The 72089-nt window shown below is 39.5% G+C and overlaps 5 protein-coding genes across 5 annotated transcripts; 3 read left to right on the forward strand and 2 right to left on the reverse strand.

Moving 5' to 3' along the window:
* The first annotated feature begins 732 nt into the window (after nt 1-732).
* OR10W1 (olfactory receptor family 10 subfamily W member 1) lies at nt 733-1728 on the forward strand. The gene has a single exon (XM_012749863.2). The coding sequence runs from the start codon at nt 733-735 to the stop codon at nt 1726-1728; it is 996 nt and encodes a 331-aa protein (XP_012605317.2).
* Nucleotides 1729-16058: 14330 nt separating this feature from the next.
* Nucleotides 16059-17097, forward strand: LOC105863122 (olfactory receptor 10Q1). Its single transcript, XM_012749875.3, has one exon. It carries the CDS (start codon nt 16105-16107, stop codon nt 17065-17067), a length of 963 nt encoding a protein of 320 aa, XP_012605329.3. The 5' UTR covers nt 16059-16104; the 3' UTR covers nt 17068-17097.
* A 15220-nt stretch (nt 17098-32317) lies between these two features.
* Nucleotides 32318-33289, forward strand: LOC105863157 (olfactory receptor 1S2). Its single transcript, XM_012749963.2, has one exon. It carries the CDS (start codon nt 32351-32353, stop codon nt 33287-33289), a length of 939 nt encoding a protein of 312 aa, XP_012605417.1. The 5' UTR covers nt 32318-32350.
* A 12377-nt stretch (nt 33290-45666) lies between these two features.
* LOC105863155 (olfactory receptor 9Q2) lies at nt 45667-46611 on the reverse strand. Its single transcript, XM_012749960.1, has one exon. It carries the CDS (start codon nt 46609-46611, stop codon nt 45667-45669), a length of 945 nt encoding a protein of 314 aa, XP_012605414.1.
* Nucleotides 46612-56381: 9770 nt separating this feature from the next.
* On the reverse strand, nt 56382-57320 carry LOC105863156 (olfactory receptor 9Q1). The gene has a single exon (XM_012749962.2). It carries the CDS (start codon nt 57318-57320, stop codon nt 56382-56384), a length of 939 nt encoding a protein of 312 aa, XP_012605416.1.
* Between the last annotated feature and the right edge of the window lie 14769 nt (nt 57321-72089).

Genomic DNA, 72089 nt, shown 5'->3' on the forward strand with positions numbered 1-72089 from the left:
GCTTAGTCTTTCATATTCATGCCCAAACTTGCAGGAAAGGCTCTTAGATTTTCAACAGCTCAATCACATATTTTCCCATATCTCCACAAACCAGGAGGAAACCTGTGATAAAACACCCTTTTTCCTTGAAGTTCTTATATGTCTCCTCACTGGATCAGGCTAAAGAAGCCAAGAGGAGGGAGGGCTTTGTTTCCTCGGGCTCATCCCTGACACTGTCAAGCTCAGGCCTGTGTAGGCCCTTCATCTTATGGGCGTTTTTTCTTTCTTCATTTTCTATCACATCGTGAGCTTTTGAGCGAAACATCCACATACCACTGCTGCAACACCTCGGGAGATATTGGGTATAGGTAAATATCTGAAGGAATGAATGATTGGCTTCCCTTTTGCACCTTAATGACTTTTTCTTGTGAATTTATTAAGAAAATTTAATTTTCGTTCCACTACTTCCGAAAATCGCTCCTGAATTCCACCCACTTCCTCTGCCACTTTTCCTCAGCGGTCTCTTACATAATCTGGCCCAACTCTTGGCAGTTGGAATTTGCGGTGTAGATATTTCTGTGGAGAAACCTTGTAAAATGGAGGGCGAAAAAAAGAACTAGTTCTTATCCTTCTTGTTTCTGACTCCAGCGCTGGTTAGACTAGAGTCCTGGCTCAGAGTGTAAACTAATGTATCCTCAGTCTCATTCTTCCCTCTGTCCTTGTGACTCTCCACAGAGAAAAGCTGTTAGCTCAATGGCCTGGGAAAATCACTCTGCGTTGATGGAATTTGTGCTCCTGGCTTACCCCGCCTGCCCAGAGCTGCGTGTCCTGTCCTTCCTTGGGGTCAGCCTGGTGTACATACTTATCATCACCGGGAATGTTCTTATCGTGGTGTCCATTCACACAGAAGCCCGTCTGCACACGCCCATGTACTATTTCCTGGGCAGCCTCGCAGGGGTAGAAATATGCTACACTGCGGTGGTGGTGCCCCACATCCTGGCCAACATCCTCCGGTCGGAGAAGACCATCTCCCTGCTGGGCTGTGCCGCTCAGATGGTGTTCTTCATCGGACTCGGCAGTGCTGACTGCTTCCTCTTGGCCACCATGGCCTATGACCGGTATGTTGCCATTTGCTGTCCTTTGCAGTACCCTGTCATCATGACACTGACTCTTTGTGTCCGCTTGGTTGTGGCCTCTGTGGTCACTGGCTTGTTCCTGTCCTTACAACTGGTGGCCTTCATCTTCTCCCTGCCCTTCTGCCGGGCTCGGGGTATTGAGCACTTCTTTTGTGATGTGCCCCCAGTCATGCGTCTTGTTTGCGCCCACAGCCACATCCACGAGCACTCAGTGCTGGCGGCGGCCACACTAGCCATCGCTGTGCCTTTCTTCCTCATCGCCACCTCCTACGCCTTCATAGTGGCCGCCGTGCTCAAGATCCACTCGGCCACTGGCCGCCGCCGGGCCTTCTCCACCTGCTCCTCCCACCTGGCCGTGGTGCTGCTGCAGTACGGCTGCTGCGCCTTCGTGTACCTGCGCCCCAACTCCAGCTACTACCCCAAGCTAGACCGGTTCATCTCCCTGGTGTACACATTAGGAACCCCACTGCTCAACCCACTCATCTACACCCTGAGGAACAGCGAGATGAAAGGGGCCATAGGGAGAGTTCTAACCCGGAATTGCCTCTCCCAGATCAGCCAGGACAGGGGAGGGTACAACCTGTCAGGCGTAAGTTTGGTCCCAGCCGTGTGAATCCCTGTGCAACTGGAATTTCTCTCAGTTGATGTTAAAATGAATTTTTAAGATGGTACAGATTTTATGAATGCTGTTTATCTACATGTGCCAAAGACTTTAAAATATTTCTGAAATTTGACTCAGTAAATCTTCTCCTAGGAAAGAAACATATAAGCAAGTCAGCATAAATAATATAAAGTGGCAAGTGTAAGGCTGTATCCAGGTATCTGGTGGAAAGAGATGGCTCGTTCAATATATTGAACTAAAAAAAAATGTAATAAAGGAATTATCTACAGTGGCTATGCTTAAGGAAACCATCAAGATGTGGCAATGCATTTACATACTAGCAACAGCAAGAAGACATTATCGCTTCTAGATCTAAAAGACAAAAGAAGGGCTCAGTATTATCATAGATCAGTTAGAACTAAACAGATCTAAGAAGAGAAACCACATGGCAAGAAATGTGGCTTTAGAAATAAAAAGCGACTGTTGATAGACCTATGATCATGCAAAGAGAGCGCAAGGAGGTAAATACCTCCGCCTCTCTCTGCTCAAAACCGCGCATCTCTTGTCCTGCCTCCCACTGGCCAAACCCAACTGACAACCAGAGGGCTGGAAAGATGGGATAATTCAGACCAGATAAGGCTGTCTCTTGGGGCACACAACAAGGCAGACAAAGACCTTGAGAATTAAGGACACACAGCACGTAACCAGAACAAAGTCTATTTATTATACAGTTATACATAACAATAAAAATAAATTAACAACCAATTTCCCTAAAGTATTATTTAAGCAATTACTGTATGAAAAAATATTACTTAGCCTCAATTTTATGTTTTCAAATACTAGTTATTAGTAATACTTAACATCAATTAATCATTTGCTGGGTGCCAGAAACATTTATAATATTTTATATATATATATATACTATTAATCTTCAAAAATCCTAAGAAGTAAGACTATTATCACTGTTTTTGATACAAATGGAAGAACTTCTCAGAGGACAGATCTGGAGAGTTGAGCCAATATCTGCAGATAATTATGGATTAGGAAACTGGTCCCAGGGAGCATAATTGGGCTGTAATAAAGGAACATTCTCCGCTGCCAGACAGTAAAGGATGCTGACAGTGTGCCCAATTGGATTGAGAATTACTATGGACTAGTGACTTCATTGTGCTCTAAATAGAGAGCTAATGCTAATTACAAGATCCTGGATGTTGAGCCTGGATAATAACTTTTATCTTTGAAATCTGTTTTATGGCACCACATATGTTTTGTGATGATGTTTCATGTGCTTTTGAAAAAATGCATATCCTTTTAAAATGGTAAAGATTTTAAATTATATATGTATACTTTACCTCAATAAAAAATAACTTAAAAAAAGAAAAGAATGTGTATCCTATAGATACTGAGTAGAATCAATTAGGTGAAGTTAGCTAACAGCGTGCTTCTAATCTTCAATATCTTTATATGTTTTTGTCTACTTTGCTATCAATTACCAATGGAAGTGGGTTAAAATCCACAACAATGATTGCAGATTTGTCAATCTCTCCCTTTAGTGCTGAAAATTTTTATTGCCTGTATCTTGAAGCTATATTTTGTTAGATAGTCTGTATGTCATTAGATGTAGACATATTTAGCATTGTTATATCTTGCTAACCCATTTTATCATTAAGCAATGCTTTTCTTTTTGCTGGTAATATACCTTGTCCAGAACTTTCAAAATTATAATTCCATTTACTGACCTTCCATATTTATGCTCTTATTGTATCAGATTTTATTTATAAATTTTATCATAGATTATTATTTTTGTTTTAAACAGTTAATAGGTTGTTTAATTCAAAAGTAGTCTTTTATATTTTTAAACATAATTTTAAGAATATGTTCACTGGATATAGAATTCTAAGAATGCTCTCTTTAATCTTTGTAAAGATGTCATTCCACTGTCTTCTGGTTCCCATTGTATAAGATGAGACAAAATTTGTCTTCTTAGTTATTTTCCCCACATGAATATAAAATATTTTTTCTTTATCCTCGGTTTCCAGGTATATTACTATGATGAACCTAAAAAGGGGAGAGGATTCATTGTATTTAATAACACATCCCAAGTGCAAAATACATTCACCCTATCCCAACCTCCCCCAAAGTCTTAACCTGTTACAGCATCAACTCAAGTCCAAAATCTCATCTAAATATTATCAGTTTAAATGTTCCAAACCTCATAATCTAAACCGTCTAAATCAAGCTTCAGGTAAGACTCTGAGTATAAACTATTCTGGGGCAAAGTTCCTCTCCATCTGTGAACTTGCAAAACTAGAAAATAAGATATCTACTCCCAAAATACAGTGATGAAACAGGAATAGAATAATGGTTACAGACATTGGCATTCCAAACAAGAGAAAAAGAAATGAAGACAGGGAGTTATTGGTCCCAAGAAATTTTGAAATCGAACAAGGAAAACTCCATTAGTTTTTAAGACCTGGAAATAATCTTCTGAAGCTCATAGTTCCACCCCTTCTACCCACAGCTCTGCCAGCTGGGCCAAAGAATCCACCGTCCCTGATTTAAAGAGCCACTCTTCAGGCCTGTGGCTCTGTCCAAAGAGTAATCCTTCGTTCTTCAAAAAGGGTAGCACATGTTTTCAGCTGGATAGTTTCATCAGCCTGTATCCTGCTTATATAATTTTGGGAGTCTAACAGCCTTATTTTATTTCTTCTTTTCTCTGTCCCTTTCAATGTGGGCTGTCAAGGTTTCTGCTGATATTACTTTCTCAAAAATCTTATGGGTTCTCCATGTATGTCATAGGAATTTGCTCCACTGGACAAGAGAGTTCTCCATATACCTTTCCTGGATAATCCCATCTTTACTCCTGGCTTCTGCTGAGACTGTTGAGGAGATACATGAGTCACATGCCTAATATCTTCAAAGAGCTTCTGTGTGAATGAGTACTTTTTATCCTTCCAAAGCACTAGCAAAAGATAGTCCAGCCACATCCTTGGCTTTCTCTCCAGAATACATTTTCCTAACAGTGTATCTTCTACTTTTGGCATATTTTTCGATTGGAATAGGCTGAGAATTTCCCAAATTACTAAACCTTTATTCCTTTTGGCTTAAGGACTATTGTTCTTCCCCAAATCCAAAACATAGCAGTCCCAGGAAACCCAGGATAGTTGGTAACCCTACCTCACCTCATGGTGTATCCCTTGACATCCCAGGTTAATGTTGCAAAGTCACATCCCAAGTGTCCATCAATACATGAGTGGATTAATAAAATGTGGTATATGTATACCATGGAGTACTATTCAGCTATAAGAAACAATCGTGATCTAGCACCTCTTGTATTATCCTGGATGGAGCCGGAGCTCATTCTACTTACTAAGTGAAGTATCCCAAGAATGGAAAAATAAACACCACATGTACTCACCATCAAATTGGTATTAGCTGATCAACACTTAAGTGCACATATAGTAATAACATTCATCCAGTGTCGGGCAGATGGGAGGGGGATGGAGGATGGGTATATCCACACCTAAATGGGTGCCGTGTGCACTGTTTGGGGATGGAGACACTAGAAGCTCTGACTCGAGTGGGGCAAGGGCAATATACATAACCTAAACATTTGTACCCCTGTAATAGACTGAAATAAAGAAAAATTTTTAAAAAGAAACCTAAAATTGAAATTATATCAAGTATCTTTTTAGATGACAATGGAATAAAAGTAGAAATCAATAAAAAAGAGGAACTATGAAAACTGTACAAATACATGGAAATTAAATGAAATGCTTCTGAAGACCAATGAGTCAATGAAGAAATCAAGAAAGAAATTTAAAATTTTTTGAAACAAATGAAAATAAAAACAGCACACAAAAACCTATGAGCAAAAAGGCAAAAAGACTACCAAGAGGGAAAATTATAGCAATAAATCCTTATATCAATACAATAGAAAGATTTCAAATAAACAACCTAACAATGCACCTCAAGGAACTAGAAAAGCAAGAACAAACCAAACCCAAAATTAGTAAAAGGAAATAAATATAAAGATCATTGCAAAAATAAACAAAATTGAGACAAAAATAATACAAAAATATCAACAAAGTGAAAAGTTGGTTTTTGAGAAGATAAACAAATTCAACAAACATTTAGTTAAACTAAGAAAAAAAAGAAAGCCCAAATAATTCAAGTCAGAAATGAAAAATTGAAATGAAAATATTAAAATTGATTCCACAGAAATACAAAGGATCACTAAAGAATAATATAAGCAACTATGTGCCAACAAATTAGAAAACCTAAAGAAAATGGATAAATTCCTAGACACATATAACCTTCCAAGATTGAACCAAGAAGAAATAGAAAACCTGAACAGACCAATAACGATCAATAGAATTGAACCAAGAATAAAAAGTCTCCCAAAAAAGAAAATCCTGGGACCAGATCACTTTACCACTGAATTCCACCAAACTTTTAAAAAAGAACTAACACTAATTCTTCTCAAATTATTCCAAAAAATGAAGAGGAATGGAATTCTTCCTAACTCATTCTGTAAGGCCAGTATTACCTTAATACCAAAAGCAGATGATGGGACACAACAAAAATAGAAAGTACAGGTTATTATACCAGATATAAAAATCCTCAACAAAATACTAGAGTTGGAGATATAGCTATCATTACAAATAATAATAATAATAAAGCTTTCAGAACTATGAAAGTATCAGCAGAGAGAAAACTTGATCAAAATACAGAAATAAGTATAACATGGAAAGATGAAGACAAAGGTTACAACAATGGTTATTTAAAAAATCCTTTATAAATGTTCTGCTTCTCAAGAAAAAAATGCACAGTTTATAGAACTTTAGAGCTGGAAGGACCCATGGAGTTCACGTAATCCAACATTTCATATCACAGATGAGGAAGCCCATGTAAAAGCTCCACTACTTGCCTGAAGTCAACAGTTAACACAAGGCAGAACCACAGCCAGACCCCAGATCTCAAGACACCTAGGCTAGTGTTGGGTTAGTGCATTACACATGTTCTTTGAGCTCAAGCTGGGTTAAATGTCTGCCTTCAACAACACTTACCAGGAAGTTTTTTTCTGGAATGCAATATCAGTAAACGCCTAATGGGTATAGGAAAGGAATGAGGATACCTGAGCGGAATCCCTAGACAACAGTTACCTATAGTGACCACACAAAAGAGTTGCTCATCAATCTTTCCTTAGTTCATCAACCCTGGAAACTGTTCTCTAGTTGGGTTCAGTTTAAGACCAACCACTGGGGAAATTCCTTGTCTTTGGGGGCCCATTAATTTTAAAGAGATTTCAAAAAGGACACTAAATAGTCTGACTAAATTAGGCAAGACTGGACTCTGAATAAATATATCAGAATCTGTTTTCTATCATTGAGGGCTTCTCACTCAGGGTTCGAGTTAAGATTATTCCATAGTACCACTTTTCCAAAGGATGTCCCTCTCACCCTATTCCACCCTCATCCCAAGTTTCTAAGATGTGATTCTTCTCCAAAGTATGCTTACAAAGGACACTTCCCCGGTGTCATCTGGATATTATAAGGATATATATTACGATATGATTATCCTCATTATGAAAATATCCTATACATATCACATATATATCATATATTCAACACGAAGCCCATAGACCCTCCTTCCATTTTGCCCTGTAAAAAGAAGAAGATAGATAAGGCCTCTCTAGGAGAGCTCCCTCCATCATCCACTGCAGGAATTCTTAGCGTCCCAGCAAAGGTTAACCTGCACTTTTGAGAATTTTCTTAAGTGGCCGACGGAATGAAGCAAATTTCAAAGAGGTAAGAGAACATCTTAAGAGACTTTATTTCTTTGATTGATTTGATTTTGATTTTCTTTCTAAAAATAACAATAACACAAATTTTATAATGCTTTATTATTGGTTCACATATATCAGTATTGAATTGTGGACAACAAATAAGTTATCAGAGTGGGTATCGCTATCCACTTTTACAGACACAGAAAAGGGAGCTCTGATAAATGTTTGCATTTCCTAGCATCATATGCCTAAAAACGCAAAGCCAGGATGAAACTCAAATCTTCTGCCTTTCCTTTCAATGTTCTTCCATAGGCCCATCCTAAAAAGCATGGCACAGAGCTCACTTTTGTTATGCAGCATCATTAAGCCACAAGCAGTTTGATGATGTTACATAAAAAATTGTATTCTATGGTGGTTGCCAGGGGTTAGAGGGAGGGAGAAATGGGAAGTTATTGGTAAGTTTATTTTTAACTGTCTAAGAAAATGCTGAGTGGTTTTACAATGTGGCTATACTATTTTATATTGCCACAAGCAATGCATGAGGGCTCCAGTTTCTCAACATCCTTGCTAAAACTTGCTGTTGGCTTTTTTTAATTCACAGGATAAACAGATTTTAATGTACCAGATTACAAAAAATTCACTGATGTGTTTTCCACTTCCTCCTTTCAACTAAGCTTTAAGAAATGATCAGTTGTGCAGTTTTAGTATAGTATCAAAGGATAACATCCATGCTTATCTGAAAAGGCCATTAAAATACTCTGTCCTTTTTCCAACTACATGTCTGGCAAGGCCAGGTTTTTTTCATGTATTTAACCAAAGAGATGCATTGCAACAGTTTGAATGCAGGAGCAGACATGAGATTACAATTGTCTTCTATTAAGCCACAGTATTAGCTTTTGATTCTAGTTATCTTATGGCTGTGTCTCACTGTTGTTTTAATATGCCTATTCCAAATGACTAATGATGTAAAGTATTTTTTAATGTGCTTTACTGGCCATTGCTATATCTTCTTTGGTGAAATGTCTGTTCAAATCTTTGCCTGTTTTTAATTGGAATTGTCTTCTCCTTCGGTTGTAAGAGTTCTTTATATATTCTGGATACAAGCTCTGAATCAAATAGATGATTTGCAAATAAAAAATTGTATTCTATGGTGAAATAGAGTTGGAAATATTTTGAGGTAAAATTAAGCTGGTTGCTTTATACCAAGACCTCACAAACATTTTTGTGTATGTATTGTGAATATCTGAGAAAAAGTGTGAATGCTTTCCAATCTGACCACAAAAACTTTCATATCTGGGGTGTCATGAAGAATTCACATTCTAAAGAACACAATTTAGAAACTAGTTTCTCAGAGGATGTTTGAATTCTTTTCTTATGTGTTTGTTCTCTGACAAAGCTGAAATTGGTGACCATGCCTTGTAATTCTCTTATACCCCTCCACATAGCTAAGCACAAGACTTGAATTCATGACAGACACTTAGCTAATGTTTTCCTGCTTGGTTGATTTATTGATAAGGCACAGTGGCCTTATAGTTGAAGTGAAGAGGTTTTGGGGAAGTTCATAGAAGGAGCACCTATCACTAGAGTTGGGAAAGGTGAGGATGAGGGTGGAGGAGGAGTATGGAAGAGAAGAGTGCTCAAAGCAGAAGGAGTGGGTGATTTGAAGTACCCAGAGCAAGAAAGATCATGACAAGGAACTGAAAGTAGTTCAATAGAGCCAGGGCTGCGAGTACAATCAGGAGAATGAGGAAAGAATACCTGTTGGAAGTCAGGCAGTGCACTTAATGAGCCCTACTGTTAATCCTCACAATAAGTCTGCAGGGTAACTATTAATATATCACATCCTTTGTAGATAAAAAGCTGAGGTTCATGGAGATTCATAACTTTGTCCGTGGTTCTAAAACCAGTAAATGGCAAATCCAGGACTTATGCTCTTGTTGAAAGATCAAATATATCCTAAAGGTGTAATTAACTAGGGAATGGCACAGTGGTCATTGCCATTAGGGGAAATAATCTGAGGCAAGAAAAGTATTGAAGAGTTATTAAATTATTCTACACAGGACATTGTCCCCCCTGCCTGCAGGCACAATAGCACAATTGAGTCTCGGCATTCGTTATAGCTGCATGGCCAGGATCATACTAATGTGTTTTTTGTGCCTGGCTGTTTTCACTCTCTTAGCTAAGTTGCACAACCTTCAATGTGGATGAAAAGAGAGATATAGCGAAGGCATGTGTGTGGGCTCCACTGTCTGCTCACCAATCCAGTAGAATGTGGGTTCTGGCATCAGGTATGCCCATAACTAACCGCATGCCTTTGGACAAGGCTTAACCTCAGTGAGCCTCACTTCTTACATGAAGGATATAAGAGAATGAGACTAAATGTCTCTTGAGTTTGCTTACAGATGTAGATATTCAATTTTATCTATGTTTTATAAACAAGCACACATTTGACCTATGGCTGGGCTTTTTCATTGTTCCATGGCTCCCTAACATTTTCATACGTGTTTCAGTTTTATATTACAGTGTTTATGTATTAGCAGTGTGCCTACATTACACATTGCAATATTGCCCATCATACATTGAGAGATAACTGCTACCTAAAAGAGCATCCAACATTATCAAACTTACTGGCTCAACAAATATTTAATATATCAATAATTTAACTGCTGTGTTTCCTACTGTCCATTTACCAACTGAACCCATTGCACTCAAGGTCTCCCTTGTTGCATGCAGCCAACAGATATAAACATATGACTGCTGGACTGATAAATGCCCCAATCTTTGTGGGGCTACAGTAATTAAACAGCATAATTTAGTTATAGAAGGCACCACTGAATATTGGCTTTGAAAGGAAGTTTAAAGAACATGAGATTTAACTACAAATTAATTCAATTTAGGTCAAATCAAATCAATTATAGTGAAGATACAGAAGTGAACAAGACAGACATCCTTTCCCCTGTGGAGCCAAAATATAGCCATGACTGAACTGTTTATCAAACTGGCACTGCCAGGAGTTGGGTGTTTTAGGTGTCAACTCCCAAAGGAAACAATATAGGCACCTAGAAGGCAAGTGAATTCTGTGGGTAGTGAGGAGGGAAAGGTTGGGACTTTCTCTAAGAACAACTTTGGGGACAGTAATAGAAGACTGAGAATAATAAATACTGTTTATGGAATTGCATGGACTGTTAGGTGATAAAGTTTTGAAGGCATAATGTCATCTAATAGAATGATGTAGACCCAGAATATATAAACTTACTTATTATATTTTAAGTGGCAAATGGAAAACAATATGGAGCTTTCTCAAAAAAAGTTAAAAATAAAACTATCGTCTGATCCAGTAATGCCACTACTGGTATATACCCAAAGGAAATGAAATCAGTATGTCGAAGAGATATCTATACTCTCATATTCATTGCAGCATTGTTTAAGATGGCCAAGATATGGAATCAACCTAAGAGTCCATCAACAGATGAATGGATAAAGAAAATGTGGTATAGATGCACAGAAATCTTTTAGACATGAAATAAAGAAATGTCCCAGGGAATATTTTTATTAACAACTTTCAGATGCAACCAATCTCTCACCCATTAGCCAGATGAAAATGTTGAAATGGTCAGATGTGCCAATGGACAGGTTACTCCAAGGTAAGTGGCCAACCCAGTTTATTTGAATGACGGAATCAGTTAATTCTAGTTGAGAATGTCAACAAGAGGAAAATGTTCACAAAAATTGTATCAAAATCTGGAATGATTAACTTAATAGAAATGATGATATTGATATTTATTCTTACATTTTATGGAAAGCTGGGGGAAATGTATGTTTCTACTGCATAATATGTTTCTAGCTGCACCCACTGTTATTAATATTTTGATCAAACCCTATAGTGTGAAACATAATCATCTAGTAAATCCACTGTATTTCATCTCACTGTATCTCAAATATTTTTCTATTAGGAAAAAACATAATTGTGTCATTCAAATGTGAATATAGGTCACAACTGATGAAATTCAAGAAAATATGCAGGGTCTTTGAAAATAATTCGCAGAGGAGCTCCAGAAGTGGTTTGAATGAGGTGAAATCATTAGAGCAAATCAAAAGCCTTTGAAAGGGACCACTGGGAAGGAAAATATTAATTTATAAATATAAATTTTGATGTGTTTGGTTTTTAATAGGTTACAGCCTCACTTTGCATATGTCTACTAGTTTTTCCCTCCAATTACCTTAATGTGATGTTGTGACAGACATCAGACTCCTGACACTACATGCCTTGCTTTATCAACAGAATAGGTACATTTTGCACCAAATCTTGGCTGTTCCCATTTGGTGCAATATTGATCATTTCATGTTCATGTCTAATAAGATAGAATCATTTTTAAATTGTTACCTGAGTCAAAGTCTATCTCATTTGATTTTGACCATAAATAATTACAACTATTGTACTGAACTCTCTCTTCCATTTTTCTTCTTCTTCCTTTTCTCTTTTACTCTTCACCTTATTATTTAAGGTTTAGCAGAGCAACTGCAAGGCCTGGGAGGATACAGCTCTAGAGGAACTTCACTCTCCATTTGCAAAAGATAAGAACTGAAGAGTAAATTCCTAAGGAAAACACATCATTACAAGAAAAGAGACAAAAAGGCAGGTACATTCATTGTATGCTAGAAACTTTTAATCATCATAAATTTTCTATAAGGGTCCATATTCACATCCTCAATTATACATCAGGGAACTGAGACTCATCAAGTAATGTGTTCATTGTGAAAATTAAACTGACAAATGAGAAGAGTAGTTTTCAAATGCAGCTCTAACTACAAAATCTATGTGATTGACGCACTACTGTCCTTCCTTCCCAACACTGATTGAAATACCAAAGAATAAAGGAAGACTTTTAATTCATTATATGATTACAAAATTATGTATGTGCAAAAAAGAAATTATGTTCTGTACAGTAAGTACAGAAAAGAATAAACCATAAGCAAAAAGATCCACCAACTCCAACCACCTAGTAATATTCACTGTTAATATTTTGAGATATGGTCTACTTTTTTATAAGTAGATATAATTTTTTCAATTAAAGCATGGTATAATGCTGCTTTATAATCTGCTTTTTATGAGTCTTCTCAATCTTATTCAATATTTTTGCACAATGTAATTTTAAACAATTGCTCACACTTCCATCAAAATAATAAACCACAATTAATTTAAACATTCTCCTATTATTGATACTTAGTTTGATATAATTTTTTACCATTATATTGAAAACTGTGATGAAGATTCCTGTCAACAACTTTATGCACATGGTTAATTTATAAGAATAAATTTCTAAAACCAATATTGCTGAATCAAAGTATATGGATTTCTGCAAGTCTTTCAATTACATTACCAAATTGCACTCCACAAATTTTTATAGTTTATACTTCCACTAGCATATTTGGGACTATACCTCTCTTTGTGATCTTAACATCAGAAATTATTTTTTCCCATTACTGTCAGTTAATAAATAGAAAATTATATCTCATTTTATTTAATTTTATATTTATTTGAATACTAATAAAATAGATTTTTATATTTTTTACTTTTGCATATTTCTTTTTTATATTGCCATGATTTATTTTTCTAATGATAGGTTTATTTTTGCTGAACTGTAAAAATTCATTTGCTGAAAAATTCATAAGCAAATTCATATACATAATTTGCTTATTTTGTTTTTAACCCACAAAACTTTCTAAATTTTTATTATGTCAAAATATCAATATTATGTACTCTGCCCTTTGCTCATATGGTTGTAAATGTTTATCTACCCTGAGATCTGAAAAAATATTCATCTACTCTATTTTCTAATTTTCTATCACTTTTTAAAATGTTTGAATCTTAAGTCCATCAGAAATAAATTTTGATTTACATGCATTGGAGAATTAACTTCAAAAATGATTAGCCCATTGTCCTAATGTCCTGTTAGGAAATTGATCATTTCTACTTGATTTGAAATAGTGAAAATAGTTAATACACTGTACTTTGAGCATGTACTCTGTGCCAGGACTGTTCTAAAGAATTTTACAGAATAACTTGTTCAAGTCTCACAACAACTTGAGAAGGGTGGAAAGTGTATTTTCAGTTCCATTTTACAGATAATTAAACTGATGTACATGGTAGATAGATACAATATAATAAAGTGATTAAGGGAAGGGACTCTGGAGCCAGCCTGCCTATGTTTAAATTTCCATTCCAACACTTACTAGTTGTGTAAGTTACTTGGGCAAGTTACTTAACCTCTCTGTGCCTCAATTTCCTCATCTGTAAAACAGTTATAAGAGCCCTTTATGGAGGGCATCATGCTGTATGCTGTACAGAGGGACTGAGGGACACTGGTTAATCTGACACATCAGTTAAGTGAAGATTAGTTAAGAGAGCCTCTCCTACATTTTGTTTGGAACGAACTGCCATAATGAATATCTTATTGGTCCTCCTTTTTTTCAATTGATTCTGTTGTGTTTTCAGTTAAACAATCACATCTTCTGCATCTTTTTTAGCTTATTGCATTGATTGGATCATAAAACACAATCCTTAACAAAAGTGATGTTAGCCTTTCTATGTCACTATATTTATATTTGGTTGGATTTTTTTTCCTTATGTTGAGTGTGAGACTCTGTCTCTAATAGAACACAAACTCCATTTAAATCTTCATAAATAAAATATTTATTTTTCTCAGCTTATTTTAAGCTATTTTATATTGTATGTTTGCTCACATTTTCTTTTGTTTTTGCCTTTTGTTCTCTGTATTATATTTACTTTTTAAAAACCTTCTGATAATTTGGAATAGATAAGGTAGTTTTTGTTCTATTAATGGTTATTATTCATAAATATATGTCTGGATGGATATTTCTCTAATTAGTCACATTTAAATGAAGTATCTCCTGAATCCTTCCTTATATAGGTTGAGGAAATTAATATACTTTTATTTCTCCTATCACTATCAGTCTCCCAACTATATAAACTATAAAATGTGCACCTTTATTTTAATTTTTGCATTTTGTATTATACATTTTTTCAAGAATTATTCTTGGAAATTCTTTTTTCTCTCAACAGTATTTGTATTAATCATTTAGTGTTAAATTCATATCTTACTATTTGATTTTTCAAAGCACATTATTTTATATTACAACTTTCCCAGTCTTAAATTATATATTCTGATTAAACACCCAGAAACCCAGAATCTTTGTTAAGGGATATTTTTAATTATATTTAGAATCATATATATTTCCTAGGCCCTTATAAATCTGAGAAAATCTTTCTGTTGCTTTTTAACATAAATCACTAAGATCTGGGTATAGAATTCTTTCACAACAATTTGTTTCTCTTAAGACTCTATAGATATTATTCTATTGTTTCTTGAATTTTTATATTAAAAATAAAGTTGTAGTTCAATCTGAAAGTGCTTAATTTATAGGTATTTTTCCCTTTCTAGATGCTTACAAAACTCTTTTTATTCTCCTGTTTATTCTAATGCAATCTGCTATTGCATTTTTAGTTTTCTTACTGTCTTTTCTTAGGAAACTCTACTTTAGTTTTAACCTTATTCTATTCACTTCCCTTTGAATCTGAGTCCAAAAGTTTAGGTTCCTGGTTAAAAATTTAGAGAAAATATTTGAATGAAAGGAAATATATGAAGTTTAAGTATCAGAAAGAATTGGAATAAAATATGTTTGCCTAGTTTTATATGGAGTCAAAACAACTGAATTTAAAAGTAAACAACTCATGAATAACTTATAGTATAGCCATAAAATGGGATACTATTAGCAATGGAAAAAATAGAGTATTCCTACAAAGAAAAGCAAGAATAATCTTTGCAGACATGATATTGAATCCAGTTACAATAAAGCACAGAGGACCGCCAAATCATTATCATTTCATATAGAGGTTGAAACATAGTTAAACTAATCCACAATGATAAAATTTTTAAAAATATGATTACTTTTGTGAGGGATGGGATAAAGACTGAGAGGAGACATGCAGGATGCTGTAGGTTACTGGAATTGTTCTAGTTGTTAATCTTGGTAGTAGTTATATTAGCATATTTACTATGTAAAAAAATTATAAGTCAAGCTGTACACTTAAGATTTGTGAGTTTCTCTGTACATATGTTATATTTCAATGATAATTTTACCAAAAACGTAAACAATATATCCATTTAAAGTATGTACAACCATACAATTCTTTATTTTTATACATAACCTAAATATTTGCACTCCCATAATATGCTGAAATTTTAAAAAATTTAAAAAATAAATAAATACAAGCAAAATATTAGCTCTCATCAATTGGATTAAAAATTCCAGAGTAAAATGAAAAAAAATTCACAAGGAACAACTATATGCCTTATCCCCAGGAACTTCTACGGATGACATCTATCCCATTCATGAAGATTTCCAAGGAAAATTATACCAAACCTTCTATCGTAAATTCATTCCCAAGCATTGTGATTGGAAACTCGATACTAAATAGGTAATTGCAAACCAAATTTAAAGTCCATGTTTTTATGCAAGCAGTAAAGCTACTCAGCCAACGAGGGCTCAGGGCCTCCTATGCTCATTTTGCAGAAGGCATGTTTGCTTGGAAACCTGTCCTCCTCAACCAGTCCGGCCCCACTGAGTTCGTGTTCCGCGTGTTCACCACCGTCCCCGAATTCCAGGCCCTGCTCTTCCTCCTCTTCCTCCTCCTCTACGTGATGATCCTTTGCGGCAACACGGCCATCATCTGGGTGGTGTGCACACACAGCTCCCTGCGCACCCCGATGTACTTCTTCCTCTCCAACCTGTCCTTCCTGGAAATCTGCTACACCACCGTCGTGGTGCCCCTGATGCTCTCCAATATTTGGGGGGCCCAGAAGCCCATTCCGCTGGCCGGATGTGGGGCCCAGATGTTCTTCTTCGTCACCCTCGGCAGCACGGACTGTTTCCTCCTGGCAGTCATGGCATACGATCGCTACGCGGCCATCTGCCACCCGCTGCACTACACGCTCATCATGACCCAGAGGCTGTGCGTGCAGGCGGTGGCCGGCGCGCTGGGCCTGGCCCTCCTGCTCTCCCTGCAGCTCACCGCCCTCATCTTCACCCTGCCCTTCTGCGGGCGCCGCCGGGAAATCAACCACTTCCTCTGCGACGTGCCCCCGGTCCTGCGCCTGGCCTGTGCGGACACCCGCGTGCACCAGGCTGTCCTCTATGTCGTGAGCATCCTGGTGCTGACCGTCCCCTTCCTGCTCATCTGCGTCTCCTACGCGTTCATCACCTCCACCATCCTGCGCATGCGCTCTGCCGAGGGCCGGCGCCGGGCCTTCTCCACCTGCTCGTCCCACCTCACCGTGGTCCTGCTGCAGTACGGCTGCTGCAGTCTGGTCTACCTGCGCCCGCGCTCCAGCTCCTCGGAGCACGAGGACCGCCAGATCGCGCTGGTCTACACGTTCGTCACGCCCTTACTCAACCCTGTGATTTACACGCTTAGGAACAAGGACGTCAAAGGTGCCCTGAGGAGTGCCGTCACCCGTAAAGCAGCCTCTGACGTCAGTTGAAGGCTTAGGGGATCTCGGGGTGTCTGTCTGCTACGTCAACGAACTCTTTGACAATGAGAATTGTTTACTTCCCCGCACTTTGCACCTGATATTTCATTTTTTGCCATATTTGCCCCGTGTCCACAATCTGCACTCATTTTCCTGAAGTGCTTTCAATAAGGTTTGAAAATTTGGACAAAACTTTCAGTGCAGGAGCTCTGGTCTTTCTAGCCTCAGTTTAAGGAGTCACATCTCACCGATGCCGATTGCTCTTTGCAGGAACTTCAGACCTCCTGCTGTGAACAAAGGCCGATGGCTTTACACATGCTGCCTCCTGAACAAGCAGTTTATTATATTGTTATATTACATTATATTATTATATATTAGTATATTAATTAATTAGAATATTAGTTTATTCTGCAAAACGTGCCTTAAGTAAGGCATAGTCATCAAGAAATACATTTAACTCAAAGAAATATATTTTATTATTATTTGGGATATCAATATTGTATGGCAAACCATAGCTTATTTAATGTATCAATTTCCTTCACTCCATACATCCCACTGGTTGCCTTCATTTTCTTTCATTCACGCCAGGGAGGGGACAGGAATTTTCACTCATTGACTAAATACCTACTACGTGCCTGCTGTGCTAGGGTATGGAGAACTACATGTCGTCTTGGTGGCAGCAGTGCCTGCATGAGCGCTCTGCCTAGGCTTCGCTGTTCCACCCGCCTCACCACCTGCTAGGCCTTCACAATGGCTGCTGTTCACAGATCCACGCAGCAGGGGGCGCTAACGTTCCTCCCACCTCAGCACAGTCCTGCTGCGCCTCACGGCTGTTCATCTTCAGGTACCTGTGTCCCACTCCAGGTAAACCCTCAAGTAGAATCCACTTCCCTCTTTAGTGTTCACGGCGGACACCACGCTGCTCAGCCTTCTCATGTACACCCTGAGGAACAAAGAGGTGCAGAGGATTCCAGGGACAGTTCTTAACAGGAATTACCTCTTCCAGAACAGCTAGGGGAAGGTGCAACCCATCATGAGTCTGGTACCAGCCCATAAGCTGATTTTAGTTAGCAACTACAGGAAGAAAGAGCAAGTATCTGCCAGTGGGTATTAAAAAAAAAAATTACCTAAGAAATTGGCATAAAATTCTTGGATGCCATATGGCTTAAGTTTACCAAAAGCCTTGAAAATGTTCTCTTATTTAATTTCATAATTCTTATTCTAAAAACATAACCTCAGAAAATGGAGTCAAAACTGAAAATGTAAAGCTTTTTCTTACATTAATAACATGAAAAGTGATTAAAATATAATTTTCAAGAATATTGGCTACAGAAATGTAACAGATTTAAAATCATAATGTTTAATAATAAAGGGCAATGTTTATTATTATACCTATAAGTGATAAAATCAAGATTCAAACCTGTATTTACTATAGGAACCCAATTTTCTGAAAATATACATGCATAATGATCAATAGAAATATACCAAAAAATTAACATTTGTTGTCTCTAATTTGTACACTTATGAATATTTTTTAATTTTCTTCTTTATTTATGTATTTTCCATGTTTTCCAAAATAAAACTATGTTTCTCTTACAATCAGAAAAACAATAATGTCTCAAAGAAATCTGAGGTTCATGTAGATTTATTTGGCACATAATCCTCCCATGATCACAAAAATATGAAAAAATTGGGATCCACTTTTCCTATTACCTAGATTAGAACTTTTATTTTTTGGTTACTCTTCTTTCCCTTTATAACTGCTTTTGATGCTTGTAATTTTTAAGCTGGTTTTATGGGGATAAGGAGAAGAACAATAAAGTGTAACACTTACTCTGGGAACAGGCATGGATTTAACAATACATCAGAAATGCCTTTACTTCTAAGTACAATAGTCCCCTCTTATCCAAGGGCAATATGTTTCAAGACCCTCAGTGGCTGGCTGAAACCATGGAAAGTGCCAAACCCTATGTATACTATGTTTTTTCCCTACACATACACGTACTTACTTATAATAAAATTTAATTTATAAATTAGGCACAGTAAGAAATTAACAAGAATACTTAATAATACAATAGAACAATATACTGTAACTAATAATATACTGTAATAAAAGTTATTTTGAATGTGGGCTCTCTTTTTTCTCTCTGTCTCCCTCTCTCTCTGTAAGTATTCTATTGTACAGTACTCACCCTTCTTTTGATGATGAAAGATGATAAAATGCCTATGTGATGAGATGTGATGAGGCGAATGACGTAGGCATTGTGACGTAGTGTTTGGCTACTATTGACCTTCAGTGCTATGGGAGAAGGAGAATCATATGCTTCAGGTGATCCTGGATCACTGAGCCGTGGTGATGCTGATGGTTGAATGTCAGGAGCAGATGATGATGATACTAACAGGCGAGCAACATATACAGCATGGATACACTATACAAAGGGATGATTGATGTCCCAGGCAGGACAGAGTGGAATGGCAAGAGATTTCATCATGTTCAGAACTGTATGTAATTTAATACTTATGAATTGTTTATTTCTGGAATTTTCCATTTAATATTTTTGGACTGCTGTTGCTTGTAGGTAACTGAAACTATGGAAATCAAATCCACAGATGGAAGTGGTGGGGGTGGGGGGTAGTTTAAATGCTGAAGGAGAAGAATAAAACTCTCTGTTTAGTAGGTTCCTTATCAACCTATCCTAGCCAAGTCAGCACATCATGAATCAATTAATTGTACACACTCTGCTAAGCATGGTCTGGAATGCCAACAAAATGGAAATTTGTTAAGTGTTTTTCCATCCTTCCTTTCATTTGTTATTTAATATCACAAATCATACAGAAAATTAACTTAACTCAAAAAGAAAAGGGTAAAATGTTACTCTGTTGAAAAGAAGGCCCTAAAGGCTTGATTAATCCTTTCCATGTGAATTATTGGGCTCTCCTAGTTACCTTCCTGTACATATTCTAGGTGACTAGAATGAGCTCTTCTTTCTTCTTTTTGTCTTCTTTTATTCATTTATTTTTAATTATTATTTATTATTATGGGTACATGTGATGTTTTGATACAGGCATTCAATGTGAATTAATCAAATCAGGTTAATTGGGGTATATATCACTTTAGGCATTTAACCCTTCTTTGTGTAAGGAACATTCCAATTTCACTCTTTTAGTTATTTTAAAGTATACTCTAACTTATTGTTGATTGTAGTCACTTTGTTGTGCTATCAAATATTGTTAATTCTGTCTATGTAACTATATTTTTGAACTCATTAACCATCCCCACTTTATCACTCTCTCCCTGCTACCCTTCCCAGCCTCTGGTAACCATCATTCTACTTTCTGCCTCTGTTGAGATAATTTTTTTTTTAATATTTAGCTCCCATATATAAGTGAGAACATGCGAGGTTTGTCCTTCTGTGCTTGGCTTATTTTACTTAACATAATGTTCTACACGTCCATCTATATTGTTTCAAATGGCAGGATTTCATTCTTTTTTTGTGGGTGAATAATATTCTGTTGCGTATATGTCCCACGTTTTCTTTATGCACTCATCCCTTGGTGGACACTTAGGTTGATTCCCTTGGCTATTGTGCATAGTGCTGCAACAAACATGAGAGTACGGATATCTTTTCAATATACTGAATTCCCATCCTTTGGATATATACTCAGCAATGGGATTTATGGTTCATATGGTAGTTCTATTTTCAGGTTTTTTTAGGAAGTTCTGTACTGCTTTCCATAGTGGTTGCTCTAATTTACATTCCTATCAACAGTGTACAGAGGGTTCCCCTTTCTCTACATCCTCGACAGCATTCATTATTGCTTATCTTTTTGATAAAAGTCATTTTAACTGAGGTGAGATGATATCTCATAGTTTTGATTTGCATTTCTGTAATGACTAATGATGTTGAGCATTTTTTTTCATATACCTTTTGGGCATTTGTATGTCTTCCTTTAGGAAATGTCTATTCAGATCCTTTGCCCATTTTTAATTTAGATTATTTGATATTTCTCCTATCAAGTTTTTGGAGTTCCTTATATATTCCAGTTATTAATCCCTTGTCAAATGGGTAGTTTGCAAATATCTTCTCCCATTCTGTGGGTTGTTTCTTCACCTTGTTGATTGTTTCCTTGACTATGTAGAAGTATTTTAGCTTGATGTAATCCCATTTGTCCAATTTCAATTTGATTGCCTGTACTTTGGGGGTATTATTCAAGAAGTCTTTGCTCAGACCAATTTCCTGAAGTATTTCTCCAATTTTTAAAATAATTTTATAGTTTCAGGTCTTAGATGTAAGTCTTTAATTCATTTTGATTTGATTTTTGTATATGGTGAGAGATAAAGGCCTAATAATTCATTTTTCATATGTATATCCAGTTTTCCCAGCACCATTTATTGAAAAGACTGTCCTTTCCCTAGGACATTCTGGCACCTTTGTCAAAGATAAGTTGACTATACATGTATAGATTTCTTTCTGGGTTCTCTGCTCTGTTCCATTGGTCTATGTATCTGTTTTTATGCCAGTACCATGCTGTTTTGGTTACTACAGATCTGTAGTAGAATTTGAAGTCAGATAATGTGATTCCTCCAGTTTTGTTGTTTTTGCTCAGGATGGCTTTGATTATTCTGGGTCTTTTGTGATTCCATATAAATTTTAGGATTTTTTTTTTATTTCTGTGAAGAATGTCATTGATATTTTGGTAGGGATTGCATTGAATCTGTAGATTACTCTGGGTAGTATGAACATTTTAACAATAGTGATTCTTCCAATGCTGGGAGTTGGCCACCCTTCCAGCACAAACAGGTCCCAAGGCAGGATCATCACAAGGGATGTGAAAATAAGAAATAAAGAAATGATATATTATAGATGGAGAAAATGATTGAGACAGAGACAAAGAGCAGTTTAAAAGATGGGGGAATCTGGGGTTCTCAGCTTCCTGCAGACCGAGACCCCGAATGAAGTCCCTCATTAGGATTTATTGGTACAGCAAATAATTGTCTTTTGTTAGAGAATTGCATATACAGTTCATTTTTTTTTGAGGTTTTCAGGGGAAACTTACCTAATTCTGTCTACAAGAATAGACGGTTACACAATTTTTCAAAGATAAGCATGTTAAGCTCTAAGTTAGAAACAGACCTAGCTGAGCATACGATGTATAAAATGAAAACACTGAGTCTGTGTACTACTCTAATCTACTTCTTCTAAACACAGAGACATGTAGTCAGGAGTGAAGCAGGAATAACCTTGAAGTCTAGGATAGCTTCAGCTGCATGTTATCTACTGGGCAGGCATTTTAATCAGCTTCTCCACCAAGGGCCCAAACCAAACTTCTGCTTTGCAAAAAAAACTCAAGGCAGAAAAAGAAGAAATGCTGCTTTGCAAACGTGCTCTGACAATGCCCCTCTTGTTGGAAGCAGCTTCTATTTTGTGAACTAACACATCCACAGATTCCTTTAAGGCAAAGATGTGCAAAACCCCTGAAACTTCTCACATCTCTTAGTCTATTTCCCAACATTCCAATCCATGAGCATGGAATATCTTTCCACTTTTTTGTGTCCTCTTCAACATTTTTCATCAATGCTTTGTAATTTTCATTATAGAGATCTTTCACTTCTTTGGTTAAGTGTATTCGTAGGTATTTTATTTTATTTATAGCTATTGCAAATGGGATTACTTTCTTGGTTTCTTTTTCAGATTGTTTACTGTTGACATATAGAAATGCTACTGATTTTTGTGTGTTGCTTTTGTACCCTATGACTTTACTGAATTTGTTTATCAGTTCTAATAATTTTTGGGTGGAGTCTTTAGGGTTTCTCTAGATATAAAATCATATTGTCTACAAATAAGGATAATTTGACTTCTTCCTTTTCAATTTGGATTCCCTTTATTTCTTTCTCTTGTCTTATTGCTCTAGCTCTGTTGAATAACAGGGATGAAAGGGGGCATCTTTGTCTTATTCCAGATCTCAGAAGAAAGGCTTTCAGTATGATACTAGCTGTGGTTCTGTCCTATATGGCTTTTATTGTGTTGAGGTAAGTTCCTTCTACAATCAGTTTTTTGAGACTTTTTATCATGAAGAAATGTTGAATTTTATCAGATGCTTTTTCAGCATCAATTGAAATGATACGTTTTTTTGTCCTTCATTCTGTTGATATGATGTATCATATTGATTGATTTGTATATGTTGAACCATCCTTGCATCCCTAGAATGAATTCCACTTGCTTCTGATGAATAATATTTTTAACTTGTTGAATTAAGTTCACTAGCATTTTGTTGAGGACTTTTGCATCTACGTTCATCAGAGATGTAATTTTATTTTTGTACTCTGTCTTTGTGTGGTTTGGGTATCAGGGTGATACAGGCCTCACAGAATGAGTTTGGGAGTATCCCTTCCCCCTCAATTTTTTGGAATAGTTTAAGTAGGATTTGTATTAGTTCTTTGAATGCATAGTAGAATTCAGCAGTGAAGCCATCAAGAGCTAGGATTTTCTTTGATGGGAAACTTTTTTATTACTGCTTCTATCTCATTACTTGTCATTGGTTTATTCAAGTTTTGTATTTCTTTCTGGTTCAATCTTTGTAGGTTGCATGTGTCTAGGAATTTATCCCTTTCTTCTAGGTTTTCCGATATATTGGCACATAATTGTTCATGGTAGTCTCTAATGATCCTTGGATTTCTTCATTATCAGTTATAATGTCTCCTTTTTCATCTCTGATTTTATTTATTTGGGTCTTCTCTAGTTTTTGTTTAATTCATCTGGCTAAACATGTGTCTATTTTGTTGATATTTTCAAAAAACCAACTTTTTCTTTCATTGATCTTTTGGAAATTTTTTTGCTACAATTTTACTTCTTTCTGCTCTTAATTTGATTATTTATTTTCTTCTACTAATTTTGGGTTTGGTTTCCTCTTGTTTTTCTATTAATAGTTCTTTGAGATACATCATTAGGTTGTTTATTCGAAGCTTTTCTATTTGTTTGAGGTAGGCACTTATTGCTATAAATTTTCCTCTTCATATTGCTTTTACTGTATCTCATAGGTTTTGATATGTTGTGTTTTCATTTTCATTTGTTTCAAGACTTTTTTCAAATTCTTTCTTAATGTCTTCATTGACCTACTGGTCATTCAGGAACATATTGTTTAATTTTCATGTGTTTGTATATTTTCAAATGTTCCTCTTATTATTGATTTCTAGTTTTATTCCATTGTGGTCAGAAAAAAATACTTGATATGATTTCAATTTTTTTGAATTTTTTGAGACTTGTTTTGTGGCCTAACATGTGAACTATCCTTGATAATGATCCATGAGCTGAGGAGAATGTCAATTCTGTAGCTGTTGGATGAAATGTTGTATAAATATCTATTAGGTCCATTTAGTCTATGGTACAGGTTAAGTCGAATGTTTCTTTGTTGATTTTCTAGCTGGATGATCTTTCCACTGCTGGCTTTTGGTCATACCATCACCTGCTTCAAAGTTCCTGTCTGTGTCTCCCCACCTATATAAAACTTACCTATTTCAAAAGCATGGCTCTAGTTCACTACCTTCATGAAACATTTACTTATTACCCCAGACCACAGATATCTCTCCTCCCTAAATTTCTGTAGCATTCTCCCTACCATGCTTCATATCTGATGACACCATTGTAATTAGATAATTCATTCAATAATTTATTTTTGTAACTAATTAATTCATAAATTTAATAATAATTATTGGTTTATATATGTTTCTTTAACTCCAGTAGTAGAACATAAATGGCATAGATACCTTTCAAACTAATAAAATAAGTAAAAGAAAATTAAACTCCATCAATCTAGCAATAGTCAAGAGTTTAGAAATATGAAATATTTTTCAAATGTAGTAAATAGGAAACACAAACCCAATGTGTCAGTGACCCTATATATGTTATTGCTTAAATTCATTTGTCAAAAGACAGAAATGCTCAGATGATGTGTTTAAATCCAGATATATGTTCATAACAGCATACACACTTAAAATACTTACAGTAAATGGATGGACAGTCATAGATTCAAAGAAATATTAATTTTTTAAAAAACTATACCTGACAATACATTAGTGGAATTCATAGTAACAATATTAAATAGCATTAAGAAGACTATTTCATATTGGTAAAACGGTATGATCATTATGATTAACTCTAACATATCCACAATAACAACCAGGCAAGAACATTATTACCAAAAAGAAGGTTAATAGTAAGTCTAACTTATTAATATAGATGCAAACATCTTACATAAATATTACTTATCTAAATTTGACAGTGCAGCAAATTAATAATACACTATGACCAAATTAGATGTTTGAAGCACAGGCTGGTGTAACATTAGAAAGCCAATTAATGTAAGTAACTATATATTAATAAATAGGAAAAATCTAATAATCTCAATAGCTATTATAAGGACATTTGATGAAATTCAATATATACTTTAAATAAAATCAAATTTTTTTTATAAATAGAACTCAAAATCAAACAGATATGCATATTATCCCTCCCTAAAATAGCCTTTAGCTGGAGATACTAGCCAACAAAATAAAATAAAAGCAAATAGGAAATAGAAATATTGAAACTGAAGATTGAAGTTATCATTTCACCTATGTTATTGTTTTTCTTATAGCAAAAATTTGAAAAATAAAATTTGAACTATTAAACTAATAAAAGAACTTAGTAGGACAACATGATAATAACAAACAAATTAGTTTCCCTACATCTGCAAACAAATTTACTTTAGCAAGAAACATCATAAAATACTCAAGGATAGCTTAATAATATATATGTTAAAAATAGAAAGAAAACTATAAAATGTCATTAAAACACAGAACATAAGAAGACTTGAACAAATAAAGTGATAGACTACACCAACGGGGGAAATTCAAAATTGTGAATGATTGTATCAAATTTCTGTATAGATCCAATTCTATTCCAATCTAAATCTTAAGAAGATTTTATTTTAATTTTGTGAAGGCGATTCTAAAGTTCGTTTAGAAGATTAATTGCACAACAATGGCCAAATAAATTTTTAAACAGGACAAAAGTGGGTAGGATAGGTTGACAATATTACAATAAAGTTTATTATAAGCTGTAAGATACTGGGGCCAGAACTGAAAAATTGAAAAATTTTTAGAACAAAAGAGAATGTCTACAAATAGATCTATATATGAAAATTTAGTGTTTGATAAAAATAGCAGGTTCTACCAGTGGAAAAAGTATGAATTATTCAATAAATGACATTGAATTCCAAGTGTATTTATGATTGTAATATAAATGCATAGCCATAAAGTTTCTAGAAGAAATCAAAGACAGAGCTATTATCATCTTGAGATGATAGTGATCATTCTATGAATGATACCTACCTAAGGGCCACAAATAAAAAGATTATGATCTCTGACTACATCAGAATAATTGTGGGAAAGACTTAATTTTTAAAAACACCTAAATAATAAAAATAAGAGAAAAATATATGTATTATTTATACATAAGCAACAAAGAATTCACATCCATAATAAAAAATTATTTACAAATCCATATAAAAGCCAGCCTATATATTTTATAGAATAAAATACTCAAAGGATAAGAACAGGTAATCCACAGAAAATAAAATAGGAATGAACCATAAACATTAAAATATATACTCATAAGCCCACCAATAATTAAATAAATTAGAATGTTTTATAAATGTGATCATTTTTAGCCCATCAGACTGAAAAAGTTAAACAGATTGTTTATATCTTGAATAGATAAAAGCATAGGGAACCAGAGGCTCACAACTATTGGAATTGTAAATTTAGTACAATGTTTTTGGAGAGCAGTTTGGAAATATCTATTGAAAATTTAACTGTTCATGACCTTTTGGCCCAACATTACTTTTAAGTACCTATTCTACAGAAATATTTGCAGAAGTCCATAAAGATAGGTAGGACCATTTAAATTCTCCATTATTTGTCATTGGGAAATTTAGAAGCAAACTGATAGTCCTTTAATAGGAGAATAAAAAGCAATTGCTATTATGCAGCAATAAAAAATCAGGTAGACCTACAGTACTCCTGTGGAAAGGTATCCTCGGCAGCACACAGAAGGAGCAAAGAGGGTTGCAAGTGCAGTGAGCAGTAAGCATAATCTACTCTGGTAGGCAAGAGTATTCACATATCACCTGTATACTAGCATTGCAGGAGCATAGTGATAATAAAAGGCAGACTGGCTTTTAGTCAGTTTTATTATTGTTTTAAATTCTCCAGGACAATGTAACCCATTCTGCCTGCACCAGGGATATTCTCTTCCTCCTGCTCCTATCAAATCTTGGCTATTATTGCTCAACAAGGCCAGGAAGACGTGCTGGAGGCAGAGCACAGGAGATCAAGAACAATCTGAACTTTCTGGGCCTCTTTGTCTCGCCTCTCACAGTGTTATGTTCCAAAATGTGACCTCTTAAGAATAATGGCTTCTGCTGAACTTCTACCTTCCAAACTTCACATAAGTTTTTCTTCTGGCTAACTCTTCCAGGAACCACACAAAGAAGAGGATGGTGAGGGCAGCAGTTTCCAACTGTAGCCAAGTTGGTATAAACAACCCAGCACAGCTAGATATGGATTTTTTTCATCTCTATCTGCAGGCCTCTAAAAGCACAGGCCAATGCACGCAGAATACCTTACCCACCATCAAGCCGACATCTCACCCAAATTGCCTGGAACCAAGGGACTCGTTTTAAGTTATTAAGAAAAAGTACAACAACGGACTCATGACCATAGAATTCACTGCCCTCATACACATTCCCTTTGCTAAATAGAATGATGGACCAATCTAATGTGCACTAGCTAAGGTGCCAGCTGGGAGACAACATCTTGTTGGTTGGGGCACTTTCCTCCTGGACAATGTACAATAAAATAAAATGCACAGATTCAAGAGCCAATGTGTGATAGTGGGAGTGGCCCCTCACACCCAGTGACCAATTTCTACAACTGGGGCTTCCTATTCCCAAACTTTGAACCGGAGTGATTCTGAACTATGATGTAAAGAATGTGATGAGCAGTTGCCACAACCACAAAGCAGCTCAGTCAGGGCAACTAAGAATCCTAACCCCTCGGGGAAAAAACCCTGGATCCCAAAGACAGACAACCCAGACCGGCCAAAGTGTGAGCTAAGTGTGAAGGAATCTAAAATGAGTGGTGAAGGAGGAGATGGAAAATATCCATCAGAACTTCACAGCCAGCTAGAGGAGTGAGGATTGCTACAAGTTTTGTTAACAGTCTTTTTAAAAATGTAGGGGGTACAAGTGTATTTTTGTTACACAGGTAAATTATATCATGCTGAAGTCAGGACTTTTAATGTACCCATCACCAGAATAGTGTACATTATTTTCAACAGGTATATTTTAATCCTTCACCCCCTGCAAGCCTCTCCTCTTCTTAGTTTCCAATGTCCATTACTGTTCTTTGTGGCCATATATGTCCTTTATTTAGCTCCCACTAGGTGAGAACATGTGATATCTGCTTTTCCATTCCTAAGATACTTCACTTAGCATAATGGTCTCCAGTTCCATCCAAGTTGCTGAAAACAACATATTTCATTCCTTTTTATGGCTGAGTAGAACTCTATGGTACCTATAAACTACTCATTGCCATGAGTACATATTACTGAATACATGCCATGAACACAGTTAATCCATAGATTGAGTTGTTTTCTGTTGAAGAGGGGGTGAGAGTTCTTGGTTTGGGTGAAAATAACTGTACTATATTATGAGGTACCTTCAAGCATTGGAAGAAGAGACATATTAATTTTGGCTGTATCTATGGCTGTGCCACCTCCCTTGCTCCTGTCCATTTTAGCATCTGTTTCTCCAGTCTTCCCAGTGTACTGAGAGCCATTCAACTCAGTATCATTTCAGTATGTTTCTTTTCAATATCAAAGATCAAGAGTTTATGTCTTCAGTTTGCAATGAAGAGCCAGGAATGCTGACTCACTGGGTCTCCAATGTCTTTCCATTGCTAACATTCATTCATGGCCTCTGCACCACTTGTAGGAGCCACTAGTGATGGCATCTCTTTGGAGCCATAGTCTCCCGTAGTCAAGGAATCCCACTCAGTTCTCTCGGATATACTAAGTGTTCCCTCTGCTAGGCACTAGAGAAGAGACGAAAGGAACTCAAAATGCTTACCACCTCACAGGATGCATAAGATGCACACAGCCAACAACTCACTTGCTGAGAAGAGTGACAACCAACTAAGTTACAGATAGGAAATCACAAGTGGGAAGAGCAGCTGAAGACGAAAGGAAAAAGAGCAGAGCTGCCTGTCTATTCCCCATTTACCCATCGCAATTGGGGTGTGAAAATTATTGTTTGTCTTGAGCAAAACACCTCAGGGATATCATCCCAAGGGGCTTAGAAGAAGCTAAATGCCCCATGTGAGCCCAGAACCATGATTCTATCAGCTCTGATGCTTGGGGGAAGAATCCAATTCGGAAAAATACGCAAGAGCTGCTCTCAGCCCCACCTGCTACCCCGCTAAGTACAAGGGTCTAGATACTAGTAACATCCTCAGATTTCACTCTCATTCAGAGGTGAGGCTTTTCAGAATTTAGAACTGATCTTGACAAGCGAGGCAGCCAGGACAATTTGTGCAGGACTCCTGGTAGGTAGGAGAGGAAGGTAAGATTCGAGATTGTCACTCGAAAACATATAATTCCCCTTTCTAGTCAAGGCCAACCAGCCAGGGCTTGGTAACCACTGGACTCTCCAAGGCCAGTCTGCAGCTTAGGTGTAGATGCCTTCCAGGTCTTTGTTGAATTTTAGTTTTGCCGTGGAGTCTCTCTTCTGCATGTGTTCCTCTCCTCTCTGATTTGTAAGCCAAGCTTCTCAGGACCAAAGAGACCTCAGAGCTTCTGCCCCAATCTCTATTGCTCTTCCATTTTTGGGAATCCGGGAGGTGGAGGCTTGCTGGTTTTTTACCTCCTCATAGAAAGAAAACCTTTGGGAGACAAGTGATTTTGGAGAGAAGTAGAAGAGAAAGGGAAGAAATGAGAGGAAGACTATGTTAGGAAAGCAGAAAGACAGGGACAAACACCTCTTAACTTGCAAGCTGATATTCCTTCCATTAAGTCACAAGGAAAATCAAACTAGGTCCAATCTCCCTTTCCTACTCCTAGGCAACACCTTGTAAAGTGATAGCTTTCTGCTCACTTGAGGTTTTAAAACTATTTTATTTTGGTTCTGAACACTCATTTCCAGGTGTTAAAAAGCCAAGCCAAGCCCAATTTAAAACTTCAATCTCAACATCCAATTCAAAGCATGTGTCTTCCCTGTGGAGCTCAGCTCCAATGTGTAGCTTGGGATGTACAGTGGGAAGGCGGGGGCATCGTTCCTCCCTTGTTCTTTTTTTTTTTTTTTTTTTTTTTTTGAGACAGAGTCTCGCTTTTGTTGCCCAGGCTAGAGTGAGTGCCGTGGCATCAGCCTAGCTCACAGCAACCTCAAACTCCTGGGCTCAAGTGATCCTTCTGCCTCAGCCTCCCGGGTAGCTGGGACTACAGGCATGTGCACATGGCACAGCTAGGCATGTGCCACCATGCCCAGCTAATTTTTTTTTTATATATATATCAGTTGGCCAATTAATTTCTTTCTATTTATAGTAGAGACGGGGTCTTGCTCTTGCTCAGGTTGGTTTTGAACTCCTGACCTTGAGCAATCCGCCCGCCTCGGCCTCCCAAGAGCTAGGATTACAGGCGTGAGCCACAGCGCCCGGCCTCCTCCCTTGTTCTTTAACCTCTCCTCCCCTAATCACACTGCTGCTGTTGTTGTTGTTGTTGTTGTTGTCGTCTTCCTTTCTTTTTCAGTTTCATAAGGTCAGGGAGGAAAAATGGGAATTGGAAAAAAAGGCAAAAGTGCTCAACTGCTAGGATACTAGCTAGCAGGCAGTGCCTTATGTGTAGCAGGCATGCTTTCTCATAAGACCATTTTGGGGATCTCTCCAGAGATCCCCTTTTAGGGACTGCTCCATTATGTAGATCCCTATCATAGGCAATGAATTTTCTCCCCAATCTCTTTAAGGTATGTCTTTCACAAGACAGCCACCCATGGTCTCTTATTGCCACAGCCTACTCTACCCCAGTAGGCTGTTCCCTGGATGGGGGCCCTGCAAGGTGGCTTGAGTCCAATGACCCCCTTCCAGCAGCATACACCTGGCCTGTAGGAAATTTACATATTCACGCTGTGCCGTGGGTGAGAATGCAGGATTGTCTTACTGACCGCTGTCTTTTCCCCCACCTCTGTCATCCAGTGACCCCCCATGTTTAGAAGTAAGAGGCAAACACAAACCTTTAGGTTCATATTTGTACCCTAAATTTCCTTGGTTCACCTAACATCTAGCCACAAATCAAGTAAATTTCTGGCCATTCCTTCTGTATTCCTTCTCCAAGATCAGTTCTTCTGGAGTACTTTAGTGGGAAGAAGTATCCACACGATGCTATGCTCCCATAAGAATGCCTGTCTGTTCTTTTTACTCTCCCAAATTCTTCACTTCAATGACTCTTTAAGTTTCTGTCTTCTTAGATAAGAAAGAAGGTGAACAGTGGAGGTTTTGAGAGCAGTTTGTTCATTTTTAAGTAAGTTCTGCAGGAGTGTCTAGCACCTTTAGAATATAGGATATACCTAATCTATGATCCTCAGTTTGAGAGATTTAAACCACATTTGAATCTAACTGGAAAAATCACAGTCAGAGCCCTGTTAGAGTTTAAAACATGTTCATTTAGAAATATCTATCACATCTCTGTCTTTTCTTTCTAAGGCATTTCCCATGTCTCTGCACTGCTGAGATGTTCTTTACTAAGTAGCCCTTCTACTTAATAAGTATAATAGAAGCAAGGCTGGGTGCAGTGGCTCATGCCTGTAATCCCAGCAGTTTGGGAGATCAAGGCAGGAGGATTGCCCAGGAGTTCCTGGCCAGCATAAAAAGCAAGACCCCATCTCTACAAAAAAATTTTAAAAATTAGCTGGGTCTGGTGTCACATGCCTGTAGTCCTAGCTACTTGGGAGGCTGAGGCAGGGGGATCACTTGAGCCCAGAAGTTTGAGACTGCAGTGAGCTGTGATTGCTCCACTGCACTCTGACTTGGATGACACAGTGAGACCTTATCTCTAAAAAGAACTAATAAAAATAAGTAGAGAGAACTTCATTACCCTTTAGCCTAGAGGAAATGCCCCACTGCAATGGCTGCAGCCAAATGGCACCATATTGAGTTTTCTGTGGGAATCTGAAGACCTTGTGTTCTTTTCCTCAGATCAGTGGAAATATGAATCAAGGAAACCAAACCACCATCTCCGAATTCATCCTCCTGGGACTTTCCAACCAGGCTGAGCAGCAAAATCTCCTCTTTGCGCTTTTCCTGTGCATGTACCTGGTCACTGTGGTTGGGAACGGGCTCATCATTCTGGCCATCAGCTTGGATACGTCCCTTCACACCCCCATGTATCTCTTCCTCACCAACCTATCTTTTGCTGATATTTCCTCCATTTCCAACTCAGTCCCCAAAATGCTGATAAATATTCAGACCAACAGTCAATCCATCTCCTACGCGAGTTGCATCACGCAGATGTACTTTTCTATTGTGTTTGTTGTCACCAACAATTTCCTCCTGGGAGCCATGGCCTATGACCGCTTTGTGGCCATCTGCCACCCTCTGAGCTATACGACCATCATGCATCCCAGGCTCTGCATCTTGCTCACGGTCCTCCCGTGGGTTTTCAGTAACCTTGTTGCTCTGACACACACCCTTCTGCTCGTTCCACTGCTCTTCTGTGACAGCAACACTCTCCCTCACTTCTTCTGTGACTTGGCCCCTCTGCTGAAACTGTCCTGCTCAGACACAACGATCAATGAGCTTGTGTTATTTGTTGTGGGCTTATCAGTGATCACCTTCCCCTTTGCCCTCATCTTATTTTCCTATGTCTGCATCATCAGAGCTGTCCTAAAAATCTCCTCCACAGAGGGAAAGAGGAAAGCCTTCTCCACTTGCAGCTCTCACCTGATGGTTGTATTACTCTTCTATGGGACCATTGTCGGGGTTTACTTCTTCCCGTCATCTACTCACCCTGAGGACACAGATAAGATTGGTGCAGTGCTATTTACTGTGGTGACACCCATGATGAACCCGTTCATCTACACCCTGAGGAACAAGGACATGAAAGGTGCCCTGAGGAAGCTCATCAATAGAAAAAGTTCTTCCCTTTGATGCCCTGGGCATTGGCATGACCAGAAGGTGATTCAGCCAGAGTTTGTGGCATAGTTGTGATGGCTCAGCTTTTGATGAACTTGCGGGTATTTGCCTCTTATTCCAACCTCTGAGGGGCTGGGGCTTTTCCAGCTCTGGTCTTGGAAACAAGACCCCCTCACCCCCACAGTAAGTCACAACAATAATGCACATCCTTAGAGAGTAGACTGGTGATTACCAGAGGCCAGAAATGGTAGAGAGGAGGGAGGGTTGAAGAGAGGTTGACTAATGGGTACAAAAATACAGTTTTTTAGAAGAAGTAAGACCTAGTGTTTTATAAATCAGTATGGTGACCATAGTACAAACAATCTATTATACAGTTCAAAATTGCTATAAGAGAATAATTCAAATGTTCTTGGCATAAAGAAAAAATAAATGTTTGAGGTAATGGATATCCCAATTACCCTAATTTAACCATTACACATTGTATGAATGTATCAAAAATATGACATGTGCCTCCCCAAAATATTTACATCTATTATGTATCAGTAAAAAATAAAAATAAAATTAATTAATTATAAAATAATGTGCATCTTAATTACAATCTATGTTACTACAAACTTTGGTACAAGTTTTTTATAATTTGGCCAATAACAGATGCATATCGTGCTTGCAGTCTAGCTTTTGCAGCTTTGAAGACAGTTATTTCTAATCCTTTATTCAATCTGTATTTCTTTAGGTCCGCTTTTCTCAAAGTTTGCTTTGCCTAAGTACTATTCAGTAAGATCTTCAACGATTTTAAAAAGGAAAATTCCAATATTCAAATAACTTAAGGAAACTGAGTTAAATGGAGCAAAATCTATTAACTAGTGAACTTCTCAGAGCTTTCAATATTGTGAAAATCTCTAAGAGGGTAATACGCTAGGTAGCATTTCTCAAAACTAAACTTATTCAGTCATACAGAACCTGATTTGTCACATAGTGGTCCACAGGACTCTGTTGTACAGAATATATTTTGGGAAATATGACTCCAGGTGACTTCCTTTATTTCAACAGAAAACCACAGAGCACATGTATGCAAGGTAACAGTTATAGTCCTAACTCTGTCTGCAGGCAGCGATTAAGACTTTGGGCATGTCAGCTCTCTTTCCTGGGCCTATTTTCTAATCTACAAAATGAGGCCATTGGTCTAGACCAGTCGTTTCCAACTAAGGTTGTACATCAGAATTACTTGGAGAAACTTCCAAAATTCACACCTGCAGTGCCTTCTCTGCTTGACCAGCTGCAGTGGCCTTGGCAATAAAAGTCCTGAAATATACCCAGAATCAATCGCCACACAGCATGCATGATGACAGTACAGTGGAGGGCTCATGACTCCCAGGCATGCCTTTAAATGTCCCAGTTCTTCCACACGTAGAGCGGGAGTGTCAAGAGAGAGTGCTGAGTGGACGTGGGCCACCTCCATTAGGGAAGCTTCAGCTCTGGGGTTCCTTAGGCTGAGTCCCCTCAGGGATGTGTGACTAGTACCCATTTTCTGGTGCAGCTGCATCTCGGCACATATAGGTTAGTCATCAATTATAGAGATTAGTTGCAAGGAGGAGTTAACCTAGGTTCAAACCCTCAGGCTTCCCTGAGGCTGAACAAAAAGGCTACTAACCAGGTTCAACTGCTTTCCTCTCAAACCCCACAATGGATCCACTAACCCAGCCTCACTGGTAAAGGGAATCACACACTTGTATGTTGATGACCTGGTGACCCTAATATGCTAAAGAATCACTAATCCACGTGAGCTCTGAGTTTCTCTCCAGTTTCTCTCCAAAATTTCTCTCTGAAATTTTGTGAATCTAGATGCCTTCTGGTTGATAGAGAAAGTCTTTCAGACATTTGCCTTATAAAATACTTTGTAGCTACCCAGGAAAGTGTTCTTTTTCCCTTTTCAAATCCTCTTTTTAATTATTTCCAGTTTTGGAGCAAGCTATCACTAGTTATTCAATTAATTTCTCTAAAAATTATAGTATAGTGTAGAAAAAAGATCTGATCCTAAATCTTGGCTTTTCCACAAATTGTGATCTCCCTGTGTGATCTAAGGGAAGTTATCTAAGGATTGAAACTCATCTTCCTCAGCTGTAAACGGGAATAATAATCCCAACATCCCAAAGCTATTTGAGACTGAACGAACACGTATATTAAACGACTACCATAGTGCCTAATATAGACACTCAAAACAAAGTGTTACTTTTTTTTTTAACTGCTCACTCTCCTGGGTTCCAACTTGAATCTACCTGCCCTGCCAAAGTAGGTTTTATTTGTCCCCAGTCTAAGCTGACTTCCACTCTTCTCTAAACTTAGAATCATCCAGTCTCTTTAAGAGGAAATGTATAATCAGCCACCTGCGTTCCTCCATGGTATCTCAAATTTGTATGCTTCGTTTGAGTTTTCATTATGAATGTAAAACCCACCTGCTTTAGTATGCACTACCAAACAAGCCTCTTAATAGTCCTGACTTCCCCAAGTACCGCAATGTCCACCCTGCTCCAGCCAAGCTCCAACGTGGAACATCACAAAGCTCTGCTTTGATTATTCCAAATGGAGCAGGAGAAAGAATCCTAGATTTATAATCAAGAGACCTGGAGTCTGGCCCAACTCTGCATCTAACTCACTGTGCGGCAAGGCGTGTTACTAATCTCAGTTTCTTTTTCTGTAATATAGCAGTTGTTCTAATATGAACAAAAAAGGCTTTACAACAGCATGTATTAGAAAAAACTCATATAAAATAGAATAGGCAAAAAGAGATGCCTGAGAGCCAACAAACTATTAAGTGGTTGTGGCAGATTGTATTTCCCAAAAATGGCCACAATAATTTTCACGCCACATGCTCTTGAAGAACTCTGTCACCTCCCCACCAAGAGGTGGAGTCTATTTCCTTCCTCCGTGAACCCAGCCTTGGGGACTGCTTTACTAATAGAGTACCCCGGAAGTTTTGTTGCATGATTTCTGGGACTATCTTAGAAGAGTCAATACAGCTTTGCTATGGACTAAATGTTTGTGCCCCCTGCCCCCACAAATTCATATATTGAAATCCTAACCCCCAACATGAAGGTGGTAGGAGGTGGGGCCTTCGCCAGATGAAGTAGGTCATGAGGGCGGATCCATCACAAATTATTAGTGCTTTTATATAAGAGACCTCAGAGAGCTCTCTACCTATTTCTGCCATGTGAGGATAAGACAATAAATTGACAGTCTACGACCCAGAAGAGGGCTTTCATCAGAAACTGACCATGCTCGCTGGCACCCTGATCTCAGACTTCCAGCCTCCAAAACTGTGAAAAATGAATGTTTGTCGTTGAAGCTACCCAATAAGTGATGATTTGTTATAGCAGCCCAGACAGATAGAACAAGCTTTCGCTTTCTCACTCTCTCTCTCTCTCTCTCTCTCTCTCTCTCTCTCTCTCTCTCTCTCTCTCTCTTTCTCTCTCTCTCTCTCTCGGCAAGCACCTCTGGAAGCCTGTGTTGCCATGGAAGATGTCTGACTACCCTGAAGCCACCATGCTGAAGAGACCATGTAGAATTAGAGGAGATGCCAAGGAGCCCCAGCTGTTCCAGCCTATACGTCTTTGAGTCTCCTTAGCCAGTCACTCAACACATGAGTGAATGTGAGCTTGCAAGTGATTCCAGCCTTAGCCCTGACTGCAAACACGTGATACTCCAAGTGAAAACTGCCTTGCTGAGCCCAATCAACCTCTTGAACCTGAGGGACAACAATAAGCCAATTGTTATTGTTTTAAGTCCCTACAATTTGGAGTGGTTTGTTACACAGCAATATATTAATATAACTAGAATGGAGCTTTTGTTTGGGTCGTGGGATAGAGTAATTCATGTTACATCCTGTATTGCTTTAACAGTTCATAATAACTGTCATTACAGGGAGGGGGAAAGAAGCTTTTTTTTTAATTTTAAGGAAAATAAACAGCCTTGCCTATTAAACCATCATGCTTAACATGGTAGCAGAATCTTCCCAGTTACATAAATGTCAATTGAGTGAATCTGTAACTTTCTCCCCTTTATTTTGGTTACATCTAGCCCATATTTGAGAGGGTAAGGACCATCAGGGTTACACCCAGGCCATTGGTTTAAATTGGTCCCCATTCCTGTGGACCCAACCTGGCCCTCTCTTGTCTCTGGCTTAAGGGTTCCACAGAAGGCTGGAAGGTATAGCTCCATCTGCAGTGAGTAACAGGAAGGTTGATTTGGCCAGAAATAGACTTGTATGCAAAGTGGGAGTTTGCCTGAGAAAATGATTTAGGATGAGGGCTGGGACACAGAAGACAACTGATTAAGAAAATAAACAGTCACAAACTTTTATAAAGACATTAACAAGTCTTCACAAAGGAAGTGCATAAATATATATCTAGATGCTCTTATTTCCCTGAATTATTCTCCAATTTGTCTTTTTTCTCAAACATCTATTGAGAAACGTCTATTAATATTTACTAAGCTGTGAGTCTAGCTCTGGCATTAAAAGAATGAATAATTTATAGTCCATGACCTCAAATTAAGGAGAGGAAATGACTTAAAAATAATTTTACATGATTTTTAAGCCTTGATAAACAAAGTCAATGTTTGGTCAATAATTAACATTATTAGATTAAGAAAGCATGAAGATTTTTTGCAAAGCGCAGTCAACTGAATTTTATGCTATTCTCGTTCTTTTGTGTTAGCCGTATCTGAGAAAAGCCAATTTGTGGTTTTATAAATAAATTAACAGAAACCCCTGCCATCTAGTCGTAGCTAACACAAATGCAAGAGGAGTGCCTAGAAAGGCCAAAATCATCTATACGTTGGGTAGGAATGACTTGTAAAACCTAATGTATAAAGGGTCAGCAGATAGTCACTTATTTATTTACTAAATTTTTTTAATACCTAGGGAAAAGGCAGTGTCGTTGGCTCTCACTGCAGAGTGCATAAGACAGACAAGGAACATATAAGTAAATACATGTTGATATGATACAAGGTAGTAAGGAGGACTATCACGAGAAGGAAAGCAGGGATGAGGACAGACAACGATACACAGTGGAGTGGATCATTTAGGCAGGGAGGTTCAGGAGTTGGGGAAGGCATCTCTTGGGTATTTGGGCAGAGAACGGAACAAAATAAGGGATCGACCCATGCAAAGATGTAGGGACCCATTCCAAGAAAAGGGAAGAGCAAGTTGAAAGATTCTTGTGTGGGAATAGGTTTGGCACTTTCAAAGGATACTGTGTGGATAGGACTAGCGCAGAGTGAGTGAGTGGGGAGAGGGGAGGTAGATACAGTCACGGAGATAGTTAGGAACCCATCTGGGTGGAGGCCATGGTAAAGAATTTTATCTAAATAAAATAAGGATTTAAAGTCATGGCACTGGATAAAATTACCTAAGGAGTGACTACAGAGAGGGAATAAGGTCTATGTTGAAGCCCTGGGAGACTCTAATGTTTAAGAAACAGAATAAAGTAGTATCCAGGAAGACAAAGGAAAAATGTGAAAATTTTTCCAAGAAAAAGGAGGGAGCAGCTGTTTCAAATACCGCAAGAGCCAAGCCATCGCTCCTGAAATTGTACATCTGGCCAACTCTCTTCAGCCCATGCAGCTATCATTCCTAGCTGTCTCTCAAGCAGTCCTGCATCCTCAGCATTGAAATGAAAATGAAACTACCTCCTTCAGAACATATTTTTCAGAACATGAAAAAAATCTCAAATTTCTCTTTCTTCCACTTGCATATGTCCCTCTATATATATTCTCCTTTTAACAGAGGATTTTTAAATGACTCAGAACTACAAACCTCTTTTAAAATTGGCATACAGATTTAGGCAATACCATCTGTGACATTTTTAACCACCCAAAAGTGATCAGGACTATCTTCTACTTACTTTGATAATAAAAAGAATAATACCCTATGACCTAGGGTAGTTTATCCCAGAAACACGAGAATGGTTTAACAGTCCCAAAGCAAATAGTGTTACTCATCATATTAATAAACAAAAATAGAACTACATGATATCTCCGTAGATGCAGGAAATCTTTTGACAAAATCCAAAATCCATTCCTGATTTAAAAAAAAAAAAAACTTATGGCAGCACAATTCACCATTGCAAGGATGTGGAAACAACCCAAGTGCCCATCAATTCATGACTGGATAATTAAAATTTGGTATATGTTTACAATGGAATATTACTTAATTCTAAGAAATGACAGTGAGCTAACACCACTTTTATTATCCTGGATTGAGCTTAAGCCCATTATCCAAAGTGAGGTGACACAAGATCAGAAAAATGGGCTCCACATGTACTCGCTGTCACATTGGTACTAACTGATTATCATTACGGTGCTCAAAGGGTGGTGGTGTTCACCAGAGATTTGGGGGGTGGGAGGATAGACCCACATCTGAGGGTGTGGCAAACAGTGTAGAGGGGAAGGGCGTATCTCTAACCTTTGCTAAGTAAAGGCAAAGTTATAAAATCTAACCAAAATGTTATAAAAAACCAAAAAACATTTATCAGGTGTCAGGCAGATGGGAAGGAGGGGATGGGCTTATATATATAAATTATAAGTGCATTGTCGGGGGCATGGACACGCTTGAAGCTCTGACTCGAGGGGGAAGGGAAGGTAATAGCAATGTATATAACCTTAATATTTGTACCCCCATATTACACTGAAATAAAAAAAAACTCTCAACAAACCAGGAATCAAAGGGAGCCCAACCTGATAAAGAATATCTATGAAAAATCTATGTAAAGTATGGTGAAAAACTGAAAGTTTTCTCTAAAATCAAAGACAGTACAGGAAGTTGTACTATTCCGCATTGTATTGCAGGTTCTATCCAGTGCAATAAGGTGAGAAAAAGAAATAAAGCTAGTCGAACTAGAAAAGAAGAAATAAAACTGTTTATTCATAGACAACATGGAGTCAAACTAAGTGTCCATCAATGGATGATTGGATAAAGAAAATGTAGGACATACACACAATGGAATATTATTCAGCCATAAAAGTGAATGAAATCCTTTTATTTGCAATAACATGGATGCAAGTGAAGAACATTATGTTAAGTGAAAAAAGCCAAGCACAGAAAGACAAATCTCACACGTTCTCACTCATATGTGGAAGCTAAATATTAAAAAAAAATTGATCTCATCGAGACAGAATAGATGATGGTTACCAGAGGCTGGGAAGGGAAGCAGGGGATGGGGAGGACAAAGTGGGATGGTTACTGGGTGCAAAAATATAGTTATATAATTAGATAGAATGAACAGTATTTGATAGCACAACAAAGTGACTATGGTCAACAATAAGTTACGGTTTACTTTAAAATAATGAAAAGAGTGGAATTGGAATGTTCCTAACACAAAGAAATGATAAATCCTTGAGGTGATGGATACCCCAATTACACTGATTTGATTATTATTCATTTCATGCCTCTAACCAACATCACATGTACCCTATAAATATATACAACTATTTTATACCCATAATAATTAAAATTTTTAATTTTTTTTTAAATCTAGGTATGACAAAGTTAATAGGAGGCTGTGCATACATTATATGCAAATACCACACCATTTTATATCAGGGACTTGAGCATCCACAGATTTTGGTAGCCACGGGAAGTCCTGGCACAAATCCCCTGTGGATACCAAGGCATAATGGTATACACATACAGTGGAATATTATTCAACCTTAAAAATGAAGGAAACCCTGCCGTATGCAACCACATAGAAGAACCTTGAGAACATTATGCTAAGTGAAATAAGCCAATCACAGAAGGACAAACACTGCATGATTCCACCTATATTACATATCTAAAATAGTCAAACTCATAGAAGCACCCCCTAGTGGTTGCTAGGGAGTGGAGGGGAGGGAAACCAGGAGTTGTTCAATGGGTATAAAGTTTCAGTTATGCAAGATGAATAAACCTAGAGATCTGCTCGAGAGCATGTGCTTATAGTTAACTATGCCTTACTTAACTCTTAAAATTTTAACCCTTTGCACTCGTTTGCTTTTTTCTCGATTCCTTTATTCTACTTGGGATTTAATTTTTTAAATACCCTAGATTTTACAAAGCGAGGCAGTAGAATAAAAAGCTGGAGTTTCTTTTCATACAAACTTATTTATTTGGATTTTTTTATATTTCAAATTATTGATACATTCAAAGAGTAATTTTAATCTCTATAATTTTTGCTAACCGTGTCGAGTCACACTCAACATCCGAGTGCAAAGGGTTAAGAACGCAAGTCTCAAGTTATCTGTTTTTACCATAATTAAAAAAAAAAAAAGATTGGTCATGTCAAGCGTTGGCAAGTATTTGGAGGAACTAGAACTCTCATGCACTGTTGGCATTGCCGGTAGGGATGTGAAGTGATACAACCACTTTGGAAAACAATCTGGCAGTTTCCTAAAATGTTAAACATATCTACCATATGACTCAGCCACTCCACCCTTAGGTATTACCTAAGGGAACTGAAAGTATATATCCATACCAAGGTTTTTCATGAATGTTCACAGCAGCTTTATTTATAATAGCCAAAAACTGGAAACAACCCAAATGCCCATAAACATATGAATGAATAAACAAACGCAGTGGCCATACAGTGTAGCAATACTCAGCAATAATAAGGAATGAATTATTGATATGCATGCACAACAATGTTAATGATTCTCAAAATAATTATACTAAGTGAAAGAAGTCAGACCTGATGCCATTTACATAAAATATATATGAAACTCCAAGAAATGCAAACTAATCTATGATGATAAAAAGTAGACCAGTGGTTGCCTGGGGGTGTGGAGGTAGAGATAGGAGAAAGTATAGTGGGGTAATGAAACTTAGGGGTGATATGCATGTTCCCTATCTTGATGGTGGCCGCAGTTTCATGAGCATATTCACGTCAAAATCTATCAAATTGTACACTTTAAATAGGTACAGATTATTGCATGTCAAACCCCAATAAAGCTATTTTTTAAGGTCTTAGCAAATTAGAAGGGATTTCAGACATATCCTCTGAGTAACAGTTTAGGATGATAGGTAGATATAACAAAGATAAGAAATTATATATATATACACATATGTAACTTAGTCAATATTTTAAATGCTATTAAATAGTAATAAATAACAACGGTCAGTGTTTGGAATCTTGAATTCCTTTAGGTGATCACTTAAGATTGAAAAAGAAGACCTGAAGGGAACCTTGGTGACTTCTTAGAGGCACTATACTGATTAGCTGTGCAGTGGAGCAAATCTTGGCCCAAGAGGCATTCTGGAAGGGCTTTGGAAGGCAGTAGTTCATGTGAGCCAATCCTGCTCCTTTTGAAGGAGCTGTAAATTCCCCCAAATTCTCCTCATTGACCTTTAAGAGGGTCAAGGTGAGTTCCACGGACTTCACATTTATGTCAGTCCATAAGATGCACCCATCTCAGACCATGCCCACAAAACATTGAGACTAAGAATGCAGGTGACACCCAGACACTTCTGAAGCAAAATGCAGCCAAGACTTGGGACCTGGTATGAATGTGGTGAAAAGGGGATGCTTATACACACACTGTTGGTGGGAATGTGAATTAGTACAACCTCTAAGAAAAAGAGCATAGAAGTTTCTCAAAGAATTAAACGTAGATCTACCATTTGATCCTGCAATCCCACTAGTGGGTACCTACCCAAAGGAAAATACATCATTACGTCAAAAAGGTACTTGGACTTGTATGTTTATCACAGCACAGTTCACAATTGCAAAGATGTGGAATCCATGCCCATCAACTGAGGAGTGGGTAAGGAAAATGTGTATGCCATGAAGTTCTGCTCAGCCATGAGAAAGAATGAAATTATATCTTTTGCAGCAAGATGGATGGAACTAGAGGCCATTATTCTAAGGGATTCAGGAATAGAAAAATAAAGGCCCCCTGTTCTCACTCATAAGCAGGAGCTAAGCTTTGGCTGTGCAAGGGCACACAGAGTGGTATGATGGATGTCAGAGACTCAAAAGAATGGATGTCAGAGACTCAAAAGAAGGGAGAGTGAGAAGAGGTAAGAGATGGTAAATTACCTATTGGGTACAGTGTACACTATTCAGGTGATGGGCACACTAAAATGCCAGACTTCACCACTATATGATATATACATCTAACAGAATTCAACCTGTACCCCCTAAATCTATTGAAATTGTTAAAAAAAGAATAAAAACATTTACAAAAATATTTTTAAAAAAAGAATTGGAGCCTGGGCAAAGGAGAAGAAAGTGTATGTAAGGGCAGATATCAGTTAAGGGTATGCCCTTTGGAGCAAGAGAGATCTGAGGTCAGAACCACCGTGATCTACCACTTTCTTGCTACATAATTTGGGCAAGTCGAATAATCTGTTTGGGTCTTGGTTGTTTTTTTTTTTATTTTGCTAAATGGGGTCAATAATAATTACATTCCATTAAAGTTGTTAGGACTAAAATAAATGATTCATGTAAAGCTTTTAGCATAGTAGCTAGCATATGGTAAGTGTGCATTAGCTTAAGAGTCAAGTTAAAAACTTATTAGTGAACTCTCCACTTCTGGAAGCGTCCAGATTTAAAGCTAATCTGGACCAGGAGGGACTAGTCCAGATAGTTCTGAAATGAAGAAGCCCACAGAGAAGCTATGGGTTTCTCTGCCTGTCACTACTCGCCATGCTGTGGAGCCTGGATGATAACCATAGCACTAGTTAATGTTTAGAAAACTTAGCAAATGCCTTCCCATTCTCTGAATGTCCCAAGTTATTGTGAGAGCAAATGAGATTCATGTGAAGTGTGGCCCACAGTAAGCGCTCAGTAAGTACTATTTCATAGATCAGAAGTAGGCTGAAAAGCACTAATTAATCTGAAGACGTACTGTAAAGAAGTCACAGACTGTATAATTTTGGTGACAAATCCTGAGTTCTTTTTACAACACAAATATGTCTAACATCCACCCCAGAAGCTGATGTGTTAGGGAACATTTTCACGGCAGTTAATATTTGCAAAACAGCCCCCAAGATCCACTCTGTGGGGTTGTTTTGCCCTGATCTATAGTTTTAAAGTGATTTCTGCAAAGACACAAACAAAAGCTGATGTGTGAACCCAAATCTCTTGACCACCAGTGCTATTTTTTCCCCTATATCTTTTTCTAAATATGCCCAGCCAACTCTTTTCTAAAATATTTATCACATCTTCTTAACTTGAAAGTTTCTAGAGTTCAGAAGTTGCTGTTTATTTAATGTGCACACTTCACTTTCTCACGCACAACTACACACACACACTATACAACACTGGCACATTGGGGCTATAAAGTGAATTTGCTGACTGATGTTGCTTCCTTCACAGATTGAACTTTTGCCTTTTCTTCACCAGATAAAAGGCAAAAGAAAAGTGCAATAACAATAAATTCCGGCTTGAGTGCTTATATGCCGAAGGTGGTAGGTGACAGCTAGAGACAGTGTATGTGGCAGATAAGTGCTCAGACCTCCAGGTGGAAGCCCCACTCGACCACTTGCTTGCTCACCTTGAGAAAATCACTCAATCTCTCTAAGCCCGAAGTGCCTCATGTACCTACAAAGCAAAGATGATAATAGAACATGCCTGATCAGGATGTCCAGCAAATTAAATCAATTCCTATAGTAAACTTACGGTAATTCCTGGGCGGTAATAAGGCCTAATGAATGTTAGTTGCTATTATTATTATTTGCATAATTTTTCTTATTATTAAATGTTATTTAAAACCCACAGAAAGAACAAGAAGGCAAACAAAGAAAAAGAATAAATTATGAGCTTTGGAAAATCCCTTTGGATTAAAACGGCAGTTGCATTTGCAAATAGCTTCATCATTAATTTTCCTGGCATTTTTGCTTTACTTACCAAGTATTTGTTGTGCCAACCAATGTGCTTGGGGGTTCAGCAGGCACAACTGAATAAGACAGACGTGATTCCTGTCCATCCATGCCTTGGATCCTCAAAGCCATAGTTCTATAAAGTAAGTAAATGCACTTGGCAGATAAGAAAACTGAGAACTGGAGAAGTTGAAACTTAAAGGATTCATTCATTTATTCAACAAATGTTGATTGAGTTCCTCTCCTGTGCTAGGTGCTTTGCTAGGCAGTGGGCATACAGAAATGAAGCTCACGGATAAAGAGCTTGCTGTCATGTTGTTCCCTTACTAGCTGTCAGGATTAGACAATATCGAGCACACAGAACATCTAGTATGTCAGACGGTGACAAGCATTACATAGAATCATACATCAGGAAGGAGGGGTGGAGAGTTTGGGTGCGATTTTAAGTACAGTTGTCTAGGAAAGCCTCCCCAAGAAGGTGATATCTGAGGAAAGACAGAAAGGATAGAGACACTGAGGAGTGACATATTCCACAAGGATCCATCTAAGGCCTCCCAGAAGCCCTGGGTCTGCTCAGGGATTTCATGACAGCCTGCTTCACCTCCTTATTCCTCAGGCTGTAGATGAGGGGATTCAGCATTGGGGTCACCACCGTGTAGAGCACAGACACCACTCGGTCCCCCTCCGAGGACTGGCCCGAGTTATCGCGCAGGTACATGAAGATGAGGGTGCCGAAGAAGAGAGCGACGGCGGTGAGGTGGGAGGCGCAGGTGGAGAAGGTCTTGGCCCGGCCTCCAGCGGAGCGGATCTGCACGACGGCCGCAACGATGAACAGGTAGGACACCAAGATCACCAAGGTACAAGCAGGCATGACGAAAACGGCAAACGCGATGATCACCACCTCCTGGGTGAAGCTGTCCCCGCAAGTGAGCTTCAGCAGAGGAGGGAGGTCGCAGAAGATGAAGTCGATCTCGTTGTTCCCGCAAAAGGAGAGCGTGAAGGCGGTGACCGTGCGCACGAAGGCACTGGAGAAGCCGGCGACGTAGGCCCCCGCCGCCAAGCCGGAGCGGGCCTTCTCGGTCATGACGGCGGCGTAGAGCAGGGGCCGGCACACGGCCACGTAGCGGTCATAGGCCATGATCGCCAGGAGGTAGCAGTCCAGGGAAGCAAAGAAGGTGAAGAGGAAGAACTGCGCCGCGCAACGCCCTCGGGAGATGAGCGCGCCGCGCGCCCACAGCACGGCCAGCAGCTGGGGCACGATGGCAGAGGAGTAGCAGATGTCCACCAGGGAGAGGTGGCTGAGGAAGAAGTACATCGGGGTGTGGAGCCGGCGGTCTTTGCGGATCAGGACGATCATCCCCGCGTTCCCCAGCAGAGTGGCAAGATAGAAACTCAGAAACAGCAGGAAGAGAGGAAGCCCCCACTCGGGATGCTCAGCGAACGCAACAAGGAAGAACTCGGTCACTGGGGTGTAGTTCCTGGCAGCCATCCATGCAGCAGTTCATGCACCTGGGAGGGTTCAGACGAGAGCCTGGCGAGGGGACCCCTCAAGAGAAGTTCAAGTGATTTCAAGTAGCAAAGCTTTACACGCAGTGTCTGGCGCGTAGGCGCTCGACTTCGACAGGCTTTGCAGCCTAAGGTAGATGCAGACAATACAGAGCTCACCGTGATATAAGATAAAAAGTGATGGATGCGTCCATCACAGAAAGAACAGAGAGCAAGTGGCTCCCTGACTTACAAGACGGCTCTTGTATTTGCAACTCTGTCCCCAATTAGCTGTTTGAGTCTACACAAGGCACTTAACCTCTCTGAACCTCAATTTCCTCCTCTGCCAAAGGAGAACCATAATATGTGCCCTGCTTGTGAGATAAGGTTAATGCATTGGTTAAAACAGATGCAAAAGTGCATTGGAACTCTAAAAGCACTCCCCATACACAGTGGCTATTTAAATTTTTAAATGAACGTTTTAAGGAAGGAAAATTTATATTCCATCAACAAAAGAGCCCAAAAAAAAATCCATTAGCAATCAGCGATGGGCTCTGCTTGTAGGAATATTTCTATTCTCAGTCTAACGACATGCATGTTTAACAAACAGCTGTTATCCTAATTAGAGTTGGCTGGCTTATTAAAGGTGTACACACACACACACACACACACACACACACAGAAACACACACTAGCATTAACCTTGGAATCAAAAGAGCAAACATGAGCCCCGTTAGCCACCTAACAAAGCTCTATAAGCATGGTTTGGTTGTTCTCAAAGTCCCTAATGAATGCAGTTAGTTTGATTTAAAAAAAAAAAAAAAAAAGCAGCATCCAAATTTGAAACAGAAGAAGCAGAAATATTTCTATAGTCTAGTGTTTTCTGAGTGCTGTTGGAGGAATCTGGGTTAATGGATCTGGGAATCCTTAGGAGAGTTCTAGAACAAGGCTATAAAGAAGGGCTTTGATAGCATCTGAGCTCTTGATGCACCAGCACCCAGGCCAATACCAAGCTGACCCATTAGGGATAATAACAAAGAAAAGAAAGTAGATCTGGAAGCCATGAGCTGGGCGTGAACCATCCTAACCTGAATTCCACTTTGCTAGTGCCCTCCTCTTTTGTTTAGTGTTTTCCCTGCCTGTGACCTGCCATTCCAGAGGACACCTCGGTTCTAGTTCACTCACACATGTGTGAACCCGGGCAAGTCATTTTTCCTCTCTGGGCTTCAATTACCTTGTCATTGTTCCTTTTCAATACACAATGCAGCATGTGTCTGTGACCAGAGCAAGCTGATTGATATGGGGTCACTTCTAGTAGCTGTGTGTCTTATTCTCACTTCTAGTAGTCTCTGTCCTCCCCACCCACCGTGACAAAGCAATATATCCCTGACTCTAGAGCTTCCTGGGATTTTTTTTCAGACTCGGCCTGAGATAATAGTGGACCAGCCTCTCTGTCTCCCTGAGCTCCCGATTTAGCACTAGACTTTGCTGGTGGCACTTCTTATTTCCACTGCCCCAGCGTCATGCCCTAATTGGTTCCCAAGGGGACTCTCCAGGGGGAGGCGATTTATCTTCATGGGACTTCCTAACAAGGGACCTAATATCTTTGAAGGTCTCTCTTAAATTTCAAACATCCAAAGCCCCCATCGCACATCCTACCATCCCTCAGCAGAGACTGATGAGGCTGGTTCCTAGTCTTGCCTTCTTCCTGCCTTGTACCAGAAGGAAATTCTTTGAAGTCTTCCTGTATATCTCTGTTGGGAATTTTGTCAGGGGTTTTACATAATGCCACCCTAGCCAGCTATGACCTGATCCCCAAAAGAGGCTGTTTTAGAAGCCTGAGCTTTGGCTTCCTTAGCCAAAACATGCTATGATTGGTGACTTTGAAAGTTCACCATTTGGCAGAAGCAGAGAACAGTGCAGGTGGGGAGTCACAAGACAAGATGTTAGAGTGGCAAGCGTGGGCGGACTGCGAACAGACTTCCATCAGGCAAGCCAAGCAAATGTTTGACAGTGACCAACCCCTACACCAGAGCACTGGCTCTCAAACTTCAATGTGCATAAGAATGATCCAGGGAATTTGTTTAGAATGTGAATATGAGCGCCCCACCTCCACAGATCTAAATACAGTACTTCTGCCATGACAGCAGGCATCTGCATTGTGAACAGGGATCCAAGGTGATTCTGATCCGGGTAATCTCCAAAAATTATGGGGGCAATGCCTTGGAGCTCTAGCCCTGCTTGACCATAAACTAAAGTAAAATAATAAATATATGCACGACTTCTCCCAAGTCCCACAAGTGCCTCCCTTCCTCACAGGAGACCCGAGGCAGGATGAGTTTGATGTTTCCCTACCTTCTAGATTAAAACAAACAAACAAAAACAAAAAACAAAACCAAAAAACCCTAGATACAGAGAAGACTATGAAGCTTCTGAGTGGTCAAACAATGACTTTGGACCAGGTCAGTGCTCTGTTGACAGAGCTGGTCCAGAGATGGCACAAGACAGGAGGACTCCAGGGCAATGACACTCGAACTTGACTGCATATTTGAATCACCTGGGAAACTTTTAAAATCCCAAGGCCCCAATTATACCTCTTAACAGTTAAATCAGATCGTCTGAGTATAGGAGCCAGACACCAGTATTTGCTCTAATTCCCAGGTAACTTACTACAATGTGCAGCAAAGTTTGAAAACCACTACCAGAAGGCTCCTACTTTGCAGGAGCCCTACATTTCTCCAGGTATCTTAGGTAGACATTCGAGGGAGGAAAACAGATTTACTTTTCTCGTAAGTTTATAGATCACTGCATACTATATTCCTCACATGGGAAACCCTATTGCATATCAGCATATTAAAGGATCTATGAAGTCTTATAATTTAAAAACCTAATCAACTTTCCCTAACCCACCATTTCCAAAAGAATTTGACCACAGAACCTCTTTTTCATTCACATCCTGCAGAACTAGAGTTCCTAGGGAAGCATGCTCCTTAGCCAGTCCAGCTCTAAAGAGGCACAGAAACTGTCCAAATGCCAAATAGTAGAATAGTAATTATTCTAAGAAGCAGCATCTCCTGATGATTCATCTAAGTATCTGGCTCCTTTAAGTCTCTCAGACTAACTCCCCCAAGAGCAACAGCTCTTCCTGGGAAAGGAATTAGGAAGGAGTCCGGGGGGAACCACATCCTTCCAAATGGATCCCTCGGCAGTTATGGAAGAGGAAACCACCTCGTCCTTTAAAGAAAGACTCTCCCTTCAGTTGCAAAGTGGGTCTGATGGCTGAGCTCCTGCAGTTCTATTAAATATTTTATAAAAATAGTGACTGCCCCTCAGATATCCAAGTGAAACAGGCTGCTGCAACCATCAGACCCCTGCTTTCAGGAAGCTACAGGTGAATTTTGAACCACTGATTTATTTAATTAGGTGGATTGAATCTTTCTACAATGTATACATAGATCAAACATCTTACCCCATAAATATACACAATTATTATTTATCAATTAAAATTTTTAAAAGGTTTTTTAAAGACACCATTAGAATGATTATTATGATTGTTTAGGCACCCTTTGGCCAGCCCCAGAAGAGAAGCAAAATGGACCTTAAAGAGTAGAGATCAAAATTTCATGTATAGAGCCCATAAAACCAAAGTAAAAGAAGTTTAGAGATTTTTTTCCTTGAGACTACTGAGACATGAAGCAAAAGAAAAGAGAATTTTTTTCTTAAGACCTACAGATCTCACCAAAATTTGGAAAGGAAATCCAACAGGATAATAATAGTGAAGACTACTTTAGCTGCTTACTATATGCCAATTCATTCTTCTGACGGACAGAGGATAGATGATTATGATGATATGATGACAATAGAGAGGGAGATAGATAAATAGAGGCCTATATTAGCTCATTTAATCTATGCAACAATCCTATGTGTTAGGTACTATTATCCTCATTTTAAGGACATGAGAAAATTTAGGCGCAGAGAGTTGAAGTGGACCACCAATAGTGCCCACAGTAAGTAGCAGAGCTAGGGTTTAAACTCAAGCAGTCTGGCTCCAAAATTCATATTCCTAATTCCTATACACTACTGAAACCCCCAAAAGGAAGTCTCTGAACTCAATGTTTGGGAGTAATTGAGGGGTTCTTCCTGCTATGTTTGTATTTTCCTTCTAGTTTTTCAGAAAGAAGGAAACTTGGCTTAAAGATGAGACTTAAGTTGCAGAGTAAGTAGATTGTGGTAGAAAATACTCAGGGCACATGGCCAGGCCCTTGTTCCTTCTGTGGGTGTGAAGTACCACTCACAGCCTCTGGTGAAGGGGTGGACTGAGGATCCATCCACCTTAGCCCCAGGTAGCCTCACTTTTATAGTCATAGCTGATAGGATAAGGAGAAGACCCAATCTGAGTTATTGCAAGGAATAACCCTTTCAAAAAGCTTTTCTTGAACTACTTTAGGAGGATACCCATTTATTACAACCAGAAATTCATGATTTGTGGCCTGAAGGGGATGCTAAGAAGGATGTATAGAGGACGTATCTTCAGATCTCACCCTGGGATCCATCTTCCCCATCCAGACTTGAGTGGATCTCATGCCAGTTCAATGCTGAGGAACACCTAGTGCTTATAAATTTGCTTTGGAAGGATATTGGAAGGACTTATCCTGCTGCAAAATTTCCCCTTTCAATTCATCATTGGTATTTCTGCCCTCACTTTACATATTCTGGAACTACAGAATTTTTATAGGCTCTCATAAGATATTGGAACCAAAGGAGATGTTAGAAGGCAAATGATCCAGACTTTCCAATTCACAGGGAAGCAGGTGGAAGTCCCCAAATAGGAATACATTTAGTGGTTGTATCAGTTCATTTGAGTCCTAGTCTATGACTTTTTAAGGCCAAACTGTTTAACTAACACTTTACCCAATGGTCTCTTACTGCTCTCAAGTACAGAAGAGGCCCCAAATAAAGATGACCCAACAATCAAGTGAATTCATGTCAATTAAGTTCTATGCATATCTGTCCTTCCTATCCTCCAAACCCTCTCAGAGGTGTGTAGTCCTGAGAGAAGTTTCTTCCATGCTTCCCTTATGAGGTTTTGCCACGTTTTCTCAGACCCTCCACATCTGAATTTCCCAGAAGGATGGAGCCAGAAAGAACTTTGGAATCTAGTCCAACTCTTCAGCTTACAGATGTGGGGAATGAGATCCCAAAGAGGGAAGGACTTACAGTCTCATAACAAGTTTCATAACAAGAACTTCTTAGTTGTAAGTGGCAAAAGCCCAGCATATAGCATGGCTTGAGCAATAGATGAATTCACTGCAAGATTCTCCAAACTATGGGGAGGGCAGGCAAGGATGTATCTAAGTCTCAGGAACAATTGTGACCATCAATCCCAAAACATAAGGAATTTCTCTGCTGTCCATAATTATTTCTGAATATCAGCTTTATTTTCTTCCTAAACCTGCTTTCACCACAAAGTAGGAAAAATGCCCATTGGTTGTTTCTTCACTTCACATGTCCTAACTTTTCCACCACAAAGCAGGTGAAAATCACTTTTTCCGTTGCCAAATTAAAAGGAAAAAAAAACCCAAGAAAGACCTCAGATGGTATTTGGCCAAGAGATGGAGTACCAAGATTGGCCCAATGTTGATCAGTCACCAATAGGTGAGGACCAGAAAGATGGGACATACAGGGAGATGGAAGTACTTGTGTGATCCATATGGGCAGAGGAAAGAAAGGAACATTCAAAGATAAGAGAGAATACTGTTCTCGGGTCACAAAAGAATAGATTTTCACCACACTGAGGTAAGGAAAATCAGAGAAATTCCCACTGCACCTGTGCTTCAGGGACTTGCACAGAGCTGGTGGTTGAGCTAAAGCAGATTTGCCACTGGTGCCCAAGCAGGTCGTGCTTAACATCCTGTCTGCATCAACAAGGCTCGGGAAAGACAATGGCTGTTTGGTGGTGTTTGAAGCTTTATGCCTGAACTCCCTGGGCCAATGTAAAGTGTGGAAAGTTTGTCTCCAGCCATTCCCATACTTCCCAGTTGCCAGGTTCTCCAGTGCTCACTTCCATCCCATGCTCGGAGAGAGCTTTGAGACTGCCCCCTTCGGAAAGAAATGGCTGGTGATCCCTCTAATGTGAGATCCCTTCTTAAATAATCTAAATCTTTAACAAGGTGAAAGCCCAACTAGATAGAATCTCAGACCAGAGAGGGACTGAGAATTCTTATTCAACTCTTTACCCCATTACGAGGATGGAGAAACTGAGATAGAGAACAAGGGAATTATTTCATGGAAGGACACACAGCTGGCTGATGGCACTTGCCACCCAACATTCTATTATGGCCTACAGTCTCTAAAAAAGGTCAAGCGGACTAATTTCAAGTAAAGGAATTGGAAACAAAGAGCAGGAATTTAAGAGGGATTCAGGTTCCTTCTTGGCACTTTGGAAATCATGCCGTATTATAGGATCTGCCAACTTGCACTGCCCCCTGGAAGGGCTGTGGCATTTTTAGTTCCACTTCTTGTACCAAGTAGTGTGGTCACCAGAAAACTTTGTCATTTTCTGGGACAAAGGAGGGTGGCAGGGTCTCCTGAGGCCCAGCAGAACAGTCATACTACCAACAAGTCCCTTCCTTGACAGCTGATAGTGAAGTTCTCCTTGGAGGGCACCAAGTGGCAGACACTTGAGAAAGGTGATGAGAGGCGCAAGCTGAGTTCCGGGTGTGAGCCCAGGCAGGTGCAGGCGGAGTGCTACCCTGGCCATTCCTTCACTGAGCTGGGTGTCCAGGGTTTCTCTACAGAAGACCTTTTTATCCTCCTTTTAGGTATTACAGCCACGTTCAAAACCTTCCAGTAGATGGTGTTCCCTGGCCTGAATAGCCTGCTTTTCAAAAATCCAAAAGCAGATTTTTTAAGCTTTATTGAGATATAGTTTATATACAAAAAATAATTCACTTATTCAATGTATACCTTGTGAGGAGTTTGAACATATGTATATACTCATAATACCATCCCCACAATCAGGGTATATCGTATATCTATCCAAAATGTTTCCTATGTTCATTTGTGGGTTTTCTTTTTTGTTGTTTTTGGGAGTTGGTTGGTTGGTTGGATTTTTGGTGGTAAGAACACTTTATCCTTTTAGCATATTTTAAAGTGCACCGTATCATGTTGTTAACTACAGGTACTATGTGGCACAGCCGATCTCTAGAATGTATTCATTCTGCATAACTGAGACTTTATACACATTGAACAGCAATTCCGCCTTTCTTCCTCTCCCCAGTCCCTAGAAACTTCCATTCTACTCTCTGCTTCTATGAGTTAAACTATTTTGATATCTCATATAAATGAAATCAGTATTTGTCCTTCTGTGACTCTTTTATTTCACTTAGCATAATGTCCTTTAGCTTCATCCATGTTGTCAAAAATAGCAAGATTTCTCATTTAGAATTAAAATTACTGAAAACAAAACAATCACATGTTGTTTACTTGAATGAGTTCTATACAAAGTATAGCAAGATGTAAGGAAATACTAACACCTATTTACAACTGGGTAACCTCCCTATTATCAACTATTCTTAAAAATTTCCTGATTGAATCCTGACTCCCCTTCCATACATAAGTGAAAGGCATTTTCTTAACTTTCCCTGAGTTCTCTTTATAGAGTAAAAAGTAGATGGAATTCCTTATACGACTTGGGACTTCGTGGCCACTAATTCTATAGCCTTTTCATTTAGCCCTCTCTTCTTGAACAGAAATCTTTAAACGCTTGCTTAGAAATTTTTTATTTCTATTATTTTTACTTCAAAATAATAAGGGGGTACATATGTTTTTGTCACATTGATAGCTTTTATAATGCTTAAGTCAGGGCTATTAGTGTGTCCATCACCTGAATAGTGTTCATTGTACCTGTTCCTGCTTAGAATTCAATTAACAAACATTAAATTTTTTTATTAGACCTGGCAACTCATTCTCTTAATAATCCCTTTCCATTCATCCTGTTGTCTCTGCCTTCTGGTAGATTTTAAGAGGGCAAATAAGTCTTCAATATACTGCTCTTATTCGCACAGACCCAATATTGTCTTTTTCAACAGGGAAGAAATTTCATATAACCAATTCAAGCTTTCTAACCATTTCCTTAACGTTTCATACCACCTGTAACACAATTGACACATGAACTATTTATTAATCATCCCCTTTGTGGAGCTATAAATTTTCAGCCTGGATTTTGATATCCAGAGAAAACATTATGAAAGGGCTAAAATATTTCTTGCAATACTTATAATGTGTCTTTTAAAATATTCTGCATTCTAGAATAAACATAATGTCTTTGAATATTCAGATATCTTTCATTTTACTATAAGTGATCTTGAATTGAAATATCCTTTGGCCCTCTGAACACTGAATCTTCTACCCTTCATATAACTGCTTCTTCCAATTCAAAATCCTGTTCCTGGAATTCTGTGAGTGACACAGCATTTTTGGCTGGCTAAGTGTAGAGACATCCTGTTTGTAAGATACTCTCACCCCACCTTTCCCCTCTCACAATTGTTTACAACATTCATACAGCTCAGATCTTGTTTTCTGGTAATCCAGGAAACAAGGAAAGAGGAAGTTTGAGTTTTAGGAATAGAATTTTTAAAAAAAAATACAAAAAAGATGGGCAGATGGGGCCCGTTCCTTTCCAGTGCCTTGGCTTTGATGGAGGCAAGGCACCTGTGGTTATGGAAGATCAAGAACCAACAGACTTTCTGAGGCTTTGCATGCAGGCTGAGCTGTTGCAGAGCACAGAGACCCAGTATAGGCAAGGACGCCCTCCTGCCCAGCCCCGCATGGAATGCAGCGATGCTCTGCCTCCCCGAGGACAAATCCTTTGAGAACAGACAGTTGACCTCTATGATACAGAAACTGGAAATACTATTATGGGCAGTGGGAATAGCATAACTCTGCCAAGTGGATTTTCAGGCATGCAATATGACAAGTTGAGCTGGAACAGGTGGGAAGGGAGAAAGAACAGGGCATATTTCCAGTGGCGATAACCTTTGACAGCCATTTGTGGGCACTGTTTAGGGATTCATGTGAGGCATCCCTGGGATACCTACTAGAATCCGAAGAATACCTTCAGCAGGGTCAGCTTTACTAAGTGGGCCATCAAATGACCATAATTTGATCAGGAAACATAAATCTAATCTAAATATTGATTCCAATTGATGATATAATTCTGAACTGCATAGGAGTGAAGGGTACTATGCTGATGTCTGCAACTCACCTTGAAATGAATCAAAAATTAAGGTGAGTTGATAGGTGAATTGATGGATGAATAAATTAATAGATGGATTATATCTATGTAACGAAGTAAATATACTATAGCAAAAAATTAGCAACCACAGATTCTAAGTACTGAGTATGTGGAGTTCACCATGCATTATTTTAAACATTTCTATATGATGGAAAAATTTCATTAAACATTTTGCCAAAAAATGTAATCTCGTTTTATAATCACAGACTAGTGAGATGTACCACATCTGGATTGCACAAGATTTCATTTCAGATTATTTTATCATTTGTCCCAAGAGTTGAAGTCCTCACTCCAATCTCTTCTCTGGCTGCATTTTCCTTTTCTTCCTTCCTCTCTCTGGACCAAAAGTTCTGGGTCTTTTTTATGCCTTGTCCCATAATATATTCATTTAAACATTGAGCATGCTATAAATAATGAGTGTCCAGAATGCTGGCACCACAGAGTAGGTGGTTCTCAGGATTTTCCAAGTTTGGAGATGGTTAGAACAACCTGACTCTATCGAGAATTCTTCTCAGGGCCCCCTTCACTTCCTGGTTCCTCAGGCTGTAGATGAGGGGGTTCAACATGGGGATCACTGTCGTGTAGAACACAGACACCACCCGATCTTCCTCCGGGGACCTGCCCGAGTTATCTCGCAGGTACATGAAGATGAGGGTGCCAAAGAAGAGGGACACAGCAGTGAGGTGGGAGGCGCAGGTGGAGAAGGTCTTGGCCCGGCCTCCAGCCGAGGGGATCCGCAGAATGGCCACGACGATGAACAGGTAGGACACTAGGATCACCGCCATGCATGCAGGGATGACAAAAACAGCGAACACAATAATCACCACTTCCTGGGTGTAGCTCTCCCCACAGGCCGCCTTTAAAAGAGGAGGGAGGTCACAGAAAACGAAGTCGAGCTCATTGTTTCCGCAGAAGGAGAGCGTGAAGGCTGAGACGGTCCGCACCAGGGCGCTGAAGAGACCTGCTAGGTAAGCCCCAGCCACGAAGCGCAGACAGGCCCCCTGCGTGACGATGCTGGCGTAGAGCAGGGGCCGGCACACGGCCACGTAGCGGTCGTAGGCCATGAGGGCCAGCACGTAGCAGTCGATGGAACCGAAGAAGGTGAACAGGAAGAACTGCGCCGCACAGCGCGAGTAGGACAGGGCTGCCCCCCGCTCCCACAGCACGGCCAGCATCTGAGGGACGGTGACAGACGAGTAGCAGATGTCCGTGAGGGAGAGGTGGCTCAGAAGGAAGTACATCGGGCTCTGGAGCCGGCCATCCATGCGGATCAGGGTGATCATCCCCAAGTTCCCCAGTAAGGTGGCGAGATAGATGAACAGAAAGAGGAGGAAGAGAGGGAGGAGTGCCCACTCCGGGCACTGGGTGAACGCGATAAGGACGAACTCGGTCACCAAGGTGAGGTTTGTCTCTGCCATGAGCCAGTGGTACCTGAGAGGGCCAGGATGGGAGGCAGCTTAGGAAGCTGCTCCTAAGATTTACCTGTATCTCTAGTTTACATTTATCTGACATGTGCTATGGACAAAAATGCACCAGGTGCTAAGTGGGCTTCAGAAACGACTGATCCTAACTCCTGCCTTCAAGGAAGTTCTGTGACATGGTCAGCTCAGTGTAGCAAGAAACAGACACAGGTGAATGTTTTCAGGGCAGAATTGTGTATTCTCCTGCCTCTATGGCTAAGCCATCGAAGTCTGAGCCAAATCTTCCATGCGGCTCCACTAGGCGAGGATGCGTGCGCTCTCACCTGCCGAGAGACAATCCATCCCCCGACCCTGTCTCTTTTCTCTACGACTATGGCTCTTCCCTGACTTCAAACCCTCATCATCTCTTGCCTGGATTAAAACAGCAGTCGGGGAACCAACTGCTCTCCCTGCCTTCAGATCTGCTTCTTGCCAGTTCTTGCTCCTCCCTGTGGCCAGAGTGATCATCCTAAGACTTTAATCACGTTCTCATCTTCCTGTTAAACATCCTGCCATGGCGCCCCCATCGCTGTTAGGATATTATGTAGACTCCTCGGCATGCTGGGAATGGCCTCTGTGAGATCTCCCCTGCCTACTTCCTCCACAACCACAGGGCAGCCTCCCGCGCTCCTCTCTAGCCGCACTGGACTATTAGCGGCTTCCCTCATGCCCCCAAGTTCTCTCACATCCGTGCACTTTCGGCAGGACACCCCTTCTGCCTAGAATGTCTTCTCCTTCCCATCCCTAAGGTCCTTCCCAACTCCTTCCCTACCTCCAAACCTCAGCTCAAAGGCTTGCGCTTCCAGAAGGAAGTCTCTCTCGAGTCTGCCTTCCTGGTCGGAGGATGTTCCTGGAGCTCAGCACATAGTAAGGGCTTTTTCTTGTGGAATAAAGTTACCAAATAAAATATGAAGCACCTTGCAAAGGGAAAGGTGCTGTATACACGTGCAAGTGATTCTTTTTATATTTGCGAAAGTGTTTAGAAACAGAAAATGCCTGAAGTGTAAGAACTCACTAAAACCGATGTCTAATCACAAAAGTTATAAGCCATGCTTGGGTTTACACTTCTCTCCTCAACCTGACCATGTGCTTACTTAACAGAAAGCTGCGGTCCTAATTGGAGCCTCTTAGTGTACAAAAAATAAATAGATTTTATAAGAACTAATATTGTCCTTAATAATAGAAAACAGACAAACACTATTCTAAGTGATTTATATATTAACTCATTTAATCCCTACAACCTCTTTAGGAGGTAGGAACTTTTCTTATTCTTATTTTACAGATGAGGAAACTGAGATGAAGAGTGTAAGGGACAGGTCCAGGTTGCAGACCTAGTAAAAAATGGCATTGTCATTAGGAACAAAACAGCACACAGAAGCTCTATTTACATTAAAACAGGATTCATGCATCATGTGACTATTCCAACAGCCCCTACTCAAGAAGTGTCCACCGATAAGTAAAGAAACAGAAATACCAGCAGCACCGCAGTCTGTTAATACAGGAAGGCTGATGGAAAATTTTGAGCTAATGGATAGAAAGTTTTTTGGCAGAGTTGCAGTGCAGTGGAATAAAGAAGATATTTTATCATCTTTATGGCATAAGACTTTGGCAGCTAGGCCAGTGTTGGACTGATCTATTGGGGAAAATGATACAAGAAATTGGATCTGGTGATCTGAATTGGGCATGAGCCAAAAGAAGCAGGTGGGTTTCCTCACCTTAATTCCACATCACCTTTGCCCAGCTGGTCCTTTACTCTCTTTGTCCACTATTTTTCCTCAGGCTCCGAAAGGGCATTTCTCCCCTAGTGCTTGGAGAAGCATCCTAAGGGTGTAGGGGAGAAGGTGCCCCACTGGGTATCAGGAGATCTGGGTGGTTCTTGTTGTCCTCCACACCTGCTCAGTCAGTGGTGATGCTGAGCAAGCTCTTGGACCTGCCAAGTCCTTCCCTGTCCCCCCCCACCCCACTTCTGCCCACCCCCTCCCCCCCCACACACGGTGTGGATCAATGTGGGGACAGCAATGCCTTAGCCTTCTAAAAGTCAGTCCCTGGACACTATGATCCTCCAGATCCTTTCAGCTGGCGCCTGTCTGTCGAGGACTCCCTTTTACTCTGTTTCCATGATCTGCTAAATCTGATTAGAATGTGTTTTTCACCCTGGTTTTTGTTCAGTTCCAGGCTGGGACAGCAGACACGAGGGAATGGCTTCTTCCCATGGGCTTCCCGCTCCAACACAAATCCCTTTGGAGAGGACACTAATAGTTGCTACAAAAGCCCTGAGGTCTCCCTCTGATCAATGGCTAACGTGGTCTCTAAGGAAAGGCAATTATTGCTCATGTGCGTTCCAAACAAGGAACCTGGTCCCTCTGAAGAGGAGAAGAGAAGGCTTCCCTCCCCCATCCCAGCTCCCAAAGCCCTGCCATGTACCCACCAAGTGGGGCTTAAAAGGCTTGAACCCCAGTTCTGCACAGTCCCTTGAGGAGTTATTATAGATGTCTGTGGCTTTAATTTCTCCAGTCAGAACAATGTCAGAAATTATGCTCATTACTGCTGTCTCCAGTGTGGCCACGTCCTGGAAGAAGAGCACTTTGTGAACACAAGGCTTTGATCTACATCAGCCAAGAGGGCGAACTGAGCACCTTACCCAGAGACCTCACAAGGCACATCCTATCTTCTGTTTGCCCACTCTGGAATCAAGTATTTCATTAAGCCTCCTCCCACCCCTGCTTTTCTTAAATATGCAGATGAAACCATAGGGAAAACAAAAGCCTGGGATGTTGCCCAGAAGAGAAATTGGCAAGGTTTTCTTGTTGGCGTGACCTTTGCCAGCTCTCTGCGTTTTTGACACAATAGTATTTTTTGAGCCCCCAATCCATACACATTTTGTTAAGTCATTGAATTTCAACATGCCTCCATTCCAGAAAGAAAAGAGAGAAGATAGAGATGAATAGAATAATTGTTCTCTTTGACAGTTATGGGAACCAAGAGACAATGAGGCCAGTAGGATCATCACTGTGCTAAGAGTTTTAAATGAAAAGCAAGAGATACAAAATGAAACAAAAAAAGAAAAACCACAAGGCCTGTCTACGAGGAATACACAACCTCATGAAATGATAATTATCCCTCCAACAAGGTAACAATTACTAAACTCTTACCCAAGGTGTGGGTAAGGTGCCATGGGGATCCAGTGTGGGGCAGGATTATTTACATATTAGGTGGATCATGGAGGGCTTCCCAGAGGAGGTGACCTTTGACAGTCAGTTTCGACAGAGGAGGGGTGGGAGAGTGATGGGCAAAACTCTTCAGGAAAGGGGATGACCAAATGCAGCATGACCAGATGCAGAGGGACAGGAGAGCCCAGGAATGATGCATAGCACTTTGAGGGCAGCACAGGATGATAGTAGGCAAGTCGAGTCCAGGGCTAAGGTGAGGTGACTAAGGTGTTGGCTCAAGGAAATAAGTTAAGGTGGTGCCAGAAACCTCAATAAACAAGATTAAATAATATTTTAATGTAATACTTTTAAAAATCAAAATCAATGCAAAAAATCTATGATGAACAAAACATCAAAATCTAAATAGAGCCATCACACTGTTTCTGCTTCTCCTTTGTCCTCAATGTGGCTCAGCTCAGCACTGGCACCAGGAGATGAGGGAGGGCAAGCCCAAGAGGACTTGACAGTGCCCGTCAATCATCTGGGGACATCCCATTTCTTTCCTCTCGATTCTCTACCTAGAAAAAGAAAATGCAGGAAGGTCAACTTAATAAGATCAAATATTTGCAGAGTATCTTTAACCATGTCCAAGCACTCTCTTCTTCATCTATTATCACAAGGGCCCTGTGGGATTGAGAGAGAGAATGGGGGCTTCTCTTTGTACTGATAAAGCAACAGAGGCACAGAGAGGGGACCAAGACCACAGAGTGACTTGGTGGGTGGACTAGAAATTGTGTCTGTCCTGCACACACTGGTTGCAAAAGAACCCTGCCCAGGCCACAGCCTCGTCTGCCCAAGAGGAAACACTTTTCTTATGACCATTCATACACACATACGAGAGCCCACTGGGTGAAGAGATAAGACCCCAGGGCTGCGCTATGTTAACAAATAACCTTAAAATTACAGTGGCGTTACAAAATAAGTTTATTTCTTACTTATGAAAAATCCAGTGAGGGTTAGACAGCTCTCCATCACGTAGCTGTGCCCGTTGGAGCAGGTGGCCTGTAAGATCGCTAGTGCAGAGAAAGATCAAAGGGAACACCTGTTGGATATTGCTGAGGACCAGGCCTGGGTGTAAGTGCCTCACTCCCACCCTCATCCCAGTGATCGAATTCCGTTCCATGGCCTCAACATAACTGCAGGGGGTGCTAGACAATGCACAGAAGCACATGGGTATTTGTGCAAACTAATGTTTGGGCTAAAATCTCTGCCAGAGAATGTGGATGCACTGTTGGTGGGCATGTCAATTAGTACAACCTCTATGGAAAAGAGTATGGAGATTTCTCAAAGAGCTAAAAGTAGACCTACCATTTGGTCCAGCAATCCCACTCCTGGGTATCTACCCAAAGGAAAAGAAATCATTATATCAAAAAGATACCTGCACTCGCATATTTATATGTTTATACATACCTGCAGCACAATTCATAATCACAAAGGTATGGAATCAACCTAAGTGCCTATCAACCAATAAATAGATAAAGAAAATATGGTATATATGAAGGGATGCCCCGAAAGTATCCAGCCATTGATAATATAATGGGAACGGTTATATGGCTGGATACTTTATGGACAGTCCTTGTATATATACCATGGAGTACTACTCAGCCATAAAAAAAGAATGAAATAATGTATTTTGCAGCAACTTAGAGGGAACTTTATCTTAAGTGAAGCATCTCAGGGGTGGAAAACTAAATAATGCATGTTCTCAATTATAAGTGAGAATTAAACTATAGGTATATGTGATTATATAAAGTGGTATAATGGACACTAGAGACTCAGAAAGAGAGAGGGTGGGAAAGGGGTAAAGGATGAAAAATTACCTATCGGGTACAATGTATACTATTTGAGTGACAGGTACACTACAAGCCTAGACTTTACCATTGTACTATATATCTATGTAACAAACTCCACTTATACCCACCTAAATCTCTTGAAATTTAATAAAATAAAATCTCTGCCATAGCTCATATCCTTTATGCTGTATAGAGTCTAGAACCACCACCCCACCTGAAGTGTTTGAGGACACTCAAAGGCTCACATTTGCATGGCTCTCCATGTCCCCGCTCCTACTAACACGTTATTTACGCTGTGCACCCACTTCCCATCACAACTCACCCTTCCTCGGACCACATCATACCACGCATGAAGCAGGGTCTTTTTTCTTTTTCCTTCATTCTCTCAAGCAAAATTAACACAGTGTTTGTTTGAGTAACAGACTTTTAATAAAGATATTGTAGAAAAGTTAGGGGATGTATAGTATTACACAGAATTGTGGAGGGGGAGGTAAGTGAGTTAGAATTGAATATTTGGTGCAGTGCAGTGCAGTGCTACAAATTCCCCAGCCATTCCCATCACAAGGAGTCTGTCCCTGGCTGCTCCCCACCTTCACCTTAGCCTGCCTGCCACCATCTGACGCCATCACTTTCTCTACTGAGATAATCTTTTGTTTACCTCTCTCTTCTGCCAGTTCCAAGTCTTCCAAACCCCCTCTACCCAATCCTCCGAGAGAAGACTCAAAATTTTTTATATAGTGTTATGCACAATAATCTAAATCTTTAATATCTAAATATCTTCCATTTAGACCTTGAGTTGGAGATTCTTAAATTTCATTATCCAGATGCCCTTTAAGGTATTTTCTTCAACAAATGGGAAATTTTCTCTTTAATAGAGGAAAATTAGGTCAAACTTCAGCAAACTTTTTTCTTTTTTACTTTTAACATACTAAGAAAGGATTCAATGCTCAGAGAAGTCTGGGAAGCTGGGTTAAATGAAGTTAAACTGTCTTTACTAGCAGATTTCTCAGAGACTTTAGCATGATAATATACTTTATACATCTCCAAAATGGAACGCATATTATGCAGCAATTCTCAGAAGTATCTGACTATGGATCAGTTAGTTAGCTACTGTGGTATAATAAGCACCCACAAATTCAGTGGCAAACAATAATAAGCATTTATTCTCACACTCATAGGTCTATGGGTCAGCCAGGGTTTAGCTTATTAGACTGGGCTTGGCTAGCTTAGCCAAGCTGCAGCTTGGATCCTGATGTTTCACATGTCTCTCATCATCTTTGGGTCAGCACATCACCCAGGGCATTTCTTCTTCTGAAACGGCAGAAGTGCAAGCAGGCCAAGCCCCATTACCAAAGCACATTGCAAGTCTTTGCTAGCATCAAATCCACTGATGCCCCATCAGCCAAATCAAGCCACATGATCAAACTCAACATCCTTGAGTCGGGAAGTTTATTCTACTCACTGTGGGAGAGGAGTAGGGTGAATGTTTTCTGAACAATAATCTAGTCTTTCTATTGTCCATAAATGTTCCTATTCTACCCCCGCCCAACCACATGCAAAATATATTTATCACCACCCTAAGACTACCCATCCCATAAGCTTCAGCAAATTACAACATCAAGGTCAACATCTAAGATCTTGTGATCTTTATCAGGTCCAGATGCAAGCTCCCCTTGGTCTATAGAATTATGTACTAAAAAGACAAGTCATATGCCTGCCCACAAACACCCAAAACGCACTGGTGAATCAGGCAGGATAACAGCAATCAACACTTCCATTAGAAAAGAGGAAGATTGTCAGACACATGGCAATCTTTGGTCCACAGCAATTCTGAAGTCCTACTGGTAAAATATAGCCATGTCTCTCTACCCTAGGGTGGAAAATATGCCTTGCTGGGCCATGAATCTGCTCCCTTGGGTAAGGCTGGGGGAGGGGGCACAGGCAGTCAGGAAGGAACTCCCAGCTCAGTGTTCCTCTGGCTCTTAGCAAATACCGTGACCATGACTCTTTTTTCATACCCAAGAGTACCTTAATCCTAAATTTAAATACCTTCCATTTTTTACTTGTCTCTGTGAATTAGTACTCTTTAAGCACATATAGTTTACTAGAGAGAAGGCATAGTAAGTTTTAGATAAAAGCATGGGTTCTGGTGTCAGACTGCCTGGGTTTGAATCCTGGCTCCATCATTTTCTAGCAGTGTAATCTTGGGAAATATACAAGATCTCTGTATATATACTTCAACTTCCTCGTCTATAAATTGCCAATAGTAATACCAACTTCAAATGTTATGGAGAATATCAAATAAAGAGAGAAAATAAAACCATTCTTCACTGAGTTACCCTAATCTTCACTAATCAGGAAGATGTTCCCTAGACAACTGCCCAGATTTAATCTTTTTTCCTACATCTTAGTCTGAATCTGTATACATTCAATAACATTGTAGAGTTTGCATCAACTGGTTACTTTAAAATTTTCTATCTGGGTTTTAATAAGTGCAGAACCCACTAATAATAATTAGTGACCATAGAAATAGCCACCATCCCTGAGTGCCAACTATGAGCCAAGCATTCTGCCATATTCTGCCAAGCATTTCACATATAACTTCTCACTTAAGAATAAAATTATAAATCACTCAAACTAAATGTAACGTTTCTAATCATATAAGAAAATAGAAAATATCCTCAGAGATGACAAAGCATTCTTTTTTTTGGGGGGGGGCGGTGAGAGTTCTCATAAATCCATTATGCAATTGTCTCCTCATCTTCTTCCTATCCTGTTTTATTCTTCTTTGGCTCAAAGTTAATGCTACCACTGATGTCAGCCTTCTCTATTGTTGCCATTACGTAACTGAATTTCAAATCCTTATCAATATTTCTCTCCATTAAAATATGGAATTTCTTCGTTGATATTCTGCTTCTGTCTTTCATTGCTTTCCCTGGAGCCAGGCTGCATGGGAAACTCCTTGCTGGAAGATTCTCTACCTCTGGGGTCCTGGTTCCAAACCCACGAACACCTGCAAGTGATAATGACAGCCCAGATGGTTGGTATAAAGGAGGAGGTTGTTGAGCATTTTGCAGAGCTGTAAAGATAATTAGCACAACTTGGCTTTATTAAGAGCTTTCCTTAGGGCTTCCTTTACTTCCTCGTCCTCAGGCTGTAAAATTGGAAAGTTCAGCCTGGGCTCACCACTGTATAGAACGTGGTGCCTTTTCCCCTATCAGGCACTTGCCTAAATCACTGCATGCATAGATTAAAGCTGGAGTCTCAGTGATCAACCCAACTGCAGTTATGCATGAGGCAAGGCTAGGGGAAGTCTTTGCCTAGAGACCTGATGTGCAGGTGTTTAGATGGCCTTGCTGCTGAACAGGTAAGAGAACAGGACCACAGCTAGTCTGGTCAGAATCAAATAGAGAGCAAAGAGGAGAATCGGCAGCTACTAGAGGAAGCTATCACCCAGGTTGGTGTCAACAACAATGGAAGTCACAGAAAATGAAACCAATAGATGGACACACAAAAGGAGAATGAGACAGTGAAATGTTTGTCAAACCCTCCACAATACGCAGTCACCAGCTTCTGCCAGACATCTTGGGAGTCATGATGCAGCATAAAGCAGGGGTTGACAATCCCATGAAATAATCATAGACGCATCAGAAAATCTAAGTGGTATTTCCAAATATGAGACCTCAATTTCAGTCAAATGACATTTTGCGATTTTAAGCACTAGCTTCCCACCACCCACCAATGATTCCCACCAGCACCCCTGCCAATACCCTGTGTTCCTCATGGCCCTGGTGCAACAAAAAGAAGCTAGAAAGAATTTTTTAAAAAATTTAAGTAGAAAGTAATGACAAATTTTTAACTGGACTTGATAAACCACGAGCTGCCTCTTTGAAATGATCAATACAATAGACAAACATATTCCCAGTCCAAAAGAAATATAGAGGCATAAAACAAAACAAATAAATGCCACTAAAACTGATAAATGAGAAAAACATGGTTTGTAAAGGTAATTTTAAATTATGAGAAAGGGCATTTCATATATATCAACAAAAAATTAAATATGACCAAAGCTATGTATGTTGATATGGATAAATCTCAAAACCATCATGTTAAACAAACTGCTGGAGATATGAGCATTAAGGCACCACAGATGTAATGTATTTAAATAAATACAAATAAACTGTGGGTTATTTGGGGTTTTTTCCCCTATCAAATAGCTCAGATTGTATAAACTAAGTATGGGTCACTATGGAGACATAAATACATACTGAAATGTGAAAGCATTGTGGGAAAGTTAACAGCAAATTCAAGATAATGAGTACCTCTGGAGAAGGAAAAGGGAATACAATCAGAGATGAGCACACAGAGGGTTTCAAGAGTATCTTGATTGTGTTATTTTTAAAAATCTGAGACAAAAAATAAATAAATAAAAATAAAATCTGAGACAAATAAAGCTAAATGTTAAGATTTGGTGAACCTGGATGGTGGGTACATGAGTGTTCATCATATAAATGTCAGGTCTCCTAGAAATGAAATCTATTATTTTAATTCAAGTGCAATCAAAATCCCAACAAGCTTTCTGTTCGTGTTGTTAGGCTGTGTCGTGATGATTGTATGGATAATTTCATTCAAGACCCTCTCCTTTGCATGCCCTTTGCAATGTGATTGATTGCAACTCCACTGTTTAAGAGATGGAGCTCATTTCCCCACCCGTTGAATATTTGCTGGTTTTATGACTTTGTCCAACAGAATGTACCTAAAGGGATGGTGTGCCATTTCTGAGATTAGGCTTCAGTAGATCTTGCACTCTTCTGCTCTGTGAGACTCCTGCCACTGCCATGTGAACAGCTTGGGCTCACCTGCTGGAAGATGAGACACTACCTGGAAGAGACCCCAGTGGTCCCAGCCGGTGCCTGTGTACATCCAGGAGACCCCCAGTAGGTGAGAAAACCCGGCCAAGTTACAACCTGATCCACCACTGAGGCCTGAGTGTCCCCGGCCTAAACCAGAAGCACTAGTCAGCTGACCCATAGATTTAACTAAAACACTGAATAATAACAAAAGCTTATTGTTTTTAAGCCAATGAGTTATTGTGGCAATAGATAGCTGATTCAATGATAAAACATCAGTTGATTTTAAAGTTTATGTAGAACTTGAGATACATAGGGAAATCAAAGAAATTTTTGAAAAAGAATAATGAGATATTTTGACTGTTGGACACCAAAATAAGCTCCAAAGCTCCAGAAATTATAAAAGTTAAGTTAAACACTACTATAGAGTTAAAATATATCTCTGGAACAGAAAAGTAAGTACTGAAAAAACCTCAAGTAAATATGGAAAAATGGTATGAAAATGAAGTTTCAAATTAATGGGTAAAGAAAGCAGTAAATAGTAGTTGGACAATTGGCATACTACATCAAAAAATAAATTATGTATGAATCAATTACTTTTTTATTTACAAAAATAAGAGAGAATATTTTTATAAACCTTGGGTAGAGAAGCTGATGCTTTTTATCACGGAACTAAATATGAACCTGGCCCAGGTTTTGAAGAAGCTCAGGGAAGACCAGGCAGGCGAAGTGGCAACAGTCTGGGAGTGGTGCTTCCATGGCGACCAGGAGAACCAGCAGGTAAGAGACAGCGTATTGCAGTATGTGAGCTACAACAGTCTCCCTCCCCTAGCCCCCACTCCCTGGTCCCCTGCACCAATTGTCAGAGCCTAAGCTCCTACTTCGTTCCCTTCCGCCTTCCAAATCTCATGCAAATTGTCTCTTGTGGCCCACATTGAATCAAAACCGTGAAAGGAAGGAAATTGTGGGAAATGGGGCTCCACATTGGCTAAATTGACACAAATCCACCAGCAATTCCACTTCTAACCACGTATCATCAGAATACTGAGCATGAGCGACTAGTCAGATTCAAAGATGTGTATTGCAATATCATTTGTCATTGGAAGAAATCAGGGAAATAAGTGGATAAAAGACGATCCTTTCATACAACAGAAGGCAATTCTTCAGAACAGCTGTTAATAAGGCATACCTACAATTAACAAGCTACAAGAACATCCGTAATTATAAAGTAAAACATCAAGTTGCAAAAAAATGATGTAAAATGTGATACAACTTTTGTTATGATAAAAATAAATGTTTGATGAGCATAAAAAGAATCATAAAAAACTAAGAGCAGTTACTTCTGGGTGATGAAATTGGGAAGCAAAGGAAAGAAAGGAGAGACTCTCCCAGTTTTAGTTTATATATTTATGTATCCTCTAATTTTATTATGACAAAAATGTATTCTTTTTGTAATAAGATGCCAAATTAAGTCTTTAAAAGAAACATTTAGTCAACCTAAAAACATAAATTATGAAAATTGATAAAATGCTAACAAGAATATTTGAGAATCATAGGCCATGTACTCAATACACTTAATCAGGATAAATAAAGGTAGTAGCAATTATTATTATTATTTGGTTAGCCAACACGGCTTTTTGGTGACCTATCATTTCTGCTTCTTTCTTTTTCTTGATATCAAAATATTAAGGGGGTACAAATGTTTTAGGTTACATGGATCACTTTTGTAATGCTTGAGTCCTGGCTATAGGTGTGCCCTTCACCCAAATAGTGTTCATTGTACCCATTAGGTAGGTTTTTGCCCCGCCCCGCCCCCTGCTTGATTTCCACTGAGTTTTATTTCCCTCTATGCACATGTGTGCTCATTGGTTAGTTCCAATTTGATAGTGAGAGTATGTGGTGTTTGTTTTTCCATTTTTGAGATACTTCGCTTAGGAGAATAATCTCCAGTTCCATCCGGATTGTTGCAAAAGGTATTAACTCATCTTTTTATGGCTGAGTAGTACTCCATGGTATACATATACCACATTTTGTTAATCCACTGATGGATTGATGGGCGCTTGGGTTGATTCCACATCTTTGCAATTGTGAATTGTGCTGCAATAAACATTCAAGTGCAGATATCTTTTTGATGAAAAGCCTTCTTTTCCTTTGGGTAGATACCCAGTAGTAGGATTACTGGATCAAATGGTAGTTCTACTTTTAGTTCTTTGAGGAATCTCCATACTGTTTTCCATATGGCTGTACTAATTTGCAGTCCCAGCAACAGTGTATAAGCATTCCTTCCTCTCTGCATCCATACCAGCATCTAATTTTTTTTGGTCTTTTTAATAAATAATAGCATTTTTAATAATACCATCTCTGCCTCTTTCCTGCAGGCTAAAAGACTTCAGAGAAGCAATTTTTAAATATAGAAAATCTGGGTAGCATTTTCGAATTTTCTGGTGCTGAATAAACAGAAGAATTTCTATGTTCAATCTTGGGGCTTTAGAAGGCACATAATTTTGTAAATGTCAAATCTTTAGGTGAAGGAATTTTCCCAAAGAAGTGCTCACTGAGGCACTTGAAGGGAGGGAATTCCCCTAAAGCATTACCCAATCTGGTGACTGAGGTCAAAGAACATGTTTTATAATCTCTCATTGGCACTGATAATGACACCAGGCCCCTTCAGTCAACAAATACTCATTTGCTGTCTACCTAGTGTCAGGTAGTGGACTGGAAATGCAGGAAACAGCAGAGAGCAACTTTCACATGGTCCCTGCCCTACTGAAGCCTTTACAGTCTGTTGGGGAAAAAAAAAAACAAGTAACAATAAGGGGTTTGTGTATTTTTTAAAAGAGCGGAGAAGGTGCTACAGGAGCAAACAACCAGCAAACAGAATCAAAGCTGTTCCCTGATTCTATTTGGGCATTCAGAGAACAGCTCAATAACGTCTACAGAATTTACTGGAGAGCCCTGAATGTGGGAGGGAGTGTTGTCTAACTAGTCCCTTCACAAAAGGAATCAAGAAGCCATGAAGCCACCAGAGGTAATATTAAATTATCAGGCATAGTTGTAAATAGAACTCTTGAAAGAAACAAAGCTTGTCTTTCATTCCATAGACACTAAGCATGTGCTAAATGCCAGGAATTGTGGCAAAGGTGTCTTTCCTACAGGAGTGCCTTTCACTCACTGGCCATTTAGTCCACAAATATTTACTGGGTACTTATTATCTTCCAGGGACTGTTTTAGGCACTGAGGACACAGGAGAGAACCCTGCCTTCATGAACTTACATTCTTGCACAGTGACAGAAAAGAAAACACAAAAGGAAAACATATATCCTTTTGTGATAAGTGTTATGCATAAAAAAATACAGCAGAAAAGGATTTTAGGGAGGTTGTTTGTGATTTTAAATAAAGTGATCAGAGAAAGCATCATTAGAAGGTGATGTTGCAGCAAAGATTTGAAGGAGTCAAGAGAGCACGTTATACAGATTTCTGGAGAAATAGTCATCTAAGAGCAGGAACAGCAAGTGCAAAGGTCCTGAGGTGAGATCATGCCTCCTATGTTCAAGGGACAGCAATGAATACAGACAGAGTGTAGCAGAAGAAACAAATGTACAAAAAGGTACTGTTTTATAATTCAACACGACAAGTCATGGTGCTAAAAATTTTTGCTGAATAGTGAAGGGCAGCCGTGGCAGAATTCTAGTGCTAGGCTGCGGAGACAATGTTTGATATTGCTGAAAGCACCTGGGCAGCAAGGTCAACGTTAAACAGAGCCGTTGTGCACATGACAAGTAAAAAAATGAAATAAAATAACTGATTTGGCAGCATTGGGTTGGGTGTGGACCAGGAGAACCTGATCAGCTTCCTCACCTGAAACCCACTTCACCTTTCCCTGAGCAGTGTCTTTCCCTCCTTGTTCATTGTTCTCTCTCTGCTCATGACCTTCTGCTCTTTCGCTGATTGTAATCTCAGGGTGAGGATGTAGAAAAAGAGAACCACATGGGGCAAGCAGACACCTGGGTCTTCATTCCCATCCCCTGCCCCATCCCCACCACCACCCTTGACTAGCTGTGTGGTCCCAGGTAAGTCTCTTGATCACTCTGAGCTTCCACTTCCTCATCTATTTTTTTTAATTCACCCACCAAAAATCTGAATAATCATAATTTAGCCACCTAAAGAGAGGAAGCTGGAGGAATTTAATTTTATGATTCTCTTTTCTTCCTTGTTTCCTCCCCATAAATTCCCACATGTGCATCCCCCAGGTAAGCAGAGGCAGGATGGGGGACATCCTCTGTATGTGGGCTCCTGGCCCCAGCACAAGACTCCACTGCTATGTTCTGCCCCAACAGGTCCTAATCAATCAATAGAGGACAATCTTGGTCACCAAGTAGAGGTTCTTGCTGATATTGGGGTTATTTCTATGCAAATGGCAACTTTCACACAGGAGTCGAGAAGTCTTCCTTTCCATCTCCATGTTTAACAGCCATAAACCCAGCTGGGCCATCACTAAGAATGGCTGAGGGAGCCTGAATTCTAGTTCTGACTTGCCCCATGAGGAATCACCTACCTTCCAGGGTCCAGTTTCCTCAGTCAGAATAATGTCATGAATCATAGGATCTTCCACCCACACCAGCTGTGCCCTGTAACAGGGCTCCCCTCATCTTGACCCAGAGATGGTACAATGGGAACCTGTTCACCTAGGAAAAGACACCCACTGTAGCTACCTGTTTGCCTTCTCCTGGGGTCAGGTGCCTCATCAAGTTCCTTCCTTTTATCTTTAACACAAGAGAAACCTTAGGGAAAAAATAAATAGGACAAGTGCTAATGCACCCAGAGAAGCAACTGGCACAGTCTGCAGGTTGGCATGACCTTTACCAGTTCTCTATG

The sequence above is a fragment of the Microcebus murinus genome, chromosome 4, assembly GCF_040939455.1.
Source record: "Microcebus murinus isolate Inina chromosome 4, M.murinus_Inina_mat1.0, whole genome shotgun sequence".
In the NCBI taxonomy this organism is placed as follows: domain Eukaryota; kingdom Metazoa; phylum Chordata; class Mammalia; order Primates; family Cheirogaleidae; genus Microcebus; species Microcebus murinus.

Bases quoted from the DNA above. Each gene is read 5' to 3' on its own strand.
- LOC105863157 (XM_012749963.2), top strand. From the start codon at position 32,351: ATGAATCAAGGAAACCAAACCACCATCTCCGAATTCATCCTCCTGGGA.
- OR10W1 (XM_012749863.2), top strand. From the start codon at position 733: ATGGCCTGGGAAAATCACTCTGCGTTGATGGAATTTGTGCTCCTGGCT.
- LOC105863155 (XM_012749960.1), bottom strand. From the start codon at position 46,611: ATGGCTGCCAGGAACTACACCCCAGTGACCGAGTTCTTCCTTGTTGCG.
- LOC105863156 (XM_012749962.2), bottom strand. From the start codon at position 57,320: ATGGCAGAGACAAACCTCACCTTGGTGACCGAGTTCGTCCTTATCGCG.
- LOC105863122 (XM_012749875.3), top strand. From the start codon at position 16,105: ATGTTTGCTTGGAAACCTGTCCTCCTCAACCAGTCCGGCCCCACTGAG.